At 41.4% G+C, this 72,089-nt stretch overlaps 2 protein-coding genes across 3 annotated transcripts; both read right to left on the bottom strand.

Moving 5' to 3' along the window:
- Window positions 1-4,186: 4,186 nt before the first annotated feature.
- On the bottom strand, window positions 4,187-20,240 carry LOC115145175 (volume-regulated anion channel subunit LRRC8D-like). The gene is made up of 2 exons (XM_029686506.2): window positions 20,008-20,240; window positions 4,187-12,512 (listed from the first exon to the last, which is right to left on the bottom strand). Exon 2 carries the CDS (start codon window positions 12,508-12,510, stop codon window positions 9,979-9,981), a length of 2,532 nt encoding a protein of 843 aa, XP_029542366.1. The 5' UTR covers window positions 12,511-12,512; window positions 20,008-20,240; the 3' UTR covers window positions 4,187-9,978.
- A 10,347-nt stretch (window positions 20,241-30,587) lies between these two features.
- Window positions 30,588-63,313, bottom strand: LOC115145174 (volume-regulated anion channel subunit LRRC8C-like). Of its 2 annotated transcripts, none has more exons than XM_029686504.2 (7): window positions 62,933-63,313; window positions 50,228-50,370; window positions 36,611-37,000; window positions 35,856-36,460; window positions 35,381-35,702; window positions 34,608-34,970; window positions 30,588-34,389 (listed from the first exon to the last, which is right to left on the bottom strand). In XM_029686504.2, exons 2-7 carry the CDS (start codon window positions 50,363-50,365, stop codon window positions 33,823-33,825), a joined length of 2,385 nt encoding a protein of 794 aa, XP_029542364.1. In that variant the 5' UTR covers window positions 50,366-50,370; window positions 62,933-63,313; the 3' UTR covers window positions 30,588-33,822. The 2 variants fall into 2 exon arrangements, with proteins under 2 accessions (XP_029542364.1, XP_029542363.1); XM_029686503.2 differs by having other exon boundaries at window positions 62,938-63,313.
- Between the last annotated feature and the right edge of the window lie 8,776 nt (window positions 63,314-72,089).

Here is a 72,089-nt window from a genome sequence, read left to right as displayed (position 1 = left end):
GGGCAGAGAGGGAGCATCAGGCCACACACTCATCCAAATTCCCCTTCAAAACCAAGCCATGTCTCCATCCCAAATGGCACCCTAGCTATTCCCTTTATAGTGCACTACTAATGACTGCGGCCCATAGTACAATAAAATATCATATGGAGCTAATTGGGATGCATGCAGCACTGCAGCCATACTTCCACACTTCCTGTGAAAGGCCTAGTTGAAAAAAAGCATGCTCAATGGAGATTCTCCATAGAAATCTCAAGCATTTTAGTCCAGGACTAAGTTCAGGCCTAGATTCAATAATATCAAGCATTAACCAGCGATAACGGTGTTGGAGGTGGAATTGTGTTGCAGCTGCTCTTGCGATCATTGTCACACCCGTCCCACTCAAGTTAGAAGTTTAGTTATAAATAATTATGTTTATATTGGATTTGACAGCTCTAACCCAGTTCTACCTTCAACACCGCCAAAACGGATCTGAGTGAATAGAGCCCTTAATCTAGGCCCGGGAAACTGTCCCCATATATTTGACATAAAACCCCTACATGTGGTATTGCTCAAGTTAGGGACAAACAGGTGTGCAACCACAGACCTGGTCTTCCTATCCAATCACATCTAGAGCTAGTAGTCAGGGTTTTCTCCATGGTCAAAAGTAGTGCACTATAAACGGTTTAGGGTGCCATTTGGGACATAGGATAAATGCACTACTATACTACCACACAGTGGCGCCCCACTTGTGATTGGTCCCAAAAAATAAGTAAATGTTTTTTTTTTGGGGGGGGGGGGGTTTATACAAATTTATAGCTTATGATTTAAATGCTCATAAAAGTACAGTAACTGCGTATATTTTCCTGTTTCAAAAATATATTGTTCATAACAAGCTGTTCAGATACTTACTACTCTGCCCCACAGTGACTGCCAGCAGAGGCAGCTCTGCCTCTGTGGGCGCATATGCCATGCGAACATTGTTTGGTTTGTTTTGCCAGCTATTTGCTATGAAGGGGAACTGCCCTAATGAAATTGCAGGATTTCATAGCATAAATTATAACAGCACAAGGTAAATGGACCGTCCTGAGGCTCTCAAATGTGCGTCAGAACTTCTGAGTCTCTCGCGCCAGGCTTACTTCCGCACGTGAGACTAGATCTACTCTATCAGGTACATATAGGGCAAAAACAAAAAGACAATTGCAATTAACTCGCAAATAAATAATCATGGGATCCTGGGACCTGACAAACCAGACAACTACTTACAACAAGAGTTGAAGGACAGAGGGATACACTAGGTAAAACCTTCTCGTCGCAGATCTGGTAGGGAGCATGGTCAAGAGAGAGCATAGAGAGAGCATGGTCAATTTTATTGCTTAATCCCATGTCGTTCATCAGGTTCTACTGTAGGTGACAGGGTGGCATGTTGTGTGAACTAAAACAGCATAAAGCTGGGTGTATCAAAAAGCATTATCAAATTAATTAGCCAGCTACAGTCAATTTGAGAAACATTGAGAAATACTATAGTTTGGTCAATTAAATTTTTTGGTAAATATTTTTCACTCATATTGTAAGTAATTATAGGTTATATTTCATAAAAATCTGGAAACACTGGACAGTTACTTGAACGTCCGCTACTTTGACTGCATTATTTGCTAACTATATCTGGAATATGACTTATTATACCCGGGGAAAAAAGTATCTAAATAATGGTTCGCAGTAGTGCCAGTGTGAAGTAAGATCCATTGAATTATTAGAAAGTAAGTGGTTTTGCTATGTATGCAGGCTTATCTATGAGGAAATAAGCTATAGTAACACTATCTTCCCACACAATGGCACTCCAAGACCGTTCACCACTAGACCTACCATCTGGTCCTAAGGCTGTCGGGTGACATCACAGCCTCCAATAGGATATTAATACGTTGCATCTCCATTCCCAAGAGAAAGCAGGGGGCGCGTTCAGCAAGACTCAATGTTTTGGAACGTTTAGATAGAAATAGGCTATGTAGAACAAACATGGATCTCTTACATGTAGAATAAGGACTCACGTCAGCTCTATTTGTAGTATTTCTATCTGCAACGTTTAAGAACATTTTGTGTACTGAACATGGCCCAGAAGAGCACATCTGAGAACCACAGATACTGAAATAATAAAAAGTCATGTTGGTAACTGTCAAAGATAAAACAGGTACAACATGGATACCATTGTTTTTATTGTTAATCAAAAAAAGATAACTTGCCTGTAATATATGATTTGACCATATGATTTGAACATTTTATTTACAGGTAACCGAGGAATTTGATCAGGAGTTGTTTGAAAGTGCTGCAGGGATCACTGTTATCAACCATCCTAATAGCATAAATCATTGTTAAGTAAACAGTGTGGTTTGTATAATAACAATATTCCACAATGTACAGTTGTCAACACAAATAGGATATGTTAATGCATAACCTGGGATGGTCTGTCAGGAAGGAAGTACTGTGCCTATAGAAAGTCTACACCGCCTTGAACTTATCACATTTTGTTGTTACAAAGTGGGACTGAAATATATTTAATTGTACATTTTTGCCATTGATCTATACAAAATACTCCATAAAGTCAAAGTGAAAAATAAATTCTAAAACGTTTACAAAATAATAATTTATCAACTAAAATATAGTTGTTGCAAAAGTATTCATTACTTTTTTTTAGGCAAGCCTAAATTAGTTCAGAAGTCAAATTTGGCTTAACAAATCACAAATTACATGAACTCACTGTGTGAAATGTTAGGGGTTGACAATTTTTAAATGACTACCCCTTCCTCTGTCTCCTATACATACAACATATGTAAGGTCCCTCAGTAAAGTATTGAATTTCAAGCGCAGATTAAACTGCAAAGACCAGGGAGCTTTTCTAAAGCCTCATAAAGAAGAGCAGTGATTGGTAGATGGCTGACAATAAACCATCTAATGTTGAGTACATCTTTAACCACGGTCAAGTTAATAAATATGCTGTGGATGATAAACCACCCAGACACATCAAAGATACAGTCGTCCTTCTGAACTGAGCTGCAGGACAGGAAGGACACTGCTTAGGGATGTCACCATGAGGCCATTGTTGATTTAGAAAAACCTACAGAGTAAAATGGCTGTGATGGGAGAACTGAGGATGGATCAACAACAGTAGTAGAGTAGTGACTCCTCAATAATGACCTAAATGACAGCGTGAAAAGAAGAATCCAAATATAAAGAATAAAAAAATATTCCAAAACATGCATATGTATGCAAAAAGGCACTAAAGTCATACTGCAAAGAAAAAGTAATACGTCAAATGCAAAGCCTTATGTTTGGGGAAAATCCAACAACACATCACTGAGTAACTGCCTCCTTATATTCAAGCATGGTGGCTGGATCAGGGTATGGGTATTCTTGACATCGGCAAAGACTTTTTCAGGATGAAAAGAAATAGGATGGAACTAAGCACAGGCAAAATCCTAAAGGAAAACCTGATTCAGTCTGCTTTACACCAGACACTGGGGGAGGAATTCACCTTCCAGCAGGACAATAACCTACAACACAAAGCCAGATCTACGCTGGAGTATTTAGTTCAATCTGCTTGAACACATAGGGTAAGATTTGAAAATTGCTGTCTAGCCTTGATAATAATAGAGAAAATAAATTGCACAATCCAGGTGTGCAAAGCTCTGATGAGACTTACCCAATAAGATTCATAGCTGTAATTGCGGCCAAAGGTGTTTCTAGCATCTATTGACTCGTTTGTTTTATTTTTCATTCATCTTAAACATTTTATAATTTCTCTTCCACTTTGACATTAGAGTAGTTTGTGTAGATCGTTGACACAAAAAAAAATACAATTAAATCCATTTTAATCCCACTTTATAAAACAAAATGTCAAGAAATCCAAGGGGGGGGGGGGGGGGTATAGACTCTTTATTGCCTCTGTATGTAGTGTACCTAAATGTATTTTTGGTGGTAATGTAAGTCGACTCAAATTTAGCTTGTGTAAGTTTAGTAGATATAGAAGAGAAACATTAGAATATCAGATGGTTAAAATACAAAATATTCTATTGAAACGTTAAAAAGAATAACAAAAAAGATCAATCATGTTCTTGTTATTTAGAAACTGTGGAAATACATTTTTAAAAGTAACGTTATACCGTACTTGTAACGGCTTTCTTTAGGTGAAGTAGAGGCGGACCAAAACACAGCGTGGTTGTTATTCATTGTACTTTAATAAAGAAACTGTACACGAATAAACTAACAAAACAACAAACGTGCGAAAACCTAAAACAGTCCTATCTGGTGCAAAACACAGAGACAGGAACAATCACCCACAAACACACAGTGAAACCCAGGCTACCTAAATATGGTTCCCAATCAGAGACATTGACTAACACCTGCCTCTGATTGAGAACCATATCAGGCCAGACATAGAAATAGACAAACAAGACATCCAACATAGAATGCCCACTTAGATCACACCCTGACCAAACATACAAAGCAAACTATGGTCAGGGTGTGACAGTACTAAACAAAAACAAAAGGACAACGGCTTCATATGAGACCCCCTTATTATTTGTTGTTTACAAAACAATGTATATTTTATTTATTTTGGAACTTACATAATAATGCCCTGCCACACACGCACACAAACAGCATTATCAGTCAGAAATCATGCTTTGACTAGAAATGGTGGTGAGGGCGCATTACAACAGTAAATCACACGTATCCCTCGTAGAAATCTTTTGGTTAGACAGTCTTTCTACACACTATTCTCACGACTTTTACAATGCTAAAAACATGTTCTTCTAACATGCTAAAAACTAAATTATATAGAAATGAATATAAAATAAGAAACACACATTTCTCCCCCCAAAAAAATCTAAACAATCATCGAGAGAAAATAGTTATAATTTGGAAAAGGGAATAATTTAATCCGTTTGTGATATATTAACACTCTTAACATGTATTGCAGTCTATCAATAATGCATCAAATATGTGCATGCTTTTATTTGATCATTCTAATATTTTGATGGTCCACATTGTGATAGTTTCTGAGACCAAAGTGATACACTTTAATTTTGGGGTTCAAATAATTCAAATCTATACCTTGCAAGTGCAATCTACAACTGATGATCCCATGAGCTTGTCATCACATCCATGCAAGACGGGCAACAATTGGTTTACTGTGCAAGTCAACGCAAGTCCTTTATTGAGTTACAATTGTCATACCTTAACATTCGTAATCTTTTAACAAGTCGTGACTGAACACTGTAGCATTTCAGATGGTAGCATTTTTTCCCCCATTGGTTGAACGAAATTTCAACTTAAATAAAGTTTACCGCAAATCTAAGTTTGTCAGATAATTCCATGCAACAAAAAAGTGGTGTCAGGTTGAGGTGAATCCATATTCAACAGCAACTGCTATGAAAATCAGCCTATGAGCATGAGGAGATATCTGCAGGTCTGAATCCTAAATGAATGGAAAAGATAGGCACTACATGACTAAATTAATTAGATGTGTGCCACCGATGGAAGGCAGGAATATGATACTTCTGACTGATTGAAAGATGCAAACAAATCAAACTGACCCGGCATGGCCTGCATCACATGCTCTGGTAGCCTACAACCATACCAGTGAAGTTGAAAATGCTTCAAACATATTGTGAAATTGCTAGACATAGGGGGAAATCAGATAACAGAGGAACCTCTGGTATATTTCATTCTGAATGCATCACAGTGGAACGGACATGTTGAAAATGTCTATTGAAAGAGTTAAATACTTTACTGACACATTTATGTGTAAAAGGATAGGATAGTAAACATACACATGCACAATGTCATTAAGTGAGGAGCCAAGACCATATTGTAGATGCACATCAATGATGCAGAGCGGATGTCACATACAATAGTGTTTTATAATTGTCCTTGTTGATAAAACTTTTCCTTGCTTTAGTCTGATTATAACATGTGGTTCTTACCACAGCAGATATAGTATGGGCATAGGCATGCTTCTTGACTGGGTTGTCACACTTGTCGGTAAATTTGGAGGTTCCTTTCAAACAACCACAGGTATTTATAATCTAAATAATGACAACAAAATAATTAAGTAAAAATCATGAGAGGAATCCATAAACTGCTACATCCTGGATTCAGGTAAAAAGTAGAGACATGTTGCTATAAAAAAAACAGTAAATAAAACAAAATAACAAAAGATGAGCTTTTATCAGTTCATACACAGTCCAGGGTTGGGCCCAATTCAGAATTTTGGAATTGACTCCCATTCAACTCATGAGTTGACATTTTAATTGAATTTAGCCACACTCCACAGGATGTAGAATTAGAGTTTGAGTGACAGGAAGTATAATTTAATTCAGTGCAATTCAAATAAATTCAACTCAGTCATAGAACATGAGTTTCATTGAAGTCACACTTCCAGATACACTACCATTCAAAAGTTTGTGGTCACTTAGAAATGTCCTTGCTTTTTAAAGAAAAGCACATTTTTTTGTCCATTAAAATAACATCAAATTGATCCGAAATATAGTGTCAACATTGTTAATGTTGTAAATGACTATTGTAGCTGAAAACTGCTGATTTTTAACGGAATATCTAAATAGGCGTAAAGAGGCCCATTATCAGCAACCATCACTCTTGTGTTCCAATGGCACGTTGAGTTAGCTAATCCAAGTTTATAATTTTAAAAGGCTACTTGATCATTAGAAAACCCTTTTGCAATTATGTTAGCACAACTGAAAACTGTTGTTCTAATTAAAGAAGCAATACAACTGGCCTTCTTTAGACTAGTTGAGTATCTGGAGAATCAGGATTTGTGGGTTTGATTACAGGCTCAAAAGGGCCAGAAACAAAGACCTTTCTTCTGAAACTCGTCAGTCTATTCTTGTTCTGAGAAAGGAAGGTTACTCCATGCAAGAAATTGCCAATAAACTGAAGATCTCATACAACGCTGTATACTCCCCTCACAGAACAGAGAAAACTGTCTCTAACCAGAATAGAAAGAGGAGTGAGAGGCCCCAGTGTACATCTGAGCAAGAGGACAAGTACATTAGAGTGTCTAGTTTGAGAAACAAACACCTCACAAGTCCTCAACTGGCAGCTTCATTAAATAGTACCCGCAAATGACCAGTCTCAACGTCAACAGTGAAGAGGCGACTCCGGGATGATGGCCTTCTAGGCAGAGTTCCTCTGTCCAGTGTCTGTGTTCTTTTGCCCGCCTTAATCTTTTCTTTTTATTGGCCAGTCTGAGATATGTATTTTTCTTTACAACTCTGCCTTTTGAATTTCTTAGAATTTCACTTAATTCAAATGTATTTCCTGTAATTCAAATTGCAATTCTTATCCTGTTTGCTGCTTCAATTCAAATTCAATTCAAGAATAGAAATTTATAAAGTATTCTCAATTAAATTCTGAATTGAGCCCAACACTGATATACAGTCACCACCAAAATTTTTGACACCCTTAATAAAGATGAGCAAAAATTACAGTATCACATAAATAATACAAATACTGAACAATATTGTATGGCCTATTTGAAACAATTGGAAAATTATATTTTATAATAATACAATTGCTCAGAGAAAAATATAATAATTTTGTTTAACAAGTTAAAAGAATATATATATTAAGATACGTAAAAATGATTGCCACCCATTTCCAATACGTTGTGCACCCTTGCAAGGATAAGGGCACTTATCCTTTTTCTATAATGCTTTATGAGATTTGAGAACACATTGGGAAGGATCTTAGACCATTCCTCCACACAGAACCTTTCCAGATCCTTGAAATCCTTTGGTCTGTGCTGTGGTTCAAGTCCAGGGACTGAGATGGCCGTTACAAAATGTGGATTTTGTTATCAATTAACCATTTCTTTGTGGATTTGTTTTTTCTTTGTGGCCAAGTTTCAGCCTCCTGGCAGAGACAACCAGGGTTTTGGCTTAATGTCCTGGTACTTGGTAGAGTTCATGATGCCGTTGACCTTTACAAGGGCCTCAGGACGAGTGGAAGCGAAACAGCCATATAAAAAAAGATCTACCACCATATTTTACAGCAGGTAAACTAAAAAAAATGAAACGTCTCTTTTTCAGGACCCTGTCTTTCAAAGATAATTCGTAAAAATCCAAATAACTTCACAGATCTTCCTTGTAAAGGGTTTAAACACTGTTTCCCATGCTTGTTCAATGAACCATAAACAATTCATGAACATGCACCTGTGAAACGGTCGGTAAGACACTAACAGCTTACAGACGGTAGGAAATGAAGATCACAGTTATGAAAACTTAGTAGAAAGGCCTCTTTAGTGTCCTAACTCTGAAAAACACCAAAAGAAAGATGCCCAGGGTCCCTGCTCATCTGCGTGAACGTACCTTAGGCATGCTGCAAGGAGACATGAGGACTGTAGATGTGGCCAGGGCAATAAATTGTAATGTCCGTACTGTGATACGTCTAAGACCGTGCTACAGGGAGACAAGACGGACAGCTGATCGTCCTCGCAGTGGCAGACCATGTGTAACAACACCTGCACAGGATCGGCACATCTGAACATCACACCTGCGGGACAGGTACAGGATGGCAACGACTGCCCGAGTTACACCAGGAACGCACAATCCCTCCATCAGTGCTCAGACTGTCCGCAATAGGCTGAGAGAGGCTGGACTGAGGGCTTGTAGGCCTGTTGTAAGGCAGGTCCTCACCAGACATCCCCGGCAACAACGTCGCCTATGGGCACAAACCGTCGCTGGACCAGATAGGACTGGCAAAAAATTCTCTTCACTGGCGAGTCGCGGTTTTGTCTCACCAGTGGTGAAGGTCGGATTCACATTTATCGTCAAAGGAATGAGCGTTACATCGAGGCCTGTACTCTGGAACGGGATCGATTTGGAGGTGGAGGTTCCGTCATGGTCTGGGGCGGTGTGTCACAGCATCATCGGACTGAGCTTGTTGTCATTGCAGGCAATCTCAACACTGTGCGTTACAGGGAAGACATCCTCCTCCCTCATGTGGTACCCCTCTTGCAAACTCATCCTGACATAACAAATTCTTATTTACAATGACGGCCTACCTCGGCCCAAACCATAACCCGGATGATGCTGGGCCAATTGTTCCACCCTATGGGACTGCCAATCACAGCCGGTTGTGATACAGCTTGGACTCAAACCAGGGTCTGTAGTGATGCCTCTAGCACTGAGCTGCAATGCCTTAGACCGCTGCGCCACTCAGGGGCCCGGTGATGGATGACAAATGGATTTTACATGTGTGTTCTCATTTTTATACAGGAAGCCATGGAAGGCCACAATATAGTTCCTTAAACTGAGACTCATTTAAAAATAAGTAAAATAAGTATCTTTGGGGGTGCCAATAGTTTTGACACCTATATTTTTGATATTTGTTTTGTTTTACTTGTTAAACCAAATCTACTTCTCTGAGCGATTGTATTAGTATAAAATTAAAATTAAAATTGCATACAATATAGTTCAGAATTTGTATTCTTTTTTTTATACATTATTTTTTGCTCATCTTTATCAAGGGTGCCAATAATCTGAGGCTACTGTATCCCTGTTATCTATGAATTCTACACCACCATTCTGTTTCATTAAGAGGAGCATCCCTTTTCCTCAGAACATTGACTAATCATTTAGTGGTCTAACACAAACATTGCTGTCATTCTACAACTAACTCACTATGGAACCAGCTCCTTATTCTGGAATCAGTCCATCACTATGGAACTAACCTATCATTCTGGATCTAGACCATCATTCTAGCATTTTCCACAGTACCTGGAATCAACTCACCTGACTAGTTAGCACAGTGCTATTTTCTATAAGTTTAAACATCATCTGTTCGACGAGTCAGCCCTGAGCAAAAACCTTTATTCCAGTTCACATGCTGTAATTAAAAGAGTTGACTAGCTGGCTGTGTATGGACAGTTATTGCCACATTTTGTAATCTCCTTCCTGTATGGGTAAAGTGACTGTCCTTCCACACTCACACCCCATTAGCAAAGGGAACGTTGGCTTCCTGATTGATACTCTCCTTGACGTCTAGGGGGAGTGAGTCAAAGAGGTGGTCCTCCACCACCAGGCAGTTCCTGTGGAGGAGATGACACTGGCCAAGCTGGGCTGGCAGGCGGTCCAGACAGTTTCCCTTAAGCTCCAGGTTTGTTAGCTGCACCAGATTGCTTATCTTCTCTGGAAGGACAGAGATACAGTTGTGTCCCAGACATAGTGTCTTCAATTTGGTGCACTTGAACAGCTGCTTGGGTACCACCTCCACCTTGTTTCCTGTAATGGCAAAGTGCTGGAGGTTCTGCATGAAGCCGATCTCCAGAGGGATCACCACTATGGAGTTGTGGCTAACGTCCAGATACCTCAGCTTCAGCAGGTTAAACAAAGGTACGGGCAGAGATTCAAGTTTGTTGTGCGAAAGGTAGAGGGACTCAAGGTTTTTGACGTGGCTTATGGACAATGGAATGGTGATGATTTTATTGTGCCACAGTTTAAGGCAGATCAGCCTATTGAGGTGCTGGAAGCTGATGACCTCCTCAATGGTGCGAATGTTGTTGGATTTCAGGTCCAGCTCCTGCAGGTTGGTCAAACTGAAAATAGCATGGGGAATCCTCTCCAGTTCACAATTGTGAAGCTCCAGTTCAGCTAGGTTCATCATTTTCTTCAAACTGTTCAGTACCAGGAGTTTAGTACCGTCATTATGTACAACCAGCTTGATCAGGTGTGGAGAGAGATCTGTTATGTTGGTTGGGACCTTCGTCAAGTTGCTTTTTAGATGCAGAATCTTCAGATGTCTCAGGTCTCTGAGAGATTCTAAACCAATCATCTTGTTGTTTTCAGAATTCAGATTGCCGACCAAGTACAGCTCCCTCAGACTTTTCAACAGGTACACCCAGGTGGGGATCTCAGCTACATCTGTAAACTTGACATGAAGGCACCGGAGGTGGTCACGAAGGAAACTGAACGCGGTCTGCTCAACTTTGGCAGGGCAGTGATAAAAGTGAAGCTCCTGAAGGTTGATCATCTGGGAGATTTTGGCTGTTATCCTGGCCTCTGGGATCAGCTCCAGCTTTAAGATCTCCAAATCGGTCAGATCGAAGACAGCATCTGGCAGACCTGACAGCATGAAGAGATGGAGCTCCAGTTTGTCCTGAGCGTTGCGGGTTACATGCTGTCTCAGTTTCTCAAAGGTCCACTCGTGATTCAAGCTGATCTCTCGCAGTTTATTCTCGCTGACTTCAGAGAGGAAGACGCCAAAACGCTTCGAGTACAGCTGGTCATACTGATCGACCATGTGCAAGAGAAACGCAAAGTCGTTCTTCACATCAGGAATGTCACTGAAACTACTCTCCTCTCTGACTTTCTCGAAAGAGTACTCCTTGAGAGGTCGTCGAAACAGCCAAAAGAGAGTGTATATACAGATTAGGCCATATATACAGACGAGGGAAATATAGCTGACAAGCAGCTTCCTTAACATGAATGCCATGTTATGTGTGCATTGGAATTTAGAGTATCCGGTTAAATGTTTTATGTCAGGCTCACACACATGGTCAAAGTCAATTGAAGCAACAAATGTCATTGTGTAACACAAGATCAAAATGAACTTCACGGTTTTGATCACAGTTTGAGCAACATAGAGCTTGTAGATCAAATCACTGTCTTCCACGTGGGCACGGAACTTCCTAACCTTTTCAAACAAGGCCTTGGCCTGTTCTCCATCTTTCTTGTCCAGTATGGTCATGCATGGGACTTCAATAACAGGCTTATCAGCAGTAAACTTGACCCCAGATTTAGCCAGCATTGGGGTGGACTGGTTAGGACTTCCCTCTTCACTGCTGGTTGAGAAATGTTTTGGTAGGGAATGGGCACCAGTGAGCCTTTGCTTATTCTCCTCCGAGTCCTCACATGCAGTCTCGGACAATGCCTTGGTCGTCCAAGGAGACTCAAAACACTTCCCCAGAATCCCCACAAAATGCTCTATTTTTGAACTAGTCTTTGGATATTTGAACCAAAAGTTACTGCTGACCATGAGGACGATGGTGTGTATGAGAGCAAGGTATGGGAAGTATTTTGAGTACCACGGCAGGGCAACGTGGTAGCACATCTGATTGACAAAAACATACTGCTGAAAGTCCAGGTTTGTCCTGACGCCTGTTGGCGGAGGCTGCTGTCCAACACCACCAAACTGTGCGAAGTGGATGACACTATCTGGTAGATCATTAATCATTAGGGGCGCTGCGGCTAGAGTCACCCTGCTTCCTCCGTTCCCTGACCCTGACCCAGACCCCTCCTCTGGCTGCGGTGTCGTGAAGCTGCTGGGGTCCTCTGGAGCTGGTTCCAGAACGGGAAGGCAAACCACCTGGTCTTTGGTTAATTGCATGGTTCCAGAAAATATGGCCAGCATCAGCATGACGACGCCCAGGTAGTCCATAAAGACGTCCCACCATGGTTTCAGGATCCGATAGGTCGGCTGGATGTCATTCAGGGCGGCTACCTCTGTGAGAGTAAACATCACTGCAACAGAAAACAGACATATTAATTAAACAGTGAATTGAAGATGAGGGGGAACAAACGGCAGTGTCTACCCCAGTACCTTTGTTATTATTTTTGCTTTGTGGACAAAAGGTTAGGTTCATCAAGCAGTGTGGTAAAAAAAAAAAGCAGGATTCCAGCACTCGACTTACCAAGACCATTGCCGAATAAGGCACACGGTCACCTGCTTTTATTGTAAACCCTGAGGTCGTACCACCCAGCACATCAAGAAGGGAGTGTATTTCATACCGAACCTCTCCCTTGAGATAACTACATCATGATTTCAATGGTAGAGTTGAACTGCTAGGGGCAAAAAAAGTTCAGATTTACTACAAAAATACCTAAATATATCACTTGGTGGTCAAACTGAACACCAGAATTGACATCTTTCACTATAACTAAGCCTTAAACTTTTGATTTCAATGAGAAAAAATATTTTTTATTAAATTTACTCTTAAAAGTTATGGCCCATGTTATACAAAGAAATTGGCATAGTAGGCAATGTAACCAATCACATCCCTCATTTCAGTTGTATTATAGCACATCCTACAAATTACCAGCAGAGGTATCACTCTGTTGGTAATACTTACAAATTGGATCCTAACTCTAAAAGTAGCAGAGATCCCACTCTGGAACTTTAATATGATAATGATTTACTTTGTTTTATCTATTTTCTATTGATATTGTTTTGTATATACAGTGCCTTCGGAAAGTATTCAGACCCCTTGACTTTTTCCACATTTTGTTACATTACAGCCTTGTTCCAAAATTGATTTAATTAAAAATCCTGAGCAATGTACACACAAAGCATAAACCGTTTATTAGACATTTTTAGAAATGTATAAAAAATCTAATCAGAAACACCTAATTTGCATAAATATTCAGACCCTTTGCTATGAGCCTCGAAATTGAACTCCGGTGCATCCTGTTTCCATTGATCATCCTTGAGATGTTTGAGGTGAGTCCACCTGTGGTAAATTCAATTGATTTAACATTATTTGGAAAGGCACACACCTGTGTATATAAGGTCCCACAGTTCAAAAACCAAGCCATGAGGACAAATTAATTGGCCATAGAGCTCAAGAGACAGGATTGTGTCGGGGCACAGATCTGTGGAAGTGTACCAAAAAAATTCTGACCATTGTAGGTCTGCAAGAACACAGTGCCATACATATTTCTTAATTGGAAGAAGTTTGGAACCACCAAGACTCTTCCTAGAGCTGGCCGCCCGGCAATCTGTGGAGAAGGGCCTTGGTCAAGGATGTGACCAAGAGTTCCAGAGATCCTCTGTGGAGATGAGAGAACCTTCCAGAAGAACAACCATCTCTGCAGCACTCCACCAATCAGGCCTTCAAGGTAGAGTGACCAGATGGAAGCCACTCTTCAGTGAAAGTCACAACAGCCAACTTGGATTTTGCCAAAAGCAACCTAAACAATCTCAGACCATTTGAAACAAGATTCTCTAGTCTGATGAAACCAAGATTGAACTCTTTGGCCTGAATGCCAATAGTCACGTCTGGAGGAATCCTGGCACCATCCCTACGGTGAAGCATGGTGGTGGCAGCAGCATCATGTTGTGGGGATGTTTTTCAGCGGCAGGGACTGGATGACTAGCCAGGATCGAGGCAAAGATGAACGGAGCAAAGTACAGAGAGATCCTTGATGAAAACCTGCTCCAGATCGCTCAGGACCTCAGATTGGGTATGAAGGTTCATCTTCCAACAGGACAACGCAGGAGTGGCTTCAGGACAAGTCTCTGAATGTCCTTGAGTGGGCCAGACAGAGCCCGGCATTGAACCCGAATGAACATCTCTGGAGAGACCTAAAAATAGATGTGCAGCAACGCTCCCCAACCAACCTGACAGAGCTTGAGAGGATCTGCAGAGAATGGGAGAAACACCACAAATACAGGTGAGCCAACTTTTAGCATCATACCCAAGAAGACTCGAGGATGTAATCGCTGCCAAATGTGCTTCAACAAAGTACTGAGTAAAGGGTCAGAATACTTGAATGAAAAATGAAATATCATTTTTAAATTAGCAAAAATGTCTAAAACCTGTTTTTGCTTTGTCATTATGGTGTAGTGTGTAGATTGATGAGGGAAAAAAATCATTTAAACAATAAAGCTGTAACCTAACAAAATGTGGAAAAAGTCAAAGGGTCTGAATACTTTCCGAAGGCACTGTTCCATTAAAATTATGCTGATTCATGACTTTGACAGGTTGATAAAAACTGCCTGCCTGTCTGTCTCATCCCGACACGTTCATTACTATGTGACAGCTGTTGATCGAATCTGAAAATTGAAAGAATAAGGTTTATACAAATCTCCGCTGTTGAAAACTAAATGTCAGTCGAAAAGAAATGTGAGATAATGTCTAGATGCTTTTTAGAGTGGAGATCGAGTTCTTAAATTGCCTTGCTGATGAGACAGTGGATTGCGCAGTCAGATGGACCAGAGTAAAAAGGTATTTTTACGTCATAGATTTAACAGGTGGTAACTTGTGGAATAGACACAGGCTGGAATGAAGTTTTAACCAATCAGCATTCAGGAATAGACCCAACCGTTGTATAAAAGGCAACTATTGCACAATCCAGGTGTGCAAAGCTCTTAGAGACTTACCAAAGAAGACTCACAGCTGTAATTGCTGTCAAAGGTAAATGTAAACTCAGCAAAAAAAGAAACACCTCTCACTGTCAACTGCGTTTATTTTCAGCAAACATAACATGTGTAAATATTTTTATGAACATAACATTAAACAACTGAGATATAAACTGAACAAGTTTCACAGACATGTGACTAACAGAAATTTAATCATGTGTCCCTGAACAAAGGGGGGGGGGGTCAAAATCAAAAGTAACAGTCAGTATCTGGTGTGGCCACCAGCTGCATTAAGTACTGCAGTGCATCTCCTCCTCAGGGACTGCACCAGATTTGCCAGTTCGTGCTGTGAGATGTTACCCCACTCTTCCACCAAGGCACCTGCAAGTTCCCGGAAATTTCTGGGGGGAATGGCCCTAACCCTCATCCTCCGATTCAACAGGTCCCAGATGTGCTCAATGGGATTGAAATCCGGGCTATTCACTGGCCATGGCAGAACATTGACATTACTGTCTTGCAGGAAATCACACACAGAACAAGCAGTATGGTTGGTGGCATTGTCATGCTGGAGGGTCATGTCAGGACGAGCCTACAGGAAGGGTACCACATGAGGGAGGAGGATGTCTTACCTGTAACGCACAGCGTTGAGATTGCCTGCAATGACAACAAGCTCAGTCCGATGATGCTGTGACACACCGCCTCAGACCATGACGGACCCTCCACCTCCAAATCGATCCCGCTCCAGAGTACAGACTCGGTGTAACATTCCTTCCTTCGACGATAAACGTGAATCCGACCTTCACCCCTGGTGAGACAAAACCGCGACTTGTCAGTGAAGAGCACTTTTTGCCAGTCCTATCTGGTCCAGCGATGGTGGGTTTGTGCCCATAGGCGACGTTGTTGCCGGTGATGTCTGGTGAGGACCTGCCTTACAACAGGCCTACAAGCCCTCAGTCCAGCCTCAGCCTATTGCAGACAGTCTTAGCACTAATTGAGGGATTGTGCATCCCTGGTGTAACTCGAGCAGTTGTTGTTGTTGCCATCCTGTACCCGTTATGCAGGTGTGATGTTCGGATGTACCGATCCTGTGCAGGTGTTGTTACACATGGTCTGTCACTGCGAGGACGATCAGCTGTCCGTCCTGTCTCCCTGTAGCGCTGTCTTAGGCGTCTCGCAGTACGGACATACAGCCACATCTGCAGTCCTCATGCCTCCTTGCAGCATGCCTAAGGTACGTTCACGCAGATGAGCAGGGACCCTGGGCATCTTTCTTTTGGTGTTTTTCTAGAGTTGATAGAAAGGCCTCTTTTAGTGTCCTAAGTTTTCATAACTGTGACCTTAATTGCCTACCGTATGTATGGTTAATGTCTTAACCTCTCTGGGATATTCGGGACGCAAGCGGGGCGCAGGACAAATTAGCTAGCAACAGCAAGCTAGCTAAATAGGACAAATTAGCTAACAACTGCAAGCTAGGCTGTTTTCATGTTATCCATAGGTAAACAAATAATCGGCCAGAGCTGTCAAGTCTGCGCTCTGAATGCTCCGAGGGCGAAACAAGATGGGTGGAGCTAAAGCTTAAGAGGGTGTGAACGATGCGGAACGGGTGTAGACAAAGAAGCGCTATTCACTAGATACCAAAACATTCAAAGACCATTTTCTCAAAAGAGTTGACATGTTTATCAACTTTCAAAGCAGAATTACTTTCCCATTGATCCTCAACAATGCAGTATGATATACAATTTTGTAGCTCTGAGTCTCTACTGTCATCCAATGTAAAACACCATTTCAAATGTTGCTACATAAGACCGAATCCAAGTGGTGAGTCACATATGAAATCATGTAGTCACTTTTTGGTTACTACATGATTCCATATGTGTTATTTCATAATTCTGATGTCTTCACTATTATTCTACAAATGTAGAAAATAGTAAAAATAAAGAAAAATACTGGAATGAGTATGTGTCCAAACTTTTGACTGGTACTGTATATATTTAACTATAACCTGCTGCTGACTATCAGGTAGTGAGCAGGGTGTTACTGAGTGACTGACTGAGTGGTGGGAAAGGCCAGAGCAGTGTGTGTGCATTGAAAGAACTGGTTGAGAGTGCTGCAGCAGAGGCAGCTTGTGTCAAGGAGAAAGAGTAGCACACTCGCACATTGTAACAACTTTTTACCATTTGTGGGCAGGCTATTTAGGAGACACCCTTTTCCATTAAAAAAATGAATGAGCTAGAACTGATATAACGATGACAAAGCATTGGAAAAGAACTTAAGGCACACTAGAGCTCTTTAGATCAAACCACCTCTGAGTGAATTTAAGTAAACTGCATTCAAAATGTCAACTTTTCTTATGGATAACCGTATCAAGCGAAGGGTTTTACTCATGCTCAGTTCTAGAGTCTGGAGCGCTGTGCAAGTGGAAATTTGAAATGGAAGTTATGGAACTCCCTCGTGTGCTTCTCTTAAATGGGAAAAAGTCCCCAATTAAAATGTATTTAAAATGTGGAGAATGATAGGCTACATTTGCATTTGTTGGCCATCAAAGGCTATTCATTTCTATGCCATTTGTAAGCTACTGTTGCCTACCATATGATAAAGTACAATAAATATGTTGAAATGTTGATATCGCTGGAGTCATTGCAAATCAATTTGTGCCACTTGTGTTGCCTACCTGGAGCTGGCAAACAGATGTAATAAATAGCCTTGAACTCAGTTTTTAGTTGTAGTCTTGTGATATTATGTAATTGTTAATGGCCATGTTTAGTTAATTAAATTGGAAGTTATCAATTGTGATCATGGTCACAGCTCTATCGCAAATGTATCATTCTCCACATTTAAATGTCAGTTTCATTGTGTACTTTTCCCTGAAATTAGATGTTGGCCTTTCAGGGGCTATAGCCTACCTACATCTAGCTCAGCAAACCTTGGCAAAGTTGAATTTCAATTATAAACACAGATTTTTGCCAATAGCCTATGCCTATTGTACTAAACAGGCCATTTATAACGGTTTGTAGTCTTAACATCTGCCACACAATGAAGGCACAATTGCCAGAAAATAGCCTAACATTCGTTTTTTGAAGTTCGTCCAAGTGTTTCTTGCAGAGATTGAGATCCTCTGTCCAACTTTCCTCATTCAAACTCTCCTGTCGGAATTATCTATAGTTATGCACATGCACAAACAGGATTTATTTACAATTATAAACTGGGTGGTTTGATCCCTGAATGCTAATTGGTTGAAAGCCATTTTAATTTATTTACTTTTCTGCTCTTTTGCACACCAATATCTCTACCTGTACATGACCATCTGATCATTTATCACTCCAGTGTTAATCTGCAAAATTGTATTATACGCCTACCTCCTCATGCCTTTTGCACACATTGTATATAGACTGCCCATTTTTTTTTCTACTGTGTTATTGAATTGTTAATTGTTTACTCCATGTGTAACTCTGTGTTGTCTGTTTCACACTGCTATGCTTTATCTTGGCCAGGTCGCAGTTGCAAATAAGAACTTGTTCTCAACTAGCCTACCTGGTTAAATAAAGGTGAAATAAAAAAATATGGTAACATGGGAATGACAAAAAAACAACACTTACCATTTTAATTACACTGTTAACCAGTTTATAATAGCAATAAGGCTCCTCGGGTTTTTGTGGTATATTGGCCATATACCACACCTCCTAGGACCTTATTGTTTAATCATAGCAGTCAAAACAAGTTAAATCGACATCCATTGATGGAAAATGATCTGGAGAGTTCAATAAGGGCAATTTATCTTTTCTCTTGAAACATATTCTTAAACTTGCAAGAATTATTATTTTTATCGTTAAAATTTTTATCGTTAAAAATGAAGTAGACATTCCTTAATTCGCTCGTTAATGGTATGGAAAAAAGGTATACAAGGATAAATGTTGCAACTCTGCGCTGAAAACATTTTTGGGGACTGGTTTTCAGGGGTCATTGGCTAGAGATTTTAGCTAGACCTGGCAACACTGCCCACAATCAAAATAAACCATGTTTGTGGTACCTAGATGCCCTTGTAGGCTTCTGTATTCAAACTGATGGACCACATGCAAATGCTGTAGGCTCGTCAGAGATTAAAAATATACCTGGTTTACATTGTCATATCACAGTCAAGGCTAAAAACTGCGTAATCTACACATCAGCTATGCTATAGTTTATATGGACCTTATATTATGAACAGTTTCGGCTACTACTGTGTTCCAAACATGATTAAGTAGCCTACACGTCATATGAAATTGCATAGGCTACCCACCAACTCCTAGATTGAACATAGGCTACCCACCACCTCCTAGATTGAACATAGGCTAGTGTCATATTAAAAAGATGAGAAGACAGCGTGATAAAGAATTCCCTGTTTTATATAGTAGGTCAAACTGGATATAGTTATCCCACAACATCATCGGCTGCGCACTGGCACGGGATGCACATGAATGGGCTCTAAATGTGACACAGCATTTCTGCTCGGAAAAGTCTCAACTGGATCCTCCAGACGTCTAACTCTGACGTCACCCAATTGACGTTGCAATTTAACACGGTAAGGGTTATGGTTAGGATATGAGTTCAGGCCTGGATTTAGTAGGCTATACAAAACCAAAAAATGTATAGGCTACAGTAGGCCTAGCCTACTCTTGATTTCTGGACAGCGTGTTAACGTTACATATTGAAATGTAACACGGCATAGCCTTCTCTATAGCAGCCTTATTGTAGCCTCTTCCAGTGCGAGTTTTCTTAATGAGTGGGTACACATTATTTTGTGACAACATATATACATATGGTGCCGCTATTTATACAGAAAGGCATTGCATAACATTCTTGGCGGCGGTTTCTGAGACGAGATAGGTTACGCATACGCACCTTCAATTAATTTATGGGTCCCGTTGCCTCGATACTTCAGCCGAAAAATTATAATTATTGGTACGTCCCATGATTCGATAAGGTAAACAAAGACGAAATGCTTAACATCTAGTCAACCGTACTGCTGAACAGACACTAAGCTGATTAGAAAATTGCTTTGGTTCTGTTTCCTCCATAGCGACATGCTGCGGCCATGAAGGTTGGTTGCAGCATGGGACACAGAGTGCACAGGAAATAAATATTTAATGTATCCTAGGCTAGTCCAATAGCTTTACCGAACCATCTTTGGTATTACTGTATCAACCAATCATGTCTCAAAAACAAGACAAGTCTCAACTCTGCTGCCAGTCAGGCAAAGGTGTAAAGTGTAAACTAAAGCCTGTAGGGCACACACACACAATCTATACAATATCCTTATGCAAAACCACCCATTGACTGTAAACGAATTATAAAAGCTTGGTTGTATTACATTGTCATAACTAACATATAATCTATGAGATTTTTTAAATATATTTTTTTTACAGAAAAGCTATTGCTGCATTATTTATGTTTTGGTTTGATAGGAGATTTTGTTAACTATTTATTTTAGTCCTATATAGGGAAAGTAATTTACTCCACTGGATTATTTTGGTACACCACTCAAAATAAAAATAAAAGTGCATTTCTGGCACCCTCCACAGATCCAGCAGCCTAATCAGCTATGATCAGTCCATGACAAGCAGTGACATTTCAAAGCATTATTTTCTTACATCAGTTTCATGTTATAATGAATGACGGTGACCTCTGAAACAGCTCTCTAAAAGTGGAAACAGAGAAATGGCATACATACTGTAACAGATCACAGCAGCTGTGCTTTACTTGCTGTGTAATCTCATGACAGACTAAACATTTGATTCCTGGAGCCAATACTGGCTGTATATTCTTAGGTACTGTCAGACATTGCACCAACAACACATGATGTTGGTGTCAATATTTAACTTGTCATTTTGAAAAAACATATTCAAAAGAGGGCTTTGACATTATTAAAATATATGTTAGGGGACTGGAATTCTGTGCTTCTCAAAATTTGCAAGGGGTGGTTCTTAAGAAGACATTTCCATTTCTCATAAAATTGATAAAGTACATTAGCCATCTATTCTGTGGATGATGATCCTAAATACTGTGTCTATGTGCCATTCAGAATGCCATTGTGTTCTCTGTAAAATGCCCTTCATAGAACAAGCCCTGTATTTGTGGGCCAAACAAATGCTACATAATACAAAATATAGCCGTCGTCTTGGACTGGGCAGCTTGCCAGGAACATGGAACAGAGATGTTGGAGCACTTCTGTTGAATAAACAAAGGCCAAAGTTACAAATTATTTTATTTTGGATGATCAAAACTATTCAGTATAATGATGGTCCTATTTATTTCTGTTAGTTGCGGTAGCCATGTAGCCACTGCACCTCCGATCAGTTCTTTGTCTCCTCCATCATGCGCCTCTGACTTAAAATAGTCTTGTCAATGATATGTCTATGGTCTTGTCAGATGAGGCTGATCAAATAGCCCTAGATAGTGACTACACAGTAACACAGCGGTAGAAATAGAATCTAGTAATTCTATACTTATGACCAGATCTCCTCCAGTGAATTATAGCCACATCTTTCACCTGCCCTAACTAAGGTCACCTTGACTTATCTCCAGTATCAGGCACAAGGGCACACCAACATGCCTATCACCAAGGAGAGGAGGCATGAGAGATTGGGAAAATCTCAATTGCATACTCCTCGTGTCCTCACTCTAATCAAAACCATTGAAGGAGAAGGTCAGAGGGGCGGGACCTCTGACTTTCTTATCCAATGAGTTTTGAGAAGGCAGCAAGGAGATAGGCTGTCTGGAGAATGCAATTGAGATCTTCCCATGGAGTGTGGGTGATATACAGGTAACTGGAAACACTTGATTAAATGAGGGATACATAGTCTATTGAAAGCAAGTGCTTCCACACAAGTGTGGTTCCTGAGTTAATTAAGCAATTTCCAATGTAAATCCCAAAAAGTAGGCTACCATTGTCAGATCGTGCAATGCACGTTCAAATGCATTTTTACCCGGCCAAATGATTAGATCACCTGCAAAAAATATATACAGTACCAATCATAAGTTTGGACACACCTACTCATTCAAGGGCTTTTCTTATTTAAAAAAAAACTATTTTCTACATTGTAGAATAATAGTGAAGACATCAAAACTTTTTTTTTTAAATAACACATGGAGCCATGTAGCAACCAAAACAGCGTTAAATCAAAATATATTGTATATTTGAGATTCTTCAAAGTAGCCACCCTTTGCACCCTCTTGGCATTCTCTCAACCAGCTTCACCTGGAATGCTTTTCCAACAGTCTTGAAGTAGTTCCCACATATGCTGAGCACTTGTTGGCTGCTTTTCCATCACTCGGTCCAACTCATTCCAATTAAGTTGAGGTCGGGTGATTGTGGAGGCAAGGCCATTTGATGCAGCACTCCATCACTCTCCTTCTTGGTCAAATAGCCCTTACACAGCCTGGAGGTGGGTTTTGGTTCATTATCCTGTTGAAAATTAAATGATAGTGGGACTAAGCAGCGCAAACAAGATGGGATAGCATATCGCTGCAGAATGCTCTGCTAGCCATGCTGGTTACGTGTGCATTGAATTCTAAATAAATCAGTGTCACCAGCAAAGCACCCCCACACCTCCTTCATGATTCACGGTGGGAACCACACATGCGGAGAACATCCATTCACCTACTCCGTGTCACAAAGACACAGCGGTTGGAACCAAAAATCTGAAATTTGGACTCATCAGACCAAAGGACAGATTTCCACCGCTCTAATGTCCATTGCTCGTGTTTTTTGGCCCAAGCAAGTCTCTTCTTATCATTGGTGTCCTTTAGTGGTTACTTTGCAGCAATTCGACCATGAAGGCCTGATTCATGCAGTCTCCTTCGTACAGTTGATATTGAGATGCGTCTGTGAAGCATTTATTTGGGCTGGTAACTAATGACAGTATCCTGACCGTATCCTCTTGCAGCAGAGGTAACCCTAGGTCTTCCTTTCCTGTGGCGCTCCCCATGAGCCAGTTTTATCATAGCGCTTGATGGTTTTTGCGACTGCATTTGAAGAAACTCTCAAATTCTTGAAATGTTCCAGAGTGAATGACCTTCAGGTCTTAAAGTAATGATGGACTATCGTTTCTCTTTGCTGATTTGAGCTGTTCTTGCCATAATATGGACTTGGTCTTTTACAAAATAGGGCTATCTTCTTTATACCACCCCTACCTTGTCACGACACAACATTTGGCTCAAACACATTAAGGAAATAAATTCCACAAATTAACAAGGCACACCTGTTAATTTAAATGCATTCCAGGTAACTTCCTCATGAATCTGGTTGAGAGAATGGTAAGTGTCCAAAGCTGTCATCAAGGCAAAGGGTGGCTACTTTGAAGAATCTCAAATATAAAATATATTTTGATTTAACACTTTTTTGGTTGCTACATGACTCAATGTATGGTATTTTTTTAGTTTTGATGTCTTCACTATTATTCTACAATGTAGAAAATAGTAAAAATTAAGAAAAAAGTATGAATAAGTAAGTGTGTCCAAACTTTTGACTGGTACTGCATATTTTTAAGTCACTGCAAAAAGGAGAGTGGACCAGAATTTACACGCTCTCCCCACTTTTTGTTTCTGTTTCTCAGATAATTATTTAGTAACTTATCTGCATATGTATTTATTTTATTTATTTCACCAGGTAGGCTAGTTGAGAACAAGTTCTCATTTGCAACTGTGACATGGCCAAGATAACGCAAAGCAGTTTGACATGTACAACACAGTTACACATGGAATAAACAAACATACAATCAATAATACAGTTGAAAAATCTATATACAGCATGTGCAAATGAGGTAGGATAAGAGAGGTAAGGCAATAAATAGGCCATGGTAGCAAAGTAATTACAATATAGCAATTAAACAATGGAATGGTAGGATGTGCAGAAGATGAATGTGCTAATTGAGATACTGGGGTGCAAAGGCGCAAGATAAATAAATAAATACACTATGGGGATGAGGAATATTGGATGGGCTAATTACAGATGAGCTATGTACAGGTGCAGTGATCTGTGAGCTGCTCTGGACAGCTGGTGCTTAAAGCTAGTGAGGGAGGTAAGAGTCTCCAGATTCAGAGATTTTTGCAGTTTGTTCCAGTCATTGGCAGCAGAGAACTGGAAGGAGAGGCGGCCAAAAGAAGAATTGGCTTTGGGGGTGACCAGTGAGATATACCTGCTGGAGCGCGTGCTACGGGTGGGTGCTGCCATGGTGACCAGTAAGCTGAGATAAGGCGGGGCTTTACCTAGCATAGACTTGTCGATGAGCTGGAGCCAGTGGGTTTGGCGACGAGTATGAAGTGAGGGCCAACCAACGAGATCATACAGGTCGCAGTGGTGGGTAGTTTATGGGGCTTTGGTGACAAAACGGATGGCACTGTAATAGACTGCCTCCAATTTGTTGAATAGAGTGTTGGAGGCTATTTTGTAAATGACATCGCTGAAGTCGAGGATCGGTAGGATGGTAAGTTTTACCAAGGTTTTACCAAAGAATCACCAGCAGCGAGAGCAACATCATTGATGTACACAGAGAAGATAGTCAGCCTGAGAATTGAACCCTGTGGCACCCCCATAGAGAGCCAGAGGTCCGGACAACAGGCCCTCCGATTTGATATAATTTACTCTATTGGAGAAGTAGTTGGTGAACCAAGCGAGGCAATCATTTGAGAAACCAAGGCTGTTGAGTCTGTCAATAAGAATGTTGTGATTGACAGAGTCGAAAGCCTTAGGCAGGTCAATGAATACGGCTGCACAGTACTGTCTCTTATCGATGGCGGTTATGATATCTTTTAGGACTTTGAGCATGGCTGAGGTGCACCCATGACCAGCTCTAAAACCAGATTGCATAGCGAAGAAGGTACGGTGAGATTCAAAATGGTCGGTAATCTGTTTGTTAACTTGGCTTTCAAAGACCTTAGAAAGGCAGGGTAGAATAGATATAAGTCTGTAGCAGTTTGGGCTTAGAGTGTCTCCCCCTTTGAAGAGGGGGATGACTGCGGCAGCTTTCCAATCTATGGGAATTTCAGATGATAAGAAAGAGAGGTTGAACAGGCTAGTAATAGGGGTTGCAATCATTTCGGCAGATATTTTTAGAAAGAGAGGGTCCAGATTGCATATGTGGGAGGTGGAACAACATGGTTGGTTAAGGCATATTGAGCAGGGCTATAGGCTCTACAGTGAAATAAGACTAATCACTAACCAGGACAGTAATGGACAAGGCATATTGATATCATGGAGAGGCATGCATAGCCAAGTGATTGTATGGGTCCAGTGAGTGGTTGGGCTGGCTGGGGACACAGTGATTCAGACAGTTAGCAGGCCGGGGCTAGCAAGCTATCAGTTAGCAGGCCGGGGCTAGCAAGCAAGCTAGCATAAGGGCCTTAGAGGGACGTCGCGATGGGGGAAAAGTCTGTTTTTGCCTTCTCGTGCGGTGACGTCAATAGACCAGTCGTGGAATTAGTAATGTTCCAAGTAAGCAGAGAGGTCCAAGTCCAATTGGCAAAATGGGTATAGTGGTCCAAGAAACTGGCTGGTGGATCAGCTAACAGTCCAATATGCTATAGATAGCTAGCAGGCCGCGGTTAGCAGAAGGGGCCTTCGGGGGACGTCGTGCCAGAGGGGCCTGTTGGGATCCTCGGGCAGATTATGTCGGTATTCCAGTCGTGAAGGATTGGCGGGGTTCCATGCCCCGTACCGGCAGTAGAAGGGGTCTGGATATTGTAGCCGAGGAGTGGGCTTCAGGAGTAGCCCAGGATCCCTAGCCGGGAGATGGGTCTAGCATGGGCTAGCCCCAGGCTAGTTGGTGCTTGCTCCGGGATGGAAACGTTAGCCAGGACTAGTCAACCCGGGTTGCTGTTCGCTAGGTGCTATGATCCAGATGAAAGGGTTCAGAGTTTGCGGTAGGAATCCGGGGATAGCCCAGTCAAAACTGTTCGCTGCTCTGGCCCCCAATGGTGGAACAAACTCCCTCACGACGCCAGGACAGCGGAGTCAATCACCACCTTCCGGAGACACCTGAAACCCCACCTCTTTAAGGAATACCTAGGATAGGATAAAGTAATCCTTCTCACCCCCCCCCCCTTAAAAGATTTAGATGCACTATTGTAAAGTGGCTGTTCCACTGGATGTCATAAGGTGAATGCACCAATTTGTAAGTCGCTCTGGATAAGAGCGTCTGCTAAATTACTTAAATGTAAATGTAGAAAAATAGGTCCGGTATGCTCTGAATTGAAACGCGTTATATGAACTGGCGAGAGCTTTCCGAGCTAAAGGTTAGCTGACTGATAGCTAACTAGCAATCAGCCATCTTCAGTTCAGATATTCCAGTTCGGAGGTAAATAGAAATACTTTAGAAAAAAAACAGATCCACACCAAATTGGGTGAGGCAGGTTGCAGGAGAGTATTTTGAAGTTGAGGTTTAGGAAAATTATTAAAAAGAATGCTAATAAAAATATATATACATGGGACGAGACAAGACGTCTGACTGCTACGCCATCTTGGATATAATCAATGCTTTGAGCTCAAAAAACAATAGTAACCGTATGCAAATCAGGAAGCCAAATGAAGGGCTCTTTCACCAATTAGATTTGCCCCCCAAAACTCCATTCTAAAACAGCCTTTTTTTTGCAAACGACCATTACCCACAAAACACCAAATTATGGAATTTTTCTTGGAAAACTGTAAATCACATGTAAATCAAATAAAAATGTATTTGTCACATACACATGGTTAGCAGATGTTAATGCGAGTGTAGGGAAATGCTTGTGCTTCTAGTTCCGACAATGCAGTAATAACCAACGAGTAATCTAACAATTCCACTACTAACTACTACCTTACAAAACAAGTGTAAAGGGATGAAGAATATGTACATAAAGATATGAATGAGTGCTGGTACAGAACGGCATAGGCAAGATGCAGTAGATGGTATCGAGTACAGTATATACATATGAGATGAGTAATGTAGGGTATGTAAACATAAGTGACATTGTTTGAAGTGGCTAGTGAGTTTTTTTACATCAATTTCCATTATTAAAGTGAGCTGGAGTTGAGTCAGTATGTTGGCAGCAGCCACTCATTGTTAGTGGTGGCTGTTTAACAGTCTGATGGCCTTGAGATAGAAGCTGTTTTTCAGTCTCTCGGTCCCTGCTTTGATGCACCTGTACTGACCTCGCCTTCTGGATGGTAAGCGGGGTGAACAGGCAGTGGCTCGGGTGGTTGTTGTCCTTGATGATCTTTATGGCCTTCCTGTGACATCGGGTGGTGTAGGTGTCCTGGAGGGCAGGTAGTTTTCCTCCAGTGATGCGTTGTGCAGACCTCACTACCCTCTGGAGAGCCTTAAGGTTGTGGGCGGAGCAGTTGCCATACCAGGCGGTGACACAACCCGACAGGATGCTCTTGATTGTGCATCTGGAGAAGTTTGTGAGTGCTTTTGGTGACAAGCCGAATTTCTTCAGCCTCGAGGTTGAAGGCTGCTGCGCCTTCTTCACAACGCTGTCTGTGTGGGTGGACAAATTCAGTTTGTCCGTGATGTGTACGCCGAGGGACTTAAAACTTACTACCCTCTCCACTACTGTCCCGTCGATGTGGATAGGGGGGTGCTACCTCTGCTGTTTCCTGAAGTCCACAATCTCCTTTGTTTTGCTGACGTTGAGTGAGAGGTTATTTTCCTGCGGGCCCCTCCTCCTCCCTGTATGCCGTCTCGTCGTTGTTGGTAATCAAGCCTACCACTGTAGTGTCGTCCGCAAACTTGATGATTGGGTGAACAGGGAGTACAGGAGAGGGCTCAGAACACACCCTTGTGGGGCCCCAGTGTTGGGGATCAGCGGGGTGGAGATGTTACCTACCCTCACCACCTGGGGGCAGCCCGTCAGGAAGTCCAGTACCCAGTTGCACAGGGCGGGGTCGAGACCCAGGGTCTCAAGCTTGATGACGAGTCGAGGGTACTATGGTGTTAAATGCTGAGCTGTAGTCGATGAACAGCATTCTCACATAGGTTTTCCTCTTGTCCAGATGGGTTAGGGCAGTGTGGTTGCGATTGCGTCGTCTGTGGACCTATTGGGGCGGTAAGCAAATTGGAGTGGGTCTAGGGTGTCAGGTAGGGAGGCGGTGATATGGTCCTTGACTAGTCTCTCAAAGAACTTCATGATGACGGAAGTGAGTGTTACGGGGCGGTAGTCGTTTAGCTCAGTTAACTTAGCTTTCTTGGGAACAGGAACAATTGTGGCCCTCTTGAAGCATGTGGGAACAGCAGACTGGGATAAGGAGTGATTGAATATGTCCGTAAACACACCAGCCAGCTGGTCTGCGCATGCTCTGAGGACGCGGCTGGGGATGCCGTTTGGGCCTGCAGCCTTGCGAGGGTTAACACGTTTAAATGTTTTACTCACATCGGCTGCAGTGAAGGAGAGTCCGCAGGTTTTGGTAGCGGGCCATGTCAGTGGCACTGTATTGTCCTCAAAGCGAGCAAAGAAGTTATTTAGTTTGTCTTGGAGCAAGACATCCTGGTCCGCGACGGGGGCTGTTTTTCTTCATGTAATCCGTGATTGACTGTAGACCCTGCCACATACCTCCTCTCTGAGCCATTGAATTGCAACTTTACTTTGTCTCTATACTGACGCTTGTTAGATTGCCTTGCGGAGGGAATAGCTACACTGTTTGTATATTCGGTCATGTTTCCGGTCACCTTGCCCTGGTTAAAAGCAGTGGTTCACACTTTCAGTTTCGTGCGAATGGTGCCATCAATCCACAGTTTCTGGTTTGGGAATGTTTTAATCGTTGCTCTGGGTACGACATTGCCGATGAACTTTCTAATGAACTCGCTCACCGAATCAGCGTATTCGCCAATGTTGTTGTTGGACACAATGCAGAACCTATCCCAATCCACGTGATCGAAGCAGTCTTGAAGCGTGGAATCCGATTGGTCGGACCAGCGTTTAACAGACCTGAGCGCGGGAGGTTCTTGTTTTAGTTTCTGTCTGTAGGCCCGGGGGAGGGCCTTATATGCATCGCGGAAGTTAGAACAACAATGATCCTGGGTTTTACCAGCCCTGGTTGCGCAATCGATATGCTGATAGAATTTAGGGAGTCTTGTTTTCAGATTATCCTTGTTAAAATCCCCATCTACAATGAATGCAGCCTCAGGATATGTGGTTTCAAATGAGTCAAATGAAGTTCGTTCAGGACCATCGATGTGTCTGCTTGGGGGGGGAATATATACAGCTGTGATTATAATCGAAGAGAATTCCCTTGGTAGATAATGCAGTCGACATTTGATTGTGAGGAATTCAGGTGAACAGAAGGACTTGAGTTCCTGTATGTTGTTATGATCACACCACGTCTCGTTAATCATAAGGCATACCCCCCGCCCCTCTTCTTACCAGAAAGATGCTGGTTTCTGTCGGCGCAATGCGTGAAGAAATGAGCTGGCTGCACCGACTCCGATAGAGTCTCTCGAGTGAGCCATGTTTCCGTGAAGCAAAGAACATTAGTTTCTGATGTCTCTCTGGAATGCTACCCTTGCTCTGATTTCATCAATCTTGTTGTCAAGAGACTGGACATTGGCGAGTAGTATGCTAGGGAGTGGTGCGCGATGTGCCCGTCTCCGGAGCTTGACCAGAAGACCGCTTCATTTGCCCCTTTTACGGAGACGTTGTTTTGGTTCGCCGGCTGGGATACGATCCATTGTCCTGGGTGGAAGGCAAAACACAGGACCCGCCTCGGGAAAGTCATATTCCTGGTCGTAATGATGGTGAGTTGACATTGCTCTTATATTCAGTAGTTCCTCCCGACTGTATGTAATGAAACCTAAGATTACCTGGGGTACCAATGTAAGAAATAACACGTAAAAAAACAAAATATATGCCAAGGTGCATTGAAGCAGTTCTGGCTCAAGGTGGCCCAACTCCCTATAAAGACACTATGTTGGGGTTTATTTGGCCAGTTACCTGTATATGGTTAGCATCCCAAATGGAACACTATTCCCTACATAGTGCTCTGGTCAAAAATAGTGCACTATGGGCCCAGGTAAAACTAGTGCACAATATAGGAAATTTGCGACACACAGTGGTTCTTGTAACAGCTTGTGAATTGAGCTGTCTGACAAGGTGAGGAGAACTTATACCCTGACAGACAGGTTGCTGAGAAGTGAGAGACATTGACTGTACAGTATTAGCCTCTGTCACAAGCTTTAACCTCACAGCAAAGCTTGGGCGTCCAAGGCTAGTAAAGCATAGACCAAAGTCTGCCCCAATGATCTAAACAAGTAGGATGGGGTGACAGACTATAGTTTCCATCTATCACTTGAACATGGCTTTTTATTCAAAGCACATCACTGCCACCTAGGGTGCAACTTTGATTCCACATACCATAACAGTTTATTTTCTCTGAGGTAAACAGAACTGCAACTGTACATGAAATGGGATGCAACACACTGTACAGGTATAGGATAAGACAGACTACAAAATGTCTCTTTTAAAGCAGCTGGTTGTTTTTATTCATCAAGAATCAAACACAGCAAATACGGTCTGTTAAAAGAACTGTTAAAAAATAACAAAATATATACATTTTCATTATCTTTCCTCACCAGATGTATTCATTTGGGGCGGGGGGTACTATTTCGCATTAGACTATAAAGCCCTACATAAATGTAGATACGGTACTGTTTTTATACATTAAGATATCAGCTGACCCTGGCACCTTTGCAGTGATCTACAGCTCTGATAGACATTGCAGTGTAAGGCGTGGACTTTTTTTTTTTACCTCTCTGAGGACCAAAAAGTTTAAATCTGTCTATAAGGCATGTGCAAAGTGTTTTGTGGATTGTAATAAAGATACATTACTTACAACTTGGCTGGTATTTTTTTTTTAGCTTGTGTAAGCTGTTGACTAACTGAAACAAGCTAGCCTTCCTGATAAATATAGTATTGCCACAGGCTATTGACAGAACAGCTACAGCTGAGTGAGTCCACATTTTACTTGTAGACTACACTGTTCTATAAATAACTTTCAACACAATATAGAGACTACCTGAGTAGAGAACAATGGATCAGATATTTATTTTTTAGTGTTTCTATAATGTAAAAAGGTAACAGTCATGGGTTGAAATGGTTAAACGTGACCTGATCAAATGTTGTTTGAGCTTAAAAGGAGCAATCTGCAGTTCAAACCAAGTGGCCAGCCGCTACTGATTTGGTAAACAGCAGAGGGATGGAGAATGCAAACACTCAAACTCAAGGACCGAGGATTAGCCCATTCAAATAAATAGTAAATGTTAAACATTATACTGTCTTTCACAAAGCGGTCTGCCACTTGAGGGGATTTTTGCCCAAATGCTCCGTCTAAACGCAAATACACCTCGCACACGATACCATTTTGAAAACATTTGTAAGTTAACGCTCATATAAGCAAGAAATTATTTTTCAAATACAAAAAAAACACGTACTGTACGCGGTTTAGGAAAGCTGCACCCGGCTGTATTTTGTGAAACAGGAAATGTGGAACGGAATGGAAATGAAAGCAAAAGGTGAGAGGATGTGTCGTACCCAAGGCGACATGTGAAAACAGCCAGGTGTAACTTAGCCAAACTGCTCACACTAAGATCTTTTGAATTTGAAAGATTCTATCTTGCTTAAATTAAAGTTATATTCCAAAATCATTTAGACAGGCGCTTAAGGATGAGGCGCTTCTGGATAAAACATTCAATATCTCTGTAAAGAATAGAGATGTAGGACTGGTGAATGGATAATGGTCAACTACTGTGGGGCTGTGGTGAAGGAGCAGACAGAGGCAGAGATAAAGTCTATGTGTATTCAGATGAAGATGGTACATGGCATGGAACAAGTTCAGATTAGTTGAATTACAGCACATGGTTGAGTTAGGTGAACAGTTGTTGCGCAGGTCTCAACAATTATTGGTACACTACATGACCAAAAGTATGTGGACACCTGCTTGTCAAACATCTCGTTCCAAAATCATGCGCATTAATATGGAGTTGGTCCCACATTTGCTACAACAGTCTCCATTCTTCTGGGAAGGCTTTCCACTAGATGTTGGAACATTGCTGTGGGGAATTGCTTCCATTCAGCCACAAGAGCATTAGTGATGTTGGCACTGATGTTGGGCGATTAGGCCTGGCTCAGTCGGCGTTCCAATTCATCCCAAAAGTGTTCGATGGGGTTGAGGTCAGGGCTCTACGCAGGCCAGTCAAGTTCTTCCACACCGATCTCAACAAACCATTTCTGTAAGGACCTCGCTCTGTGCACGAGAGCATTGTCATGTTTAAAGCGGAAAGGTCCTTCCCTAAACTGTTGCCACAAATTTAGAAGTACAGAACCCTCTAGAATGTCATTGTATGCTGTAGCGTTTAGATTTCCCTTCACTAGAACTAAGGGGCATAGTCCGGACCATTAAGAACATCGGAAGACAATTATTCCTCCTCCACCAAAAACTTTACAGTTGGCACTATGTGGAGCCGTTGTTGCTCCTAGACGTTTCCACTTCACAATAACAGCACTTCCAATTGACCGGGGTAGCCCTAGCAGGGCAGAAATTTGACTGAATTGTTCGAAAGCTCTTCATTAAGGCCACCTGCCAATGTTGTTTGTCTATGGAGATTGCATGGCTGTGTGCTCAATTTTATACACCTGTCAGCAACAGATGTGGTTGAAATAGCTGAATCCACTAATTTGAAGGGGTGTCCACATACATACAGTATATACATATATACATACAGTATATACATATAGATACAGTATATATATATATATATATATATATAAAAGCTGTGTATGTATGGATGCATAGTTTATCTACAAAGGAGACAAAGGTACAAATAAGAACAGGTAATAATGTGCATAACTCATTGATGTAATTTGTATGAATTTCAAATGACAATATACAAATGCAATGTAAATTAGTAAAGCTTGTACATAAATATAGCAGCAATACAACAAATCGAATGGAAAAGAGGGTGCAATAGCATGTGGCACAAAAGGCCAAAGCTAGAGCAGGCTAGGCTAGCAGGGGCTACATTGCATAGCACATGGCAGGCAAACAATATAAAAATAAAAATTAAATGAAAAGTATTCAAGCAGCAATGCAATAGCCATAAAAAGCAGGCCTTAATTAGCATAACATAAGCAAAATGCAGAAAAGGTGCAATGAGTGATTAACATATGTCAACTAGCAACTACATGTAACAGAAGAAAACAGATATGTTTGTGCTATCCTTCCATTCCTTGCCACGCCATGTCATGCCAAACATTGTGTGGCATATGACAGAGAATGAGTCAAATATTAGCCTGGGTACAAGTACACCTTGCCTGTGACTAACCCTATTGTTAAGAACCATTTAATTACAATGCCATGTTCCCTTCTGTCATGAAGTAAGACTTCGACATACTCCTAAAAACATTCACCCATGATTATCACATCTGCCCCCTATAAACAAACTTAGGGTACAGTGCTTAGATGTTGATCGCGATGTGTAATACATTAAAATCGACCATTTTGGTTGACTAGGATTGCCAGACAAACTGGCTTTTTCTTTTTGAACAGTCAAGTTGGCTTGTCCGAGCCAGAATAACCCATTGGCTCCTGTCCTATCACTTTTTTATATAGTTTAATGCAGCTTGAAGTATACCCCCTGGGCGGGACGCTAGTCTATCGCAGGGCCTTTTGCACAGATACTGTAAGACATTTCACTCAGTCTTCATTTTGTCTCGGATTTCCGATGGCAAGGTTTCAAACAGAGCGTCTTCCACCATTAGGCCACCGCGCTTCAATGCGCGGCAGAACCCAAGCTCTGGAGGCAGGAGTTCAAAATGGTTGCCCTTCAGTTCCAGGTGTGTCAATAGAACCAGGTATGAGATCTTTGGTGAGAGCAATGACAGCGTATTCTTGCCCAGCTTGAGGGTTGTGAGCTTCTTGCAAAAGAACAGCTCGTCTGGGAGGTTCTCAATCTTGTTGCATGTGACGGAGAAGTACTGAAGACTCTGTAGGACACCAATCTCTGGCGGAATAAACCGGATGTCGTTGTTGGACAGGTCCAGGTAACGAAGCTTGTTGCATAAGAACAGGTGCGAGGGCAAGATCTCGATCTTGTTGTGACTGAAGTAGAGGCGCTCTAAGCTGCCAAGCTTCTTGATGTGTTCTGGGATGTAGCAGATACTGTTGTGCCAGAGTTTCAGGCACGTCAGCTTGCGGAGGTGCTGGCAGCTAACTATCTCCTCGATGGAGTGCAGGTTGTTTTCTTTCAGGTCCAACTCCTGTGGAGTTAGAACATTTTGTTTTCAGTATAACACCACAATATTACAGGAATTGGAATATTTGAGGTCAAGAAAACCACCCAGAACAGGGGTCGCTGGAATTTCACCATTGAAGCCCTTTTCTCCACTAGGAGCTGACAGGAATAACTCCTTACATATTGAAAAACCACATTGTAGACCACTCAGATAGCAGGCAGTCAAAGTAATGCATATCATACCTGTAGGTTCGTGAGGCTGAAGACAGCATGTGGGATGCGTTCCAGGTCACAGTGCACCAGCTCCAGTTCAGTCAGGTTCACCATCTTCTTCAGATTGTTGAGCATCACCAGCTTAGTGCCGTCGTTGTAGACATACAGCCTCTGCAGGTGGCTGGACACGTCCACAATGGACTGGGGGATCTTTGTAAAGTTACTTTTGAGTGACAGGGTCTTCAGATTCTTCAGCTCCCTCAGGGACTCCAGAACCACATTTTTAGATGCGTCAGGACTCAGTGAGCCAATGAGGTAGAGCTCCTCTAGATTACGCAGGTGGTACAGCCAATGAGGCAGCTCTCTGCTGTCATCAAACTTCACCCTGAGCACCTTAGATAAACAAAAATATAAAATGCAACAATTTCAAATATTTTACTTAGTTACAGTTCATAGAAGGAAATCAGTCAATTTAAATAAATTGGCCCTAATTTATGGATTTCACATGACTGGGCAAGGGCCAGCCATGAGTGGGCCTGGGAGGTCAATTTACTTTGTCTCCGCCCACTGGGGAGCCAGTCTCAGCCAATCAGAATTTGTTTTCCCACAAAAGGGTTTTATTACATACAGAACTACTCCACCTATTAATCCCGTAGGAGGAAATGTAATGTCAATAACAAATACGTACAAAATACATACTGTAAGAGACAAAAACCCAATTCAATGCCAGGAGGAATATATATATTTTTAAATATATCCTATACGAAAAGACTACGAGAAAAGCACATGGTAGAATAGCATACCTTGAGGTTCTCTTTGAGGAAGGAGGTGGCTGTGGCGTGGATCTTTAAATAACACTGATACAGAGAAAGCTCCTGAAGGTCTTCAAGCTGGGCGATGGAGGCTGGGATGGTTACGTTGTTGATGATTTCAAGCTTCAGGGACTGGAGCTCTGTCACCTCAAAGATGGTGTCTGGAAGCCCAGACAGCATGAAGAGCTGCAGCTCCAGTCTGTTGTTGTGGTTGGTCATCAGTCTCTGACGCAGCTTCTCTGGCGTCCACTCATGGTTCAGGTTCAGCTGTTTCAGTTTGTTTTCACTGACCTCTGATAGGAAGACTGCGAATCTGAGAACAAGAGCGTGAAAGAGAGAAGAAGAAGTCAAAGATTACTTTATTGTCCAAGGATGGGCAAAGGAAACTTTTACAATTGGAGGCATTGCATACTTATCAATAGCAATCAAGAGCTAAATTACTTGTACAATTACAAAGACAACGCACCTCTTGGAGTATAGTGGGTCATACTGGTCGATCATGTGCAGCATGAAGGCAAAGTCATTCTTCACGTCTGGGATGTCATCGATTCCCGTTTCCTGTCGTACGTATTCAAAGGAGTATTCCTTCAGCGAGCGGTAGAAGAGCCAGTAGGAAGTGTAGAGGCAGGTGAATCCATACACAGCCACAAAGCATAGGTAACAGTATGACAGCTTGGAGAACAGGTGGGCCATGGTGTGATTACAGGAGAAATGCTTATATCCCGTCATGTCCTGCATGTCCACATTGCACTTCACTGTGATCTGCACCTCCGAGACTAACGCACTGTTATACGCGATGATGAGGAGGAACTTCATCACTTTGAGAACAGTTTGGCGAACATACATAATATAGAGGATGTCCCCCTCCTCAACATGCAGGCGGAACTTCTTCACCTTCTCAAACAGAGCTTTGGCTTGCTCTCCTTCCTTCTTTTCCAGGGCACTAGCCGTGGGCTTGTCCACGACAATCTTCTCTGGGATGGATTTGAGGGACTGGGTCTTCTCCAGGTCGTCCAGGTTCCCCTCTACAGACACGTTGAGGATTGCTCTACTGGCACTGCACTTCTTATCCTTGAATGAATGAATGAATGAATGAATGCACTTTATTTGACATATTAAAATGTATACAGTTCAATATAGGTTAGGTTTTCGGACAAAGATTGAGCTTAGTCCTGGACAAAAATTATTTCAGGCATGTACACACACATATACAAACAATACCTTCTCCTCTGGGTTCTCTCCAGAAACTTCCGACAGAGCTCTGGTAGTCCAGGGGGAGTCAAAGCACTTTCCCAAGATGGAGATGAAATGCTCGATCTTAGAGCTGGAGCCTGGGAACTTGAACCAGAAGTTGCTACACACCATGAAGATCAGGGTGTGTATGAGGACCAGGTAAGGGAAGTACTTGGCGTACCAGTGCAGAGCCTTCTCGTAGCACATCTGGTTGATGAAGCTGTACTGCTGGAGGTCCAGGTTGGTTTTCAGGCCCATCATCTCGTGCATTTCCTGTGGCACAGCGGGTGAGACCAGCTCGGTTTTATTTGGTAAGAGTATTGTTTGGTTCGGCATGGACATTCTTTGGGGAAGGCAGATGATTTTGTCCTGCATCACCTGAAATAAAATAAGGAACAAATAAGAAAGCAAGCACGCAAGATCGAAACTAGTCTGTTGCAGTGATAATAGAAAGACGGGAATATCTGTCTCATTTCCTGCACTGACTTCCCTGGTACAGATGCGACTCAGAAAGAAAATAACCAGTTAATGTTTTAACTACCACAACCTGAAGAGGGAGACAGACTTCCTAATGCAATACTTTACCACCAAATTAATTGTTATGCTTTAACTCACTATTGCACCTTGTAAAACAATATTTGTTTTACTATTCATATAGTACTTACAACATTACAAGTATTTTACTTTATTGAAAACATAGATGAATCATGGATCCAAACAAAAACTATTATTTTTCCTTCAGCTTCGTAAAGATGTACTTGTCTTGCTATGATGCAGACTAGTGACTTAGCCTAAATATCATGTGGTTTATGGGCCACAGGAAATTACTCTTGGGGTTGTGCAGCAGCAGTACGGGGCAGAACAGATATGCAAAGTCAAACCTGCTAAGGGAGAGATTGCTAAGGGAGAGATACCATAGTACCCTCAAAGCTCATTACCAAGCTAAGGATCCTGGGACTAAATACCTCCCTCTGCAACTGGATCCTGGACTTCCTGACAGGCCGCCCCCAGGTGGTGAGGGTAGGTAGCAACACATCTGCCATGCTGATCCTCAACACTGGAGCTCCCCAGGGGTGCGCGCTCAGCCCCCTCCTGTACTCCCTGTTCACCCACGACTGCATGACCAGGCATGACTCCAACACCATCATTAAGTTTGCTGACGACACAACAGTGGTAGGCCTGATCACCGACAACGACGAGACAGCCAATAGGGAGGTGGTCAGAGACCTGGCCGGATGGTGCCAGAATAACAACCTATCCCTCAACGTAACCAAGACTAAGGAGATGATTGTGGACTACAGGAAAAGGAGCACCGAGCACGTCCCCATTCTCATCGACGGGGCTGTGGTGGAACAGGTTGAGAGTTTCAAATTCCTTGGTGTCCACATCAACAACAAATTAGAATGGTCCGAACACAGCAAGACAGTCGTGAAGAGGGCACGACAAAGCCTAATCCCCCTCAGGAACCTAAAAAGATTTGGCATGGGTCCTGAGATCCTCAAAAGGTTCTACAGCTGCAACATCGAGAGCATCCTGACCGGTTGCATCACTGCCTGGTACGGCAATTGCTCGGCCTCCGACCGCAAGGCACTTCAGATGGTAGTGCGTATGGCCCAGTACATCACTGGGGCAAAGCTGCCTGCCATCCAGGACCTCGACACCAGGCGGCGTTAGAGGAAGGCCCTAAAAATTGTCAAAGTATAAGTATTTTTTAGAACATGTCTGGGGAAGGGTCATGTAATTTGTATTTTATTACATTGAAATATTTCAGTTTAGACTTAGTTGCTTATTTGTAGACCCGCATGGAATCCACGCACGCAGAATTCTGCCGAAAAGCCGTGGAATTCCGAATAGAATGCATAGGATTCTAAAAGGTAAAAAATAAGCTGCCAGCTGAAAGCAAAGTTAAATAAAATTGACTTGAATAACATTGTTTTTCACTGATGTATTTCAATCACCGAAAAACATAGCCAGAGGTGTAGCCCACTCTCGCCACTGTAGCCCATCCCCTGTGTGAGTGAGAAGTGCAGGATGCAAACAGCTCCATGAATGAATGACAGCTGTCTGAGGAGAGAAATATTTAACAAAAAAATGACCAGATTTACAGCAGAGGAGCTGAGGAGTAAAAACAGTTGATGACCAGAATAACAGCCAGGGACAGGGAGTTCCCAGCTGAACTGTACGAGGATGCAGACTTTTCTGCAAAGTCTGTCAGCATTCAATGGACTAAATACGCATCAAACTGCGGTGGAGCACCAGCGATCACACCGACACAAAAATAGGAGGGTTAGTGTGCCAGGTAAACATTGATGCTTTAGCAAGCTACAGATAGCTAGTTAATATAAGAGGTTTGTTCTAGTTAGCTAATATCTGTTCTTGACCATTACATTTGTCTGTATCTTCAGTGGCAAGTTAGCTAGCTAGTTAACGTTAGCCTGGCAAGCTTCCCAAGTTACTCCAGCTACATCACTTTATTTAGGCTAGCTAGCTCCACCACATCACTTTGGCTATCAAAAACAAGAGAAGTTAGAGCGGGGAAAAAAAAGATAAAAAAATACCTTTACTCCACACACAGAAACACGTTTAAAAAAGCCCACCCCCCCTCCCATTTGGCAAATCTGACCATAGTTATAGCCTCCCGATTCCTGCTTACAAGCAAAAACTAAAGCAGGAAGTACCAATGACTCAGTCAATAAAACTAGTCAGAAGATGCAGATGCTACAGGACTGTTTTGCTAGCACAGACTGGAATACATGTTCCAGGATTCATCCAATGGCATTGAGGAGTATACCACCTCAGTCACCGGGTTCATCAATAAGTGCATCAACGATGTCATCCCCACATTTTTGGGTTTGGGTTTGGTTCTTAGCAGATACCTCAACTTTTGAATGGTAGTGTCACTTGGAAATTGTTTTAAAGAAGAATTTGCTTTTTGTCCTTTTAAAATAACATCAAATTGATCATAAATACAGTGTAGACATTGTTAATGTTGTAAATGACTATTGTAGCTGGGAAAGGCTGATATTTTAAGGAAGATCTACATAGTTGTACAGAGGCCCATTATCAGCAACCATCACTCCTGTGTTCCAATGGCAAGTTGTGTTAGCTAATCCAAGTTGATTATTTTAAAAAGGGTAATTGATCATGAGAACCATTTTGCAATTATGTTAGCATGGCTGAAAACTAATGTTCTGATTAAAAAAGCAATAAAACTGTCCTTCTTTAGACTAGTTGAGTATCTGGAGCATCAGCATTTGTGGGTTCGATTACAGGCTCAAAATGGCCAGAAACAAAGCACTTTCTTCTGAAACTCGTCCGTCTATTCTTGTTCTGAGAAATGAAGGCCATTCCATGCGAGAAATTGCCAGGAAACTGAAGATCTCGTATAATGCTATGTACTACTCCCTTCACAGAACAGAGCAAACTGACTGTAACCAGAATAGAAAGAGGAGTGGAAGGCCCTGAGGCACAACTGAGTATGGCAAAGGGGGACTTTGCAATTAATTGCAATTAATCTCTTCCTAACATTCTGGAGTATATGCAAATTGCCATCATACAAACTGAGGCAGCAGACTTTGAAAATTAATATTTGTGTCATTCTCAACTTTTGGCCACGACTGTAGACACTAATGTACTTGTCCCTTTGCTCAGTTGTGCTGCGGGGTCTCTCACTCCTTTCTATTCTGGTTAGAGCCAGTTTGCTCTGTTCTGTGAAGGGAGTAGTACACAGCGTTGTATGAGATCTTCAGTTTCTCGCATGGAATAGCCTTAATTTCTCAGCCTCTGTACACCTACGTAGATATTCATTTTTTTTTAAGTCAGCCGTTTCCAGCTACAATAGTAATTTTCAACATGAATAATGTCTACACTATGTGATCAATGATGTTATTTTAATGGACGAAAAAAAAGTGCTTTTCTTTCAAAAACAAGGACATTTCTAAGTGACCCCAAACTTTTGAATGGTAGTGTATATAGTTCCAGTCAAAAGTTGACACTCATTCCAGGGTTTTCCTTAATGTTTTACTATTTTCTAAATTGTAGAATAATAGTAGGCATCAAAACTATGAAAACACATATGGAATCGTGTATTAACCAAAAAAAGATCAATTATAAAACATATTTTGATGTAAGATTCGTCAAAGTAGCCACCCTTTGCCTTGATGACAGCTTTGCACTCTTGGCATTCTCTCAATGAGCTTCGTGAGGTAGCCCCCTGGAATGCATTTCAGTTAACATGTGTGCCTTGTTAAAAGTTAATTTGTGGAATTTCTTACCTTCTTAATGCTTTTGAGCCAATCAGTTGTGTTGTGACAAGGTAGGTGTGGTATACAGAAAACAGCTTTACTTCGTAAAAGACCAAGTCCATATTATGGCAAGAACAGCTCAAATAAGAAAAGAGAAATGACAGTACATCATTACATTAAGACATGAAGGTCAGTCAATCCGGAAAATGTTGAGAACTTTAAATGTTTCTTTAAGTTCAGTCACAAAAACAATCAAGCTTCATGACGAAACTGGCTCTCATGAGGATGGCCACAAACAAGCTACAAACGCTACAAACAAGCTGTAAAATACCCGGGAAAGAGACGTGACTCCGATGCATATGGGGGATATCATGGTTTCATTTATTTGACGTACAGAGGCCGTCTTTGCTTGGGAAGTCATCTAATTCTGTCACTATCAATTGATTAAGCTCGTCAGTTTCTGTAGGCCTACAATAGAAGATGTTTAAACCCAGACAGCCTTTTAAGGAAACACTGCTCTCATTTGGTTAAACCACGGAAGACGACTAGCCAGCAGTTAAAGCTAACATTTTTCTACGTTGGTAAGCCTACTCTGTCTGGGGTGGAAAGGTAGGCCTAACCTTTGAAAGCACCATGCTCAGAGTCCTAATGAAGTCTCAGATTTTATTATTTGCAAACATGGACAGTTTCATTGCAAACAAGATTTGGCATTGGAGAAATATGATAAGATGAACACATAGGCCTATCCATTCTTTGCCTGTCATTTTGGTAATTTGTGTGGTATTTAAAAAAAAAAACAATATCTGCTAATATGCAAAATTACAAAGGCAATTTTGACCTGCAAATACTTCTGATCGATTCATGCAAAGCTTTAGCTATAAAGGAGATCTTTATACCCTTACTTTTGTCAGACCACGGTGCTCTGCGAACCTTCTGGCCCGTAGCCCTGTGCATCAAAATTCCTTTGTCGTCATCTAATGCTTACAGGATGAAGAACAGTTTCTAAAACTGCATATATAAGGCTCTGGTCTGTCCAAGTAGTGAGGGTAAACATGTTCTGCTATCCACTTTGTTTTAATCATTTTGGGTATAGGGGAGGGTCACTTGTTTTTTTTGCTGAACGGAGGGTCATCCGTTTACATTTCAGAGAGGTCAAATTTTCTCCATGAATCCCTTATTATAAATAACATTCACTCCCTAAGTACAGTCTCTAGAGAGGATTAGGAGAATTCTACACCCTCCTTTCTGTCCCCCTCTTACTCCCTCATGTACTCTGTTTCACACTTTCTCCGTTGCCCCTCAGCTCTCTTTCTCTTCCGCTTCGCTTGTCTTGTTCGCCCTCGCTCTCCCTCTATATATCCCCCCTTCAGCTTTCTCCCTTTCCCTATATGTGGCAGCTGGTATGTAGAGCTATACATGGGCTACTCTCGGTTTAAAAAAAAAATGTTTCCCCTTTGGCAGGGCCAGTGTTTCCCCCACGATTCTAAACTGAGACAGGAAATGTATTAATTAGGGCTAGTAAAAAAAAAAAAAAAAGTCTGCTTTGACAAGGCTGCAGTTCTCGGAAGTCATCGGATGGGTGTTGTTTTGTCCACCTTGTCTCAGGGAAATTCTTAGCATTTGGTAAGTAAATATGTTCCCTCCATTTAGTATGATAGATTACATTATGAATGGAATAGTGATCGTACAATGTCATACAAATTACAGGACGTATAGTATTATATATCTTAGCCGGTCATACAATAGCATCCAAATTGGATGACTTAACTGATCATATGTTATTTGTCACAAATACAGTACCAGTAAAAAGTTGACAGCTACTCATTCAAGGGTTTTTCTTTCATTTTTACTAGTTTCTACATTGTAGAATAATAGTGAAGACATAACTATGAAATTGCTACATGATTCCATTTGTGTTATCAAAAAAGTGTTAAATTCAAATATTTTGAATTTGAGATTCTAAGTAGCCACCCTTTACCTTGATGACAGCTTTGCACACTCTTGGCATTCTCTCAACCAGCTTCATGAAGTAGTCACCTGGAATGCATTTCAATTAACAGGTGTTGTTAATATGTGGAATTTCTTTTCATCTTGATGCGTTTGAGCCAATTAGTTGTGTTATGACAAGGCAGGGTTGGTATACAGAAGATAGCCCTATTTGGTAAAAGACCAAGTCCAAATAATGGCAAGAACAGCTCAAATAAGCAAAGAGAAACAACAGTACATCATTACTTTAAGACGTGAAGGTCAGTCAACGCAGAACACTAAGAACTTTGAACGTTTCTTCAAGTGCAGTTACAAAAACCATCAAGCGCTATGATGAAACTTGCTCTCATGAGGATCACCACGGGAAAGGAAGACCTAGAGTTATCTCTGCTGCAGAGGATAAGTTCATTAGAGTTACCAGCCTCAGAAATCATCAATTAACTGCACCTCAGATTGCAGCCCAAATAAATTATTCAGAGTTCAAGTAACAGACAACGTCAACTGTTCAGGACATCATGGTCAAATTGCTGCAAAGAAACCACTACTAAAGGACACCAATAAGAAGAAGACTTGTTGGGCCAAGAAATATGAGCAATGGACATGACACCGGTGGAAATCTGTCCTATGGTCTGAGGAATCCAAATGTGATTTTTGGTTCCAACCACCAAGTCTTTGTGAGACTTAGAGTAGGTGAACGGATGATCTCCGCATGTGTGTTTCCCACCATGAAGGAGGAGATATTATGGTGCTTTCCTGGTGACACTGTCAGTAATTTATTTAGAATTCAAAGCACACTTAACCAGCATGGCTACCACAGCATTCTGCAGCGATAGTCCAAACCAGATGGGATGGCGTATCATTTGTTTTTCAAGAGAACAATGACCCAAAACACACCTCCAGGCTGTGAAGGAGCGTGATGAGTACTGCATCAGATGACCTGGCCTCCACAATCACCCGAACTCAACCCAATTGGGATGCAAAGTGTAAGAAAAGCAGCCAACCAGTGCTCAGCATATGTGGGAACTCCTTCAAGGCTGGTGGAAAAGCATTCCTCATGAAGCTGGTTGAGAGAATGCCAAGAGTGTGTAAAGCTGTCATCAAGACAAAGGGTTCCTACTTTGAAGAATCTAAAATATATTTTGATTTGTTTAACACTTTTTTGGTTACTATATGATTCCATGTGTTACTTAAGAGTTGATGTCTTCACTATTATTCTACAATGTAGAAAATAGTCTAAATAAAGAAAAACTTTTGAATGAGAAGGTGTCCAAACTTTTGACTACTACTGTACATATTTGGCAGATCACAGGTGTAGGGAAATGCTTATGTTCCTGGCTCCAACAGTGCAGTAATACCCAACAATAAAAAAAAACATGCAATTCCCCCAAAATAAAAGGAATTAAGTAATATAATAACGAGATAATATGGCTTGGAGGACGTACAGTATTATACATCTTTCTCTGAGACCTGGTTGCTTGTTGCATCTTAACAACAAAAGGAGAGCTACGGAGAGAATTACATTAGTGGTTTGGAGAATGAATGACAAAGGTTAGGATAACAAAAATGACCAAAGGTAGGATCATTTGAATAGCAGGTTAGCTAAAAATCCTAGTGACTCCAACCCGCAACCTTTGGTTTGCTAGACGGTCGTGGTATACGCCCACCCATGATCCCCGACCAACCTCCCTACTGTAGTTTGTCTAAAGTACAGTAGCTAGATCATTGGTAGATATCATACATCTTGGAGGTTCTCACTAATACACTATATAAACAAAAGTATGTGGACACCCCTTCAAATGAGCAGATTCAGCTACTACAGCCACATGCATGGTGACGGGTATATAAAACCAAGCACACTGCTATGTAATCTCCATAGACAAACATTGGCAGTAGAATGGACTTACTGAAGAGCTCCGTGACGTTGAACATGGCATCGTCATAGGATGCCACCTTTCCAACAAGTCAGTACGTTAGATTTCTGTCCTGATCCAGATGCCTGAGGCAGCTCTAAGTGCTGTTATTGTGAAGTGAAAATGTCTAGGAGCAACAACGGATCAGCCGCAAAGTGGTTGACCACACAAGCTCACAGAATGGGACAGCCAAGTGCTGAAGAGCGTAGCGCACAAAAATAGTTTCACACCTGCTTCCAAACTATCTCGCGAAGCAAAGTAAGCACAATAACTATTCATTAGGAGATTCATGAAATGGGTTTCCATGGCCGAGCAGCGGCACACAAGCTTAAGATCACCATGCGCAATGCCAAGCGTTGTCTGCAGTGGTTTAAAGCTAATTGCCCAACATCAGTTCCAACCTCAATAATGCTTGTGGCTGAATGGAAGCAAATCCCAGTAGCAATGTTCCAACATCTAGAGGAAAGCCTTCCCAGAAGAGTGGGGGCTGTTATAGAAACAAACGGGGACCAAGTCCATATTAATGCTCATGATTTTGGAATGAGATGTTCGACGAGCAGGTGTCCACATACACTACATGACCAAAAGTATGTTTCGTATTTCTGAGGCCAGGCTGGTTTTTACCATTTGTGAAAGCAACCATTTCTAAACACTCATTCTGTCTTTCGTAGAGACCCCTCCCTCGGCTCAAGGGACAACAGGGGATATTCCCACCCTAATAAATAGTTCCTGTCAGTGGTGTTTGGGGTTTCAAAAAATGATTAGTCATAATCTACACAGGTTTATACAGAGATGTAGCCCCTATGGGCCCTGGTCCAAATTAGTGCACAATGTAGGGAATAGGGTTAATTTGGGACGCAACCCAAGAATAAGCAAATCGAGCTCCACCCTCTCCAGCTGGTCTGAGTGGTGAAGAACATTGAAGTGACAGGCCATGGGCCACATGAATCATGACTACATCCCAAATGGCATCCAATTCCCTATTTAGTGCACTATTTTTGATCAATGCACTATAGGAAATAGGGTGCCATTTGGGACAAATTCCATGTGTTTATAAAGAGCGGGTGGGGAAGGCAGGAGGACATTTTTGGTGTGGTGCAGTGTGTGTGTGTTATGCAGGAATTTCTTTCCTTTCCGTTTGTATACTCCCGCCAGACTGCAACTTACTTGAACCCAACACCGGGCTGTTTGTCACTGCAGGACAGGACACAAAGTTCTAGAGCTTGGTGTCCCTAATGACTTACTGTATCTTATTTATTTGTAAACAGCTGGTGCACAATATCTAAGGAAGTCAAGGTTTTGCTCGCCTGAGCTAGAGTATCGCATGATAAGCTGTAGACCACACCATCTACCTAGAGAGTTTATCTGTATTTTTGTAGCTGTCTACATACCACCACAGACCGATACTGGCACAACGACCACACTCAATGAGCTCTATTCCGCCTTAAGCAAACAGGAAACGCTCATCCAGAGGTGGCGCTCCTAGTGACCAAGGACTTTAATGCAGGGAAACTTAAATCAGTCTTACCTAATTTCTATCAGCATGTTAAACCAGAGGGGGGAAAAAATCTAACATATATTAAAACATTTTTTATTTTTTATTTTTTTACTCTGGACCACCTTTACTCTACCCATAGATGCCTACAATGCCCTCCATTTGGTAAATCTGACCATAATTATATTCTCCTGATTACAAGTAAAAATGAAAGCAGGAAGCACCAGTGACTCAGTCTATAAAAAAGTGGTCAGATGAAGCATATGCTAAACTACATGACTGCTTTGCTAGCACAGACTGGAAAATGTTCCGGGATTCTTCCGATGGCATTGCGGAGTACACCACATCAGTCACTGGTGCATAGATGACGTTGTTCCCATAGTGATTGTACGTACATACCCCAACCAGAAGCCATGGATTACAAGCAACATTCACACTGAGCTAAAAGGTAGAGCTGCCACTTTCAAGGAGCAGGACTCTAACCCGGAGGCTTATAAGAAATCCTGCGATGCCTTCCGACGAACCATCAAACAGGCAAAGCGTCAATACAGGACTAAGATCAAATCATACTAAACCGTCTCTACAAGCCCTGCCAAACCCGACGAGCATCAAACTATTACAGACGACAAAAGGGAACCACAGCCGAGAGCTGCCCAGTGACACAAGCCTACCAGTGACATAAATAACTTATATGCTCTCTTTGAGGCAAGTAACACTGAAACATGCATGATGAGAGCTTCAGCTGTTCCAGATGACTGATCACGCTCTCCGCAGCCGATGTGAGTAAGACCTTTAAAACAGGTCAACATTCACAAGGATCAGGGCCGGACGGATTACCAGGACGTGTACTCAGAGCATGTGCTGACCAACTGGCAAGTGTCTTCACTGACATTTTCAACCTCTCCCTGACTGACTCTGTAATTTCAAGCAGACCACCATAGTCCGTGCCCAAGAACATGAAGGTAACCTGCCTAAATGACTTCCGAAACGTAGCACTCACCTCTGTAACCATGAAATGCTTTGAAAGGCTGGTTATGGCTCACATCAACAACATTATCCCAGCAACCCTAGACCCACTCCAATTTGCATACCGCCCACACAGATCCACAGATGATGCAATCTCTATTGTACTCCACACTGCACTTTCACTCCTGGACAAAAGGAACACCTATGTGGGAATACTATTCATTGACTACAGCTCAGTGGGTAGGTAACAACACATCCGCCACACTGACCCTCAACACAGGGGCCCCTCAGGGGTGCATGCTCAGTCCCCTCCTGTAGTCCCTGTTCACTCATGACTGCACGTTCAGGCACGACTCCAACACCATTATTAAGTTTGCAGACAACAATAAGACAGCCTATAGGGAGGAGCTCAGAGTCCTGACCGTGTGGTGCAAGGACAACAATCTCTCCCTCAACGTGATCAAGACAAAGGAGATGATTGTGGACTATAGGAAAAGGAGGACCGAGCATGCCCCCATTCTCATCGACGGGGCTGTAGTGGAGCAGGTTAAGTTCCTTGGCATCCACATCACCAACAAACTAACATGGTCCAAGCACATCAAGACAGTCATGAAGAGGGCACGACAAAACCCTTCACCCTCAGGAACTGAAAAGATTTGTCATGGGTCCTCAGATCCTCAAAAGGTTTTACAGCTGCGACATCGAGACTTAAGCTACCCTAGTCATAGACTTCTGTCTGCTTCCGCACGGCAAGTGGTACTGGAGCACCAAGTCTAGGTCCAAGAGGCTTCTAAGCAGCTTCTACCCCCAAGCCATAAGACTCCTGAACAGCTAAACAAATGGCTACCCAGACTATTTGCATTGCCCCCCCCCCCCCGCTAATCTGTTATCATCTATGCATAGTCACATTAATAGCTCTACCTACATGTACATATTACCTTAATTGCCTCATTCCCCAACTCTGAGGATTATTTTTTTTGGCAAATAAATCCTCTAAATGACAATACTTTTATTTGGAATTTGGGAGAAATGTTGCCAATAGTTTATAGAATAAACACATAACTATAAATAGTAAAATCAGAGAAACTGATAATTTTGCAGTGGTCTCTTAAATTTTTTCCAGAGCTGTATATATTTTTTATAATTATATATCGTTTTTGGAATAGGACTACAATGAGAGTTAAAGAACACGAGAATGCAAGTATATACAGGTCAGTACCAGTACCTCATTCAATGTACAGGGGTACTGGAGTGGTTGAGGTGAGTTGATACATAAAGTACCAGTCAAAAGTTAGGACACACCTACTCATTCCAGGGTTTCTTTACTTGAACTATTTTCTACATTGAAGAATAATAGTGATGGCATCAGAACTATGAAATAACACATATGAACCAAAAAATATTTGATATATTTGAGATTCTTCAAAGTAGCCACCCTTTGCCTTGACGGCTTTGCACTTTCAACCAGCTTCATGAGGTAGTCACCTGGAATGCATTTCAATAACAGGTGTGCCTTGTTAAAAGTTAATTTGTGGAATTTCTTACCTTCTTAATGTGTTTTAGCCAATCAGTTGTGTTGTGACAAGGTAGGAGGTGGTATACAGAAGATAGCCCTATTTGGTAAACAATCAAGTCCATATTATGGCAAGGACACCTCAAATAAGCAAAGAGAAACAACAATCAATTATTAATTTAAGACATGAAGGTCAGTCAATCCGGAAAATTAAGTTTCTTCAAGTGCAGTTGCAAAAACAATCAAGATCTATGATGAAACTGGCTCTCATGAGGACCGCCACAGGAATGGAAGACCCAGAGTTACCTCTGCTGCAGAGGATAAGTTCATTAGAGTTACCAGCCTCAGAAATTGTAGCCCAAATAAATTCTTCATAGTTCAAGATTAGTAACAGACACATCTCAACATCGACTGTTCAGTTGAGACTGTGTATCAGGCCTTCATTGTACAATTGCTGCAAAGAAACCACTACTAAAGGACACCAATAGAAGAGACTTGCGTGGGCCAAGAAACACAAGCAGTGCACATTTGACTGATGGAAATCTGTCCTTTGGTCTTATGAATCCAAATTTGAGATTTTTGGTTCCAACCGCTATGTCTTTGTGAGACGCAGTGTAGGTCAATAGATGAGCTCTACGTGTGTGTGGTTCCTACTGTGAAGCATGGAGGTGGTGTGATGGTGTGGGGGTGCTTTGCTGGTGACACTGATTTATTTAGAATTCAAGGCACACTTAACCAGCATGGCTACCACAACATTCTGCAGCGATATGCCATCCCATCTGGTTTGCACTTAGTGGGACTATCATTTGTTTTTCAACAGGACAATGACCCAACACTGCCAGGCGGTGTAAGGGCTTTTGACCAAGAAGGAGCGTGATGGAGTGCTGCAGATGACCTGGCATCTACAATCACTCGACAATCACCCGACTCAACACAATTCAGATGGTTTGGGATCAGTTGGACCGCGGAGTAAAAGAATAGCAGCCAACAGTTGCTCAGCATATGTGGTAACTCTTTCAAGACTGCTGGAAAAGCATTCCAGGTGAAGCTGGTTGAGAGAATGCCAAGCATGTGCAAGGCTGTCAAGGCAAAAGGTGGCTACTTTGAAATATCTCAAATAGAAAATATATTTTCATTTGTTCACACTTGTTCGGTTACTACATGATTCCATGTGTTATTTCATAGTTTTGATGTCTTCACTATTATTCTACAATGTAGAAAATAGTACAAATAAAAACCCTTGAATGAGTAGGTGTGTGCAAACTTTTGACTGGTATTATAGTTTAAAAGAAACAAAATATAAAATAAAATATGACTGTTCTGAAGGCAGACTGAACTACAATAGTAAAACTTACTCAGTTTTGCCCCCTGGGTATAGGCTTATGCTTTAAAATGTTTAGAACATGTATGCACCCCTTAGGAACAATAGTTTGTTCATAGATAGTCAGGCTTTTTATGGAAGAGCTTTTGAAGCTGTTGGATGTTACTGACCTGTAAGGTGCATCCGAACACTCCGATCATTAGCATGACCACAGAGAGGTAGTCTGTGAACACATCCCACCAGGGCTTCAGAACCCGGAACTGTGGCTGCTGTTCCGAAAACTGTCGGAACTCCGTCACAGGAATCATGGCTCCTGCTGGGACAGAGATGAAATGTAGGGGTCAAATCAAATCAAATCAAATTTGATTTTGATTTAGGGGTTGTTTATAAACAATGTATAGCTTCAAAATATGTTTAATCCTTATATGTGTCAGTTATTACAAACATAACTGCATTTATGAATTTGTGGTGTGGTGACATTTCTCCATCCCCATCCCTTAGCTTTAGAGCAAGTGGCATGCCTGCCTTTTGGTTGAAAAACAAATAAAGGATTGTGCCCTTAAGACACCATTTAAATCCCCTTGTCACATTCCTGGAGGATACCCACCATATAGGTTCAATATGTCCAGCTTCCAGACTAGTTGACAATGCAGGGGGAAATCCTTCACAAGACGACACTAGGATCGAAGTTGACGTTAAGCATTGCCTTCCGTACAACCACTCCGTCTATTGTTTGTCAAACAAACCAGCCCTGCCAAAATACAGCAGGCCCCAATATGGCCATGTTTGTTTTACAGTCAATTAGGATCACACGACAGGCCTTTCACTGGAACTATGAATCAAAGTTTCCTTTCGGTGTGAGGTTTGATGGATTTCAACTCTGCTTCCTATCATGCTGTCAAACATGACAAAAAAAACTATTGTAACTAATGGTGTATAATTCCCTTTGTGATACGGTTAGAGATTTGAATGTACAACAAAAAAAACTCACTGGTTTGATGTACCAATACACAGAGGAAAGCCTCACTTTTGGCAGTTGGTTAAGATCAATTTCGTGGCTGGCATAGACAAAACAATCTGCCTGTTAGGATGGATAACTGAATCAGTCTAAAGCAGCATAATATATGGAGTAATCTCAGTTAACCCAGATTTAAGGCTCACATGATTGGTCTCCTGCTTGATTAAGTTCTGGATCCATACGTGAGAGAAGAGATGAAGAGATGCTAGAACGAGGAGCGGAACCGGCACGAGGAGCTCCATCCATCCTCTCTATTTAACATTTAACATTTAAGTCATTTAGCAGACGCTCTTATCCAGAGCGACTTACAAATTGTACCCTCCCCTTCCGAAATTTGAAAGACGCCAACACCTGTGATATCGTGATTTCTCCAAATAACCAGTTACGAAAAACCCAACACAATTACTGCTGCTTGTTATCCCACAGTACCAATTATGTTAATGGCAATCTGGCCACGAGAGAATGTAAATGGAGCAATGCTTTAGCATCATCAAGGCCTTATAAACATATGCCTATCATGTCAACAATGACTTTACTATCCCGGATTGAAAAAAAGCACCACCAACTGGTGGTGGTCTCTGAAAGAGGTGCCAGTTAAATATAGGTAGAATCGTACTGGCGCCTCTTAGGTGTGTCAATGACTAATAGGAGACGGATGTACAGAAAACTCTTTATTGCAAACACTTAAAGATGCACTATGCAGAAAATCGCTCCACCACTTCCTGGTTGCTAAAATTCGGATAGCCTCATTTCAGTGTGTGACTAAAGCAAGAAGTGTCTCAACCGCAGTGATATTTATTTTCCATAATCAAAAATAAAGTATTTTCAGCTGTTTGATGCAAAACTTAAGAACAGAAATAACTCGCATACAACTATTAGAATATTAGCTACATCTTCTTAGACTTGCTTTCAATGAGAATGACATATCTATAACTCATGTTATGTGAATTTGGTCAGGTCACCCAAAATCGTACATATTGCCGCTTTAAGACACACCAACATAGCAAGAGGGGACTAGTAGAAGTGATAGTGGTTTCTCTAATAAAACAAACAATAGAGAGTATGTAGAATAGGCTAAACATAGCACTCAATATAAACATAGCAGTGGGCTAGCATGCTATAGGCTAGGCCAGAGTTTTGTAGGCTAGGCACAATACAAGGCATTCAGGTAAACTATAATTTGCAAGGCTAACAGTGATGGCCAGCAGGGCAATGTACAAGTGACCAAAAGGGCTTTCACTGCACACAGTATACAATAATAAGGCCATGGGAACAGGCACAGATCAGGCACTACCTTTGTAGACTGGAAGGGGCATGTGCTCTGCAAAATGCCCTGATAGTACAATTTCCCCCCAAATGTTTTTTTGTATACAATTGTCATTGTCATTCTGAACCTGCTGCCAGCAAGTAGTCAAATTCTCATCTATACTTCAGAACCAAATACTTGTACATCTTGATTGTTATCCAATGACCAATCAGCATTGGTAAGCAAAGGCGGACCAGATTACAATCCAGATTACTGACCAAAAATAACTGGGGGTTTTTCCCTCCAGTTTTGCCTGGCAAAAACAGAGTAGGCCTACATTGATCATCCATACAAAATAAAGTTTAGCATTTACTAGCATTTACTGACTCATATTTGCCAGAACAATTTGAGTGAACATTTTCATTTTTTCAGTTTGGCCTTTAACATAAGTAAAATAGTCATTGCATAAGTATTCAGCTCCCTGACTCAATACATGTTAGAAACACCTTTGGCATTGATTACAGTTGTGGGTCTTCTTGGGTAAGACTATAAGAGCTTTGCAAATCTGAATGGTACAATATTTGTCCATTATTATTTTGAAAATTCTTCTATATGTTGGAACATGGCTAGACAGACATTTAAGTCTTGCCATATATTTTCAAGCAGTCAAAATTTTTACTTTTCCACTCAGGAACATACACACCGTCTTCTTGGTAAGCAACTCCAGTGTAGATCTGACCTTGTTGTAGGTTATTGTCCTGCCGAAAGGTGAATTCCTCTCCCAGTCTCTGGTGTAAAGCGGAATGAAGCAGGCTTTCTTCCAAGATTTTGCCTCTGCTTAGCGCCATAATTTATTTTTATCCTGAAAAACTCCAATACTTACAGATGTCAAGCATACCCTTACCATGATGCAGAATCCACCATGCTTGAAAATAAGGAGGCAGTTACTCAAAGATCTGTTGGATTTGTCCCCAAAATGCATGTTATGGAATATTTGTATTCTTTTCGCTCTGTCATTTAGGTCATTATTGCGGAGTCACCACAATGTTGTTGAGCCATCCTCAGTTCTCCCATTACGGGCCAATAAACTCTGTAGCCATTTTAAAATCAGTGACCCCATAGTAACATCCCTGAGCAGTTTCCTTCCTGTCCTGCAGCTCAGTTCAGAAGGACAACTATCTTTGATGTGTCTGTGTGGTTTAATACATAATCCACAGCATAATTATTATACTTGACCATGCTTAGAGATATTCAATGTCTGATTTGTTATTATTACCCATCTACCAATCACTGCTTTTTTTTATGAGGTTTTCAAAAAGCTCCCTGGTCTTTGTACACTGAACAAAAATATAAACACAACATGTAGTGTTTGTCCCATGTTTCATGAGCTGAAATAAAAGATCCCAGAAATGTTGAACATGCACAAAAATATTCTCAAATTGCACATATTTACATTCTTTGTTAGTGAGCATTTCTCTTTTTCCAATCCATCCACCTGACAGGTGTGGCATATCAAGAGGCTGATTAAACAGCATGATCATTACACAGGTGCACCTTGTGCTGCGGACAATAAAAGGCCACTAAAATATGCAGTTGTGTCACAATGCCACAGATGTGTCAAGTTGCGAGAGCATGAAATTGCCATGCTGACTGCAGGAATGCCCACCAAAGCTGTTTCCAGAAAATTGAATGTTCATTTCTCTACCACAAGTCGCCTCCAAAGTAATTTGAAAGAATTTGTCAGTACGTCAAACCGGCCTCACAACCGCCGACTACATGCTTGGCGTTGTGTGGGCGAGTGGTTTGCTGAAACATTGTGAAGAGACTCCCCCATGCTGGCTGTGGGGTTATGGTATGGGCAGCTTTAAGCTACAGACAATGAACACAGTTGCATTTTATCGAATGCAATTTGAATGCCCAAAAATACAGTGATGAGATCATAAGTAACATTTGGCTTAACAAATCACAATAAGTTACATGGACTCACTCTGTGGGGGGTCACATGTTTTGTATCACTCCTTTTTGGGGGTCATCCACTGGTAAACATGATGGTAGTAACAAATGGAGTTGGGTTGGATATAGTAATGGTAGGCTGCAGTATTTCTTTAACTGGAGTTGTGTTGTCATTGTTAATAAGTGCAGCATTTATTCTAGTTGAAAATAATTTGCTAAATACTTTACTCAGATTGTGCTGCTTTACCCTCCTGTAATAATTGCCCAATGAGGCTGACCGTGGTTGCGGGGAGAATACATTTTGGGTGTACTTTTTTTTGTTTCAGCACATGCCCCCCAAAATGTCTGTACACAGCCCTGCACAGGAGCAGCCATCTTAGGTTACATAACAACACAGTGGCCATCTTGAGGCATATAGTAGCAATGACCGAGCCTGTACTGGCTGGTCTAAACATAAACAAGCAGGTTTCAATACACCCAAACCCAGTGAAGTCCACTTACTATATCATGGATGCACTAACACTAGCGTGTGTTGTCAGAGTCCAGGGCTTCAAGAGAAAGGTCCATTCGTTGTGGCCCCGCTGTTGGTGTGCAGGGCAGAAGTTACCAGAGAGTTCCTTACTCTGCCACTGCTTTCTGAAGATGAAAGAGGCAGGAATTGGGTATCTGTGATCCCAGATGACTGCCTGTGGTTGGCTGACCCCATGGTCTGATAAGGCAACCCTAGCAACCTGGCCTAACAACAGAGGTGTGAAGTGCAAGTTTATGGCCCTTTAGGCTCCAGCGGGGATTGGGCGCCTACTTGGTGCAGTTGGACACATCTTGGGGATTTCTCAGGGCCAGAGAGAGGGTTTTCTCCACTGATGTTGCACGTCTCAGTCTTTCCGTCTCTCTCCCTCTGGTCAGCTTTAGCAATCTGCTTACTACGGGTATCGCTCTGAATTCTATACAAATGATGAAACATAACAGCAATGTTTTTGTAAACACAAAATAGGCCTACCATAAATTGTGTAATTTACTGTATACAGCCCATTACGTCAGAGTGTACTAAGTTTCAGCTTAACTGCGGGAACAGCCATATACAACTGACTGATGTTCTAGACAGGATAACATAGAAATAGAATCACTATTTCTGATCACTATTGTGATTCTATTTCTCTTACAGTATGAGCATGATTCTATTCTGTATGCACTTTTGTGCAAATGTAAAAAAAAAAAAAAAAAAAAAATTGGTAACCCAGATACCAAAAACTTTTCCCAGGCTTGCTATTTCCCGCTGTCGCTATGCCCATGGCTATAAATTCCTACCGCCAGCGAGCGGAGTTTGCCGCTCAAGACATGATTTGCATCTCCGGCTGGTAGCATCCATTCAGAAGACCGCTAAGCCGTCGGCAGGCCACTTTTGAATCACTGGCGTTTAACATCCACTCTGAGGACAGCTATACGCCCTAGGCAAACCATCTAGCCATGAAGTAATTCAAAAGACAATAGCCAGGAATTTCTCGACTCTCAAATTAGGCCTGCCACCATCCAGCTAACCACAGCCAGCCAGAGGCTACAAACTGTTTTTGTTGTGATCTATAAACCTTCCCCTACAATGTGATTTAAAGTTGATTTGCCAATTTAAAATAGACAGCGCATTGAAAATAATTGAGGATGACAAAAGTGATACAACTAATCATTTACAGTTTATAGCCATTAATAGCATTAATTTTATGTACTAAGCTCTATTTAAAGGCAATACCAACTGTTCCAGTTGCTTTGTGAGAGATGCCACTCCCTAAACCACTTCACACAGTATCGATCACTATCATTAAGGGTGAAGTTGTATATAGTCATGCAGCCAATTCAAGTCTATTGTATTGAGGCCATTAATACATAGCCTACATTCCAGTGTCAGAGGAAGGCCCTAAAAAGTGTCATCCCTGTTGTAGTAGCTATAGAAAAATGGCAACGTTAGGCTTTTGTAAATAAAGAACAGATGAATTGTTTGTAATTATCACCACCGAACGTTTTGAAATACCGAATGTATACTAGTGGCATCATGTTCGCGGGCCTGGATTTTGAGTCATTGAGAGCGATTCATGTTGTCTTTGTAAAAACTTGCTGGAGATATACCTATATTTTTATCTTTCTGTATAATTGTTTGGTACATTTTATTTATTTTTTTACCATTCAGAGCATTAGAAAATGTTTCTAGTTTACTAATTTGTTCATGTAGCAGATTGGAACGCAAAGCCTTTAAAATAGTTTTGTAGTGTTAAATTGGCTGGATTACCATCTGCTTGTGACCATGCTAGCTGAGTTACTTACCTAGGTAGCTTGCTAATGTTAGATGCTAGCTAACAACATATTTCTTCTTCTTAGAACTAGTCGTCTCCCTATAACACAGACGCCACTTCAAGGGGCAAAGAGTCTGAATAAAAGAGAAGCATTATTATTTTCAGATGTGCTCGGTCCTGCTAAATACTGATGGAATTTCAGAAGAGAAACAAGACCCTTTATTCATGTAATCTGTCTATCAAAAAGGGCACTGGACACCCACAGTATAATATTCACGACAGCAGCATGTGGATGACAGCTATGAGGTATGTAGTACATTCACTTAGCCGAAATGACACTATGATTATCTGTCCAGTTTTGAACAATATGTTATTGGATTGAAAAGTAAACTAATTTTCCACGAGGGTTACTTTTAAACCTTGGTTTTATTTTTCAGGGCAGAAATCCAAGGACTGCATTTCTGCCCTGTTTTCCTTCCAAAGACTCCAGCAAGTTATTCAGGTGCTAAGGAGTGAGCAAGCACGTGAGAACAAAACTTGCACATCTATTTTTGTTGTATAATTGTTTTCAGGAGTGTGACAGTGATTAACTGTCGTCACACACATTTCTTTATTTTTACTATTTTCTACATTATAGAATAACAGGGAAGACATCAAAACCATGAAATTATGTAGTAACCCCAAAAAAACAATTTAAAAAAGTTGAACAAATCAAAATATATTTTATATTTGAGAATCTTCAAAGTAGTCACCCTTTGCATTGATGACAGCTTTGCACACTCTTGGAATTCTCTCAACCAGCTTCATGAGGCAGTCACCTGTAATGCATTTCAATTAACAGGCGTGCCTTGTTAATTTGTGGAATTTATTTCCTTCTTAATGCGTTTAAGCCAATCAGTTGTGTTGTGACATGGAGAGGTGGTATACAGAAGATAGCCCTATTTGGTAAAAGACCAAGTCCATATTATGGCAAGAACAGCTGCATAAGATAAGTTCATTAGAGTTATCAGCCTCAGAAATTGCAGCCCAAATAAATACTGCAGAGTTCAAGTAACAAACTAATCTCAAAATCAACTGTTCAGAGGAGACTGCATGATTCAGGCCTTCATGGTCTAATTGCTGCAAAGGAACCCAATAATAAGAGACTTGCTTGGGCCAAGAAACACGAGCAATGGACATTAGCCCAGTGGAAATCGGTCCTTTGGTCTGATAAATCTAAAATTTAGATTTTCGGTTTCCAACGGTCGTGACTTTGTGAGACGCAGAGTAGGTGAGCGGATGATCTCCACCTGTGTGTATCCCACCATGAAGCATGAAGGAGGTGGTGTGATGGTGAGGGGATGCATTGCTGGTGACACTGTCGGTGATTTAATTAGTATTCAAGGCATACTTGACAAGCATGGCTACCACAGCATTCTGCAGCGATACGCCATCCCATCTTGTTTGCACAGGAATATCATTTGTTTTTCAACAGGACAATGACCCAAAACACACCTCCAGGATGTGTAAGGGCTATTTGACCAAGAAGGAGAGTGATGGAGTGCTGCATCAGATGACCTGGCATCTACAATCACTTGACCTCAACCCAATTGAGATGGTTTGGGATGAGTTGGACCGCAGGGTGAAGGAAAAGCAGCCAGCAAGTGCTCAGCATATGTGGGAACTCCTTCAAGACTGTTGGAAAAGCATTCCTCATGAAGCTGGTGGAGAGAATGCCAAGAGTGTGCAAAGCTGTCAAGGCAACGGGTGGTTACTTTGATAAATCTCAAATGTATTTTGATTTGTTAAACACTTTAAGGGTTTCCTAATTCATTATTTCACAGTGTTGATGTCTTCACTATTATTCTATTATTATTACTATGTAGAAAATAGTACAAATAAAGAAAAACCCTTGAATGAGTAGGCATGTCGAAACTTTTGACTGGTACGGGTGGTATCGGACACTTGAGATGGATAACATGAATACCTTGTTAGCCTATCAACAACAGGCCAATGGAGACCAGGCTGAACCAGGACACCGAGCTCCAGGAGAGACTTGTGAGTGTGCTCAGAATTGTATATAGCCATTGTTTTGTCCCGGGAAGAAGCAAGAGACGTTGAACTTTGACGTTGTTGTTGCGAGCATAATAAACTGATGTGACAGCAGCATTTTCTAAATTCCTCCACTCAGAATTATAACACAAGGCATTTATATTACATTTAAATAAACTTAGCAAACAAAAGAAACATCCCTTTTTCAGGACCCTGTATTTCAAAGATAATTCGCAAAAATCCAAATAACTTCACATGCTTGTTCAATGAACCATAAACAATTAATGAACATGCACCCATGGAATGGTTGTTAAGACAAACAGCTTACAGACGGTAGTAAATGAAGGTCACAGTTATGAAAACTTAGGACACTAAAAAGGCCTTTCTACTGACTCTGAAAAACACCCTGCTCATCTGAGTGAGCATGCCTTAGGCATGCTGCAAGGAGGCATGAGGACTGCAGATGTGGCCAGGGCAATAAATTGCAATGGCCGTGCTGTGAGACGCCTAAAACAGAGCTACAGGGAAACAGGATGGACAGCTGATCATCCTCGCAGTGGCAGACCATGTGTAACAACACCTGCACAGGATCGGTACATACGAACATCACACCTGAGGGACAGGTACAGGATGGCAGAAACAACTGCCCGAGTTACACCAGGAATGCACAATCCCTCCATCAGTGCTCAAACTGTCCGCAATAGGCTGAGAGAGGCTGGACTGAGGGCTTGTAAGCCTGTTGTAAGGCAGGTCCTCACCGGCAACAACGTCACCTATGGGCACAAACCCTCCGTCGCTGGACCAGACAGGACTGGCAAAAAGTGCTCTTAACTGACGAGTTGCGGGTTTGTCTCACCAGGGGTGATGCGGGTGGCCTGTGAGTGAGGCGATGGTCAAAAAACCTGTGGCATGTCACGCGACCACTGTGGAGGGTTGCCGGGCTCCCAATTGCTCATTGTTAACTGGGAACCCACTGGGCACAAACTGGTTGAATCAATGTCCTTTCGACAATAGAATGCAATGTGATGATGTTGAACTAATGTGGAATACTGATTGGATTAGAAAAAAGCCAGCAATGTAAAGGCATTTCGTGATAGTCTTTTTTTCTACCCTAAATCCAATGAGATGTTTAACATATAGTCAGGTCCATAATTATTGGCACCTTTGATAAAGATGAGTAAAAAAAAGATACGTATAAAAAAATATATACAAATACTAAGCTATTGTATAAATAAAATAAAATGGGAAATTATATTTTATACTAATACAATTGCTCAGAGAAAGAGACTTTATTTAACAAGTAATAAAAATATAATTTTGACTCTTCAATTCAAACCACAGGTTTTCAATGGGGTTCATGTCCAGAGACTGAGATGGCCAATGCAAAATGTAGATTGTGGTCAATTAACCATTTCTTTACGGATTGAGTTATTTTGTTGATGGAAGGTTCACTTTCGGCAAAGTGTCAGCCTCTTAGCAGAGGCAACCAGGCTTTTGGCTAAAATGTCCACATACTTGGTAAAGTTCATTATTCTGTTGACAAGGGCCCCAGGATCAGTGGAAGCAAAATAGCCCCATAACATCAAAGATCCACCACAGGTATGAGTTACTTTTCTGCATATGCTTCCGTTTTCCAACGCCAAACCTACCACTTGTATGCATGACCAAAGAGCTCAATTTTCATGTCATCTGACCATAGCACTGGTTCCAACCCAAGTGCCAATGCCATATATCAATGGTCAGATGACATGAGAATGGAGCTCTTCATAGAACACACATTTTTTGCTTTGTAGCACCTACATATGAAACATCATGGAGTCTTAAAGGAGGCGTGGGTAAAGTCAAAATGTCTTAAATATGCCAACTTGTATTAATTATTTCTCAATTATTCTTTTAGATACAGATGTTTGTATGGAATCACTTAATTAATGTGTGTACACAGTCTTCGGCACTAAAACAACCTCTATCAAAACATGTCTCAAGGGAGCTACAGCTAAATATTTTTGTACTTACAATAACACAGCTGCACTGTTTTACGTCACTGGGGCCAAGCGTCCTGCCATCCAGGACCTCTATACTGCCATCCGGGACCTCTATACTGCCATCCGGGACCTCTATACTGCCATCCGGGACCTCTATACTGCCATCCGGGACCTCTATACTGCCATCCGGGACCTCTATACCAGGCGGTGTCAGACGAAGGCTCAAAAAATTGTCAAGGATTCCAGCCACCGAACTCCTAGACTGTTCTCTCTGCTACCACACGGCAAGTGGTACCGGAGCGACAAGTCTAGGTCCAAAAGGCTCCTTAACAGATTCTACCTACAAGCCATTAGACTGCTAAACAGTTAATCAAATGGCTACCCGGACTATTTGGACTGACCCCTACACTGCTTCTACTAGCGGTTTATCATCTACGCAGTCACTTTAACTCTACCTACAGGTACATATTACCTCAACAAACCTGTACCCCTGCACATTGACTCGGTACCAGTACCCTCTGTATATAGTCACGTTATTGTTATTTTAGTGTGTTACTTTTTTCTTACTTGAGTTAATTGTATTTTTATTTAGCAAATGTTTTCTTACTTGAAAAAAAATGTCAACATTGGGCTTGTTAGTAAGCATTTCACGGTAAGTCTACACCTGTTGTATTCAGTGCACTTGACAAATACAATTTGATTTTTACTTTTTGATTTAATCTTAAATTAGACCGTGCCAGTAACAAACCTCCATCTTTAACCAGGGTTGGTCAGCATACAACTTTGTCTGAAAGTCAGACAGATTCTCATAATTTCCCTGTGGAGACTATACAGTACTAATAAAATCTCTAATTGTCAATCACAACATTGTTTCCTTGAGGAGTTCCTGAGTCTCATGGAAATATTGAATGTACCTCTGCAAGAAGGATGGAAGACGTAAACCTATTGAACCTGAAGTGTCTATATAGAGTTGAAGTTATGAGTAATATGAAGTCTCAACGGGTGGTTAATTAATGCAACTGTACCAAACAGTATACTCTATCAAAGAAAATAACTGTATGAGGGTTTAATTTAACTACAGGCGGGGCTTTAGATCATTTTTAGAAAATGGTTCCTCCCTTGCCTAGATTAGTTGTTTGCCTTGTCACCACAGTGAGCTGGCCTGGCTGTCCGGGCAGCCCGGGTCTTATCCTATGTCTGGCTCTTCCTGACAGGAAACTCTGCAGATCTCTAACACACACTGGAGTCACTTGGACTGCCCAAAACAGACTACGATTGCATTCAAAATGGAACCGAATATCTTACATATAGCACTACTTTTGAGCAGAGCCCTGTTGTGCCCTGGTGAAGAAGAAAGAAAAAAAAATAGTACAATATATAGGGAATAGGGTGCCATTTGGGAGACATGCATGTCTGGATAGTTCACACCCAGTCCCCAGGATAACACATCCTGTCCAAGATGGGTTCATTAGTTATCCATAAGGACCACAGAAAAACACTGCAGAAACTATTAGACTCCAGGGTCACTTTGAGAGTGTCAGGGGGTTAACTTGTAACAATAGGTCCTAAAATGTTAACAAAAACACAATAACGTCAGACATCTTTTAACAATAACATGTACAATGAAAATCCCAAATATTTTAGGCTACTACTAGTACTACTACTAAACTGCATAATGCAAACTGCTGAGCCTATTGGCTGACCTTAGAGCCGAATTTTCTCCTTGTTCAACTTCAAACCACATAATAGGTTACAAAACTTTCCCCAAAAAACATAAACCACCCACTCTAGACAGGATAGACAAACTCAAAGCCATTAGTAAATTCGGCTATACAGTATAAATCGAATCTATGGTGTAAATTATCGCCTTGCATAAATAGGCCCTCATAGGCTACTGCTAACCAATTATTCATATGGCCTGTGAAGCCATGGTGTGGAGAAGAATATTTTACAACTCATTTTCTATTATTTTCTTTTTAGGAAGAGGGGGAAGAGGTGGGGGTATATGTGATGTCATTATCCAAACTCGAGAAATCGCCACGACTTTTCCTATTTCTAGCCTTTAAACAAAATAATAAAACATAGGCTGTGCGTGTGTGTGTGTAAAAAAACGAATTGAGATATGTGGCGTATGCTAAAACTCAATATTAGCACCCTTCAGTAACGGTGCCAGTGATGCAGGAGGCTCGGCTTACATGGGCTATATACAGGCGAAAGTTATCTGTATCGGTTACCGACAACAATGTGTGAGCTAATTTACAGTAAAACCCAAATACAGTCCTTGACAATGTAACGAAATGCATATCGTAAACAACATGGACCGTTTACAACCAATCATAAATGTATACAATAACAACATTTACCTTACCCCTAGTGATGTCCGTCCGAAAGCCTAGGTTCTATAGAAGACGTCGATGGGTGTTTTTTAGGAGAGCCGCGATCATGTCCTTGTGGATCTGTGCACCGTGTTCAGTAGGCCTACGAAAAAACAGTGTGGAACGTTAAACTAAACTGTGTTGTTCTGAACGATCAGTTAAAAAAAAACGTGAGGAGTGGGAGAACGCTATAAGCATGGCAGCTGCCTTTGAATTACGTCACATTCCTTCAAGCCACACCCCGCCACACCCACCAAACGGTTAGCGCTATCCTTTGGCCGTCCCTATCCTAAACCTAACCTTAATCCCTATCCTAACCTAAGCCTAATCATAAACCTTACCTAACCATAACCATTGTACATTTCGACTTCAGTTGGGTAGAGATGTCCCAAGGATCCCAAATAGCATGGACCCCCACCAAATGGAGAAAACGTACGTAAAAAGCATGTTCAAGAACGTTGAAGAACGTTTTGGGGAAACGTGTCAGTGCAAAACGTAACTCAACGTAGCAAACGTTTAATGGAGCTGAACACACCCCTAGTGTGGTCCTCCGCTTTCCATTATTCCTGACTGCGAGTTGCTGTAGTTAGTTCAAGGTTACTGTTTGTGATGCACGAAGACTACTGACTGACGCGGTTTGGCTGAAACGGAGTTATTCCGCTGCTCTATCGTTCGCTACGTACTTCAGTCAGACTGCCATCAATGAAGTCGTTGGTGGTGATGTAAAAATAAGGGACGTTGTCCAAAACATAGACCTGGATTTTGTGGATATGAATAATACCTTTAAGATTAAGTAGTTGAACAAATGCATAGAATCTTCTGAATCGTTATGGTTCTTTATTCCTCATTTTAAGGACATTTGGGGTTTACAATTATCAACATTTTATCAGCAAGCACTTATGGCATGGAAATTGTGTTTTGTGCTTGACTTTTCACCTCATAAAGCTATTCTGTGGGGAAAAAATTATATCACTGTTAAAAACAAAATGGTTTTTATGCAACATTGGATAAAGAAAAATATAATATTTGTAAGTGTCATCTTCAATAGAGGTGGCCAAATGTTAAGTTATGAGGTTTTCTCAAGAGTCAATGCCTTTCCTGTTCATTACAAAGAATTTCGCTCTGGTTAATGCTATTCCCTCAGATATTTCCCAGCTGATGAGTAGAGTAGAACCTAGTCTGTATATTAATGGTATTGATATCAAAAGTCACAAGTGTACAAATAAACATATAAGATAATAGTTTTATAGCAAAAGAAAGATATCACCAAGAGGGAAATCCTTTTGTAATTCACAGCTACCAGACATTCAATGGCGAATGGCTTAGCTTTGTCCCTTTACATTTTGTATTTCTACTAAGATAAGAGAGGTGCACCCAAAGATTTTGCACAATATGTACTCCTCCAACACAATAGTGCGAAGATTTACAGATTTTGATGACAAGTGTAGCTTCTGCAATGATTATCCTGAAACGCTGACACTTTTTTTTACAGTTGTTTGTACACTACACTAAGATTTTTGAGAGATATGGCAGCCAAACCTCACATTCAATTTGTGCATTTTGGATATGGAGGAATACATACTGAGTACAAATACAATTCTTTGACATTTTTAAATGATGTAATGATTTTGGTTGGTAAATTTTATATCCACAAAACTAAATGTTTTTAAATCAACCACCTGCTTTAAAGTGTTTTTGATAGACTTGTTTTATTTAAGTCTCTGAAATTTCTACAGTCCAATATTATAACAAATTAATTTCTGAATCACTGTCATTGTCACATTGTCTTTTGTTCTGTCATGTTAGTATTTTATGTTCTTGTCAATTCTTGAACTCAATGATGTCTGATTGCAATATTTGATTCAATATAATAAAAAAGACGTCAGCGATTGGATCATGTCTAAGCAATCAGAGTATCAATGACAATGACGAATTTTCATAATGCCACTTTACCCACGTGTATTCCTGCTCTGGCTCAGCCCATCGGTTTCTGGGACCAATCAGACGGTCTAGAATGGATTTCCATTCTATATTATTTGGCCGGAGCAAGGAGTTTGGGTAGCGAGGCAATGACATGGTAGGGCGGGGACTACATTTTGGGCTTGTGAAGGAAAATATTGTAACGATTGGTTGGAACCAAAATAATTTTTCTATCGTTTGGTTCTGAACAGAAGCAGTTTTTTTGTTCCGTTCTCATGTTCCGACCAGCATAATAAAGTTCTGAACTGTTTCGAATCCCCCAAAAATAAAGGTTTTATCGTTCCTCTCTTTTCTTTCCTTAACCTGCGAAATCAACATAGTGTAGTGAATTCAGGGGGTAGCCCTGACCGGGACTCCAACCCAGCGACTGTCAAGCCAGCGACTTAATTCGCTATATTGGCTTCTGTGAGGCCATCGGAGAAGCACGTTGGCCTACGCGTGAGCGACTTGGGCTCACGGTAGCCATCCCACTTCCGACACCAATGTAACGGCAAGACATCTGAATCTTTTGACGTGGTCGCTAGCTTTTGGGTTATTGTCGCTCCTTTACCCTTTGTGGGAGCGTGTCCACACACTTCTCTATACCAAGTCCCTCACGTGTAGGTCTAAACAACTCTCTGATGGACGCCATCCCACTTCCGACACCAATGTAGCGAATTCAGAGGGTAGCCCCGACTGAGACTTGAACCCGGGTCCAGCAACTATTAAGCCAACACCTTAACCGTTACGCCAAGATGGTCAAACTTCTTGACGAGGTCACTAGCTCATTAAATGAACCCACAAATTAGCGTGGATTGAGAACCTTGCTCCAAAGCAGGTTTAGTGTTTTGTGTTGGACAGACAAATGTATGGCGCGTGATTCGACTGGTGGGGAGAGAGCGAGAGGTGTATATGGAGGGATCTAGGAAAGGAGGAAATGGGGCTAGGAAAGGAGGAAAGGAAAATAGTAAAAGAAAAGGTGGAAATTGAGATAGTGAAGGAAGGTATCTCGGAAAGGAAGCTAGGAAAGAAAGGAAGGAAAGGGAGCCAGGAAAGGAGGAAAGGAAATTAAGCTCAGAAAGGATAGTAAGGAAAGAAAAGGAGGACATGAAAGAGAGCTAGTAAACGAGTAGAGGATAGGAAGCTATGTAAGGAAAGAGAGCATAGAAAGGAAGCTCAGGAAGAATATGAGGAATGAGGCTAGGAAAGGAAATGAAGCTAAGAAAGGAGGAAAGGAAAGGATCTAGGAATGGAAAGGAGATAAGAAAAGGTACTTGGAAAGGAAAGGGAGAACGGAAAGGAGGAAAGAGAGCTAGGTAAGGAAAGAAAGAAAGAAGGGGATATAGGAAAGGAAGCTAGGGAAGGAAATGGTGCTATTAAAGGAGGACAGGATAGGAGGAAAGGGAGCTAGGAAAGCAAAGGAGGGAAGGAAAAGGAGCTATCGTGATGAAAGAAAGGGATAAAGTAAAAAAAGGGAGGAAAGGGAGGTAGAAAAGGAGGAAATTAAGGGGAGCATAGATAGGAGGAAAGGGATTTAGGAAAGAAAAGTAGTTCACCTGTGTGTTAGGTAGGCTATCGTAGGCTGTTGGTTTTAGTGAGAGGACACTTTTATCTGCTACAGGGATGCAGCTGGGGCTTGAAGCGCTGGGCATCACAACATTTAGACTATTACCACAGACAAAAGGAGAAACCTTATCAGTATCTTTGCTTTTATTAGTATATCATAACTTCACCGAATTACATAATTAAAAGACCTACGGAGGAGCGGCTACTATGGAGGAACGTACCAAAGTAGGACCAGATCTAGCTCATAGAAATGGATGAGCTAGGTAATAAGCTGGTGTGTGCAGAGCGGCACCAAAATTAAAAAACGTCTTAACCTTTTTTTAGTTAATAAATCCAATGTGAAACGGGGTAACTATAGTATTGTAGCGACCCATGTGTTTATATATATATTTTAAATCCATTCTAATAAAAAAATTCACTCTCTCTCATAATCACACTTGTAATGTTAGGTTACAAAACATACACAGACATTCCATGGTCATGTCGCAGCACTGTGTTGGAGGGAGATTCCAAGATGTAGGAAGTGTGCAGGAGGGCATAGGACAGAGGATTATGTAGTTTTGGTGGAAAAAGTTGTGTGTGTCAATTGTAAGGGTGCACATGTTACTGTGGATCGGAAGTGTCCAGTGTGAGAGGAATCAGGTTGAGGTAGCTAGAGTCAGAGTAGTACAGAAGATGACACATGCTGAGGCAGTGAAGAAAGTAGAGGAGGATGGGTCAAGGTTGAGGGATTGTGAGAGTAGATCTGTGCCAGCACAGAGGGATAGGCCAATAATTGATGTGTATACAGTGCCTTGCAAAAATATTCATCCCCCTTGCCGTTTTTCCTATTTTGTTGCATTACAACCTGTAATTTAAATGGATTTTTATTTGGATTTCATGTAATGGACATACACAAAATAGTCCAAATTGGTGAAGTGAAATGAAAAAACCCAATTACCTTCAGAAGACACATAATTAGTTTAATAAAGTCAGCCTGTGTGCAATCTAAGTGTCACATGATCTGTCACATGATCTCAGTATATATACACCTGTTCTGAAAGGCCCCAGAGTCTGCAACACCACTAAGCAAGGGCAGCACCGAGCAAGCAAGGGCACCACCGAGCAAGCAAGGGCACCACCGAGCAAGCAAGGGCACCACCGAGCAAGCAAGGGCACCACCAAGCAAGCGCGGCACCATGAAGACCAAGGAGCTCGCCAAACAGGTCAGGGACAAAGTTGTGGAGAACTGCAGATCAAGGCTGGGTTATAAAAAAAATATCAGAAACTTTGAACATCCCACGGAGCACCATTAAATCCATTATTTTTTTTAAATGGAAAGAATATGATACCACAACAAACCTGCCAAGAGAGGGCCGTCCACCAAAACTCACAGACCAGGCAAGGAGGGCATTAATCAGAGAGGCAACAAAAGAGATCAAAGATTGCCCTGAAGGAGCTTCAAAGCTCCACACCGAGGATTGGAGTATCTGTCCATAGACCTCTTTAAGCCGTACACTCCACAGAGCTGGGCTTTATAGAAGAGTGTCCAGAAAAAAGCCATTGCTTGAAGAAAAAATAAGCAAAGAACAATATTTTGGAAGGCTAATTCCATGGTCCATTCATTGTTTTGGGGGTTTTGGCTTTGTGGATTTCCTTTGGATAATTCTTCTGAACCGATCAACTGTACTGGTAAAACCAACCCTTATTTTCATTTTTTCCCAATTTGGATAAATTGGACTTCTTACTTGGATTCTGAACTGAACTAAGCATTGACTTTTCTTTTTTTGAAAGTTTGAGACGTTGTTGGCTGTCCAAAGCTGAGCTTTTCATTGGTGTTTCAGAGCCTTACATTGGGTGAGTAGAATTTGTGGAATGTTCCAACAGGAATCTGTTCCAAAAACTTTGTAAATAACAAGGATGCCAACAAACAACGCATACAAAGTAGAATGATCAATTCACCTAGCTAACTAGCTGCCGAATATGCATCAACTCACCACGTAGCTTATTCTTAATGTTTTTCCAGAGGCTACCAGAGTGAGGACAGAGATTTTTCAGAATAAACGTGGATGAGTGAAACTCAACTAAATTTCCCACTCGCCTACTTGGTATCTTATTCTGCCGCTACACAACTTTGTTTAAGTTGTTTGTTGGCAACATTGTTATTTACCAAGTTTTTGGAACAGATTCTTGTTGGAACATTACACAAATTATTCTCACCCCCTTACATTTTAGTAGATTTTTGTGGGGGTTGATTTGATTTTGAATACCATCTGTTTTATTTGTCAAATACACACAATTGTATTTTACTGGGCTGATGGTGCCTGCATATGATGATTAGTCTTAGTTGAGGGAGAGAGCAGCAGACTGAGGGTCCGCCTCTCAGCATTACTCTGCTCTTCCTTTCCTCCGCTGACACTGACCAAAAAGGAAAGTCTTCCAGCTGATAGAGAAACTCTCGTTGCACTGCATTATTTCTGCCTCAAGCACAAATTCATGTTTTACTCCTATGAACAGAGAAAGTGAAATATTCCTTGATATGAAAAAAGACCCAAGGTGCTAATAATAACGACAACGCAAGCCTATCGACACTTTCCTACTCTTTCATTACAACTGCAGTGCTGGTTATAGCACCAGTGGAAGTAGGAAGAACGCACGTTTTATGGCTTATAAAAGTGTTGAATAAAAAGTGTTGACAGTGCTGAGTAATAACCTAAACATGAACTCACTTTATAAAAACAGGTCGTTGCTATATTTCTTGACAGTCTCTCTCTGGTCATGGTCTTGAAATCTCACAGTATCAACTTTGCTTTAACTTTCTTTTAGGCCTGTTATGTTACTGCAGACACGGTAATCTGACACGGCCAACCGATTGGCCTGCGATAGGCCTATAGTGCACTTGATTTGCTCTCCGGGACCGCTGGGTAGGCAGAATTTGTACCTTCAGATACATGAGATGGAAACACTTTGCCTACCCGGTGCCTAGGGGAGCTGAACCGAGTGCACCGATCGGCAACAGCACGACAAATAAATAAAAATAGAAATGCAAGGCTTTATCGTAGTTTTAAAAAATTATAATTGTTTGGTGATCAACTAGGAATGCCTTGGAGATCACTGGTGATCACTGCTGCAGACCATCTAGGAAACGATCAAACTAAAATGTGGCCTAATATCATTACATCTATTTGAATCAATTAAAGCTCTTGGTAACAACAGAATGGACACAGACGATCTTGTCTGTCTATTAATATCTTACCCTCTCGGGAGGGTGTGTGTGTACACACCATGTACTGAAACATTTACGGAGGCAAGTAAGTACTCCTGCTTGGTCTGTCATTCGGCGACTGCAGCTGGTCCTGGTCTCCAAAGCCGCTTTCTCAGGTTCCTGAGGCGTTCCTCAAGGAAACCAGTAGAAGGACGGTGGTGTCATCCTTGGGTGTACCAAGCATCCTTGAAGACAAGTCTGTCATTAAGTAACTAGAACACTCACGTTTCTCCAAACCTCTCGAAGCTTGCCACAATGGCTTTTCCCTCCGGTGTTGTGCTGAGTATTTCTCGAATATTATGAATATTCACTCACACGCATAGAGATCAACAAAAACCTTACATTTAGCTATATTCTGTGACATGTAAAGAATCAACGTTAAAGTGTAGGTAGCATAAACGCAACCATGTAACATGTTTATTTGCATTAGAATACACATTAAAAGTCCATTTGCAAATTTACACCTCACTTTTTTTCTAATTTCCGAGTTATGACATAAAACTGATCAGAATGCTTAAGTCATGCCAGAATTATTTTTTTTGTGGGGCGATGTATTATGGAGAAGCCGGCCTATTCCCTATAATGTAAAATCCAACCAAAATAACTTCAAATTAAACTAAATCGTTTGCACTCATCACTACTGATTTCAATAAATGTTCAGCCAATTTACAAGCAAATAATTGATTTATATATTGTTACAAATCATCTTGCAAGGTTACTAGCCTGCTAACTTTAGCCCTACCAGCCTGCTAACTTTAGCCCTACCAGCCTGTTAACATTAGCCCTACCAGTGTAGGAGAGTTAAAAAGGTTATTCAATCAAACTTCAAATTATTAGAATAGTACACAATGCAGAACAGAAAAACCAGGTTGAGGGTCAGTGGCCAAAGCCCGCGAACAGGAATATTCCAAGTTCAGACAGAAGGCCGAGAGTCAGATCAGAGAGAGCAGAGTCAGATCGCTATGATCGCCAGGAGCTTTAGTTTTTGTGTCTATTTTTAATTGTTGCGCTACTGGTGCTGCCTGTTGATGTTAGGTAGTGTTAGTAATTAGATATGTAGAAGGGTGAGCCGGTCAAGGATCGATTCAGACAAAGTGGTAAATTGTATGACAAGCGACAGTTTATTCAGAGTAAAGATATCTGGTACAGCGTAATTACGGCTCTTCCGTTAGCTCGCACAGAACAGCAGGAAAAGAGACCGTTAACAATTTACATAATCCTTATAAGTGTAACAGAAAGTAGGTTGATTCTAGAAGATCGGATCTTTGGATTGGTTCAGGCTGGGGTGTAGTCTGTAGTCTTCCGCCATTGGCTCAGTTGCCTGTCCGTCATCGTAGAATCCTCTTCGGGCACACAATGTTCGGCTAGAAAGGAGATTATGTGTGTGCGCTGGTTTGGCAGTTAGTGTGTAATGTGGGAGCTATCCTGTAGGGGGCCCAACAGGCTTTACTGTGAGTTATAGCAATGTAATAGCAGTATGCTGGTCACCTGCATAAGAAATACCATTTCTTTACAGTCGGCAGCTACAGTAGCTAAATGATGTTAACATCTTCGGGTTTTGTTTCATTAAATGTATTTTATTTCATCTGGGTTCTTGCGTCACCTAACACCTGATACTACCCGTAGCTCCCGTTCTCCTCAGTCCGAGAGAACACAGAGTGAAAGGTATGTGCTGCAGTTTATCCTTTGTAGAAGTCCATAAAGTGAAATAAATAAAACATCCTAAGGTTAATGCTGTAGATATTATTATAAGGGAGTGTGAGACTATTGAAACATGTAACTTTCAATGTGATGGGTGTGAGTTTTATTGTTGTTGTTAATATAGTTTAGAGTGCTAAAAGTGCTGCTATTGCTAGCTTGCCTGCCTTTCTGTGATGCAGATGGTTAGCTGAGCTGCTGACTGGTGCTTGCGTTGCATTATGGGAGATGTAGTTTTGGCCCTCTAAGGTCTGAATGGGGATAGAGGCGATTTCACATTGTAACTTTTTTGTGTTGCAGTGTTTTTGCAATTGAGTTGTTGTATGTTGATACTGTCAACACTGAAAGCACCTAGCAATGTATTGGGGATGTGAGACAAGATATGTGTTTTACCTTTCTTCATGCTCTTGTATAGAACAACTTGTCACATGGTGCATTGGAGACTGATGTGTTCCTGTCTTTTCAGAATACTATTGCAGATCAACATCAGACAGCCGTGGTGTCGCTCTTCATTTCTTGGTTCTCCTGTGGTACATATAAAGACCGCTATTACGTTAGAAACTGGCTATCAACACCTAGCTTACAGCTACATTAAAGTAAACCAAAGTTTTGGAAATACATAGCCACATCTAACCATTAGGTTATATGCAATTAACGTTATCTTAGCCAGCCAGTTAA

This window comes from Oncorhynchus nerka, linkage group LG17, assembly GCF_034236695.1.
Source record: "Oncorhynchus nerka isolate Pitt River linkage group LG17, Oner_Uvic_2.0, whole genome shotgun sequence".
NCBI lineage: Eukaryota > Metazoa > Chordata > Actinopteri > Salmoniformes > Salmonidae > Oncorhynchus > Oncorhynchus nerka.
This window is presented reverse-complemented; position numbering and strand designations above follow the sequence as displayed.

Bases quoted from the DNA above. Each gene is read 5' to 3' on its own strand.
- LOC115145175 (XM_029686506.2), bottom strand. From the start codon at position 12,510: ATGTTTACTCTCACAGAGGTAGCCGCCCTGAATGACATCCAGCCGACC.
- LOC115145174 (XM_029686504.2), bottom strand. From the start codon at position 50,365: ATGATTCCTGTGACGGAGTTCCGACAGTTTTCGGAACAGCAGCCACAG. The intron at 34,971-35,380 runs GTATGCTATTCT...TGTTTATCTAAG, and splicing joins TCCTCAAAGAGAACCTCAAG to GTGCTCAGGGTGAAGTTTGA. The intron at 34,390-34,607 runs GTATGATATGCA...CTAACTCCACAG, and splicing joins TCAGCCTCACGAACCTACAG to GAGTTGGACCTGAAAGAAAA.